We start from the raw sequence: 60,948 nt of genomic DNA on the forward strand, positions 1-60,948 counted from the left end.
ATGAGATGACTGTTACGTACGAAAATAATCGGGTTGTCGCTATAGGCAGGGACGGGTGATGAGATGACTGTTACGTACGAAAATGGTCGGTCTGTCGCTATAGGCAGGGGCGGGTGACGCGATGACTGTTACGTACGAAAATGGTCGGTCTGTCGCTATAGGCAGGGACGGGTGATGAGATGACTGTTACGTACGAAAATGGTCGGTCTGTCGCTATAGGCAGGGGCGGGTGATGAGATGACTGTTACGTACGAAAATAATCGGGTTGTCGCTATAGGCAGGGGCGGGTGATGAGATGACTGTTACGTACGAAAATGGTCGGTCTGTCGCTATAGGCAGGGGCGGGTGATGAGATGACTGTTACGTACGAAAATAATCGGGTTGTCGCTATAGGCAGGGACGGGTGGTGCTATGACTGTTACGTACGAAAATGGTCGGTCTGTCGCTATAGGCAGGGGCGGGTGATGAGATGACTGTTACGTACGAAAATGGTCGGTATGTCGCTACAGGCAGGGGCGGGTGATGAGATGACTGTTACGTACGAAAATGGTCGGTCTGTCGCTATAGGCAGGGGCGGGTGATGAGATGACTGTTACGTACGAAAATGGTCGGTCTGTCGCTACAGGCAGGGGCGGGTGATGAGATGACGGTTACGTACGAAAATGGTCGGTCTGTCGCTATAGGCAGGGACGGGTGGTGCTATGACTGTTACGTACGAAAATGGTCGGTCTGTCGCTATAGGCAGGGGCGGGTGATGAGATGACTGTTACGTACGAAAATGGTCGGTCTGTCGCTATAGGCAGGGACGGGTGGTGCTATGACTGTTACGTACGAAAATGGTCGGTCTGTCGCTATAGGCAGGGGCGGGTGATGAGATGACTGTTACGTACGAAAATGGTCGGTCTGTCGCTATAGGCAGGGACGGGTGGTGCTATGACTGTTACGTACGAAAATGGTCGGTCTGTCGCTATAGGCAGGGGCGGGTGTTGAGATGACTGTTACGTACGAAAATGGTCGGTCTGTCGCTATAGGCAGGGGCGGGTGATGAGATGACTGTTACGTACGAAAATGGTCGGTCTGTCGCTATAGGCAGGGGCGGGTGATGAGATGACGGTTACGTACGAAAATGGTCGGGTTTTCGCTATAGGCAGGGGCGGGTGATGAGATGACTGTTACGTACGAAAATGGTCGGGTTGTCGCTATAGGCAGGGGCGGGTGATGAGATGACGGTTACGTACGAAAATGGTCGGGTTGTCGCTATAGGCAGGGGCGGGTGATGAGATGACTGTTACGTACGAAAATGGTCGGGTTGTCGCTATAGGCAGGGGCGGGTGATGAGATGACTGTTACGTACGAAAATGGTCGGTCTGTCGCTATAGGCAGGGGCGGGTGATGACATGACGGTTACGTACGAAAATGGTCGGTCTGTCGCTATAGGCAGGGGCGGGTGATGACATGACTGTTACGTACGAAAATGGTCGGTCTGTCGCTATAGGCAGGGGCGGGTGATGAGATGACTGTTACGTACGAAAATGGTCGGTCTGTCGCTATAGGCAGGGGCGGGTGATGAGATGATTGTTACGTACGAAAATGGTCGGTCTGTCGCTACAGGCAGGGGTCGCTACAGGCAGGGGCGGGTGATGAGATAACGGTTACGTACGAAAATGGTCGGTCTGTCGCTATAGGCAGGGCGGGTGATGAGATAACGGTTACGTACGAAATGTCGGTCTGTCGCTATAGGCAGGGGCGGGTGATGAGATGACTGTTACGTACGAAAATGGTCGGTCTCGCTACAGGCAGGGGCGGGTGATGAGATAACTGTTACGTACGAAAATGGTCGGTCTCGCTACAGGCAGGGGCGGGTGATGAGATGACGGTTACGTACGAAAATGGTCGGTCTGTCGCTATAGGCAGGGACGGGTGGTGCTATGACTGTTACGTACGAAAATGGTCGGTCTGTCGCTATAGGCAGGGGCGGGTGATGAGATGACTGTTACGTACGAAAATGGTCGGTCTGTCGCTATAGGCAGGGACGGGTGGTGCTATGACTGTTACGTACGAAAATGGTCGGTCTGTCGCTATAGGCAGGGGCGGGTGTTGAGATGACTGTTACGTACGAAAATGGTCGGTCTGTCGCTATAGGCAGGGGCGGGTGATGAGATGACTGTTACGTACGAAAATGGTCGGTCTGTCGCTATAGGCAGGGGCGGGTGATGAGATGACGGTTACGTACGAAAATGGTCGGGTTGTCGCTATAGGCAGGGGCGGGTGATGAGATGACTGTTACGTACGAAAATGGTCGGGTTGTCGCTATAGGCAGGGGCGGGTGATGAGATGACGGTTACGTACGAAAATGGTCGGGTTGTCGCTATAGGCAGGGCGGGTGATGAGATGACTGTTACGTACGAAAATGGTCGGGTTGTCGCTATAGGCAGGGGCGGGTGATGAGATGACTGTTACGTACGAAAATGGTCGGTCTGTCGCTATAGGCAGGGGCGGGTGATGACATGACGGTTACGTACGAAAAATGGTCGGTCTGTCGCTATAGGCAGGGGCGGGTGATGACATGACTGTTACGTACGAAAATGGTCGGTCTGTCGCTATAGGCAGGGGCGGGTGATGAGATGACTGTTACGTACGAAAATGGTCGGTCTGTCGCTATAGGCAGGGGCGGGTGATGAGATGATTGTTACGTACGAAAATGGTCGGTCTGTCGCTACAGGCAGGGGTCGCTACAGGCAGGGGCGGGTGATGAGATAACGGTTACGTACGAAAATGGTCGGTCTGTCGCTATAGGCAGGGGCGGGTGATGAGATAACGGTTACGTACGAAAATGGTCGGTCTGTCGCTATAGGCAGGGGCGGGTGATGAGATGACTGTTACGTACGAAAATGGTCGGTCTCGCTACAGGCAGGGGCGGGTGATGAGATAACTGTTACGTACGAAAATGGTCGGTCTGTCGCTATAGGCAGGGGCGGGTGATGAGATGACTGTTACGTACGAAAATGGTCGGTCTCGCTACAGGCAGGGGCGGGTGATGAGATGACGGTTACGTACGAAAATAATCTCTGTCGCTATAGGCAGGGGCGGATGTAAACGGGACGCCTCTATTTTTTGGTCAGATAATTAAATTTGGCTTTGTATAAGGCAATGAATCTTGTTTAACAACGCTACCCAAACACATTACACTAATGACCCCCCCCCCCCCCCTCCCCATTACGCCACTATAGATCCACGCCTGATAGTATAGCGACCGCAACCGCCGCTAGGGGCGCAGCTGCGCCCATATTCCGAAATGCTACGAGTTTGGTTCACAAGTGGTGGTGATGTTCGAGGCCAGAATACGCTTGTTTTGATGACGATTTTGCACGTTTCTTTGGTTGTTATGACAAATACACATCTTCCGATTGATGTATATCCTGTTTCCGAACTTGAACGACTACAAAAAGACTTTTTTTGAGGCAAGTGAAACTTTGAATACTTTTTTAAAAGGGCGATTTCACTGAGATATTGATAAATATCTATAGTAATATAATAAAACAGCATTAAAAAAAAAAAAAAATGTAATTTTAAACCCCAACAAGTTAGTTTAATTTAACATCGAAAATATTTCAAGGGAGGTAACTCTGACCTGCTGACCCGCAAAAGCGAAAATAAAGAACTTCACAGCAGGCGCACATTTTGATAAAATTAATCGTATCTGATGCTTTGTCATTATTTATCCACCCATTATTAACTTTTTGGGTAGAATATATATCATACTGAAGCGTTAGTTTTAGAAGACAATGCATATTGAATTCAAAATAACTTAAAATAATGTTTTGCTTATCATGATGACTCAGCAGTTTCTGATAGCTGATGTTGATTTTAAAAAACATTTTGATAATACATAACTATTCAAATATAGACATGTAAATCATTTGAATGATTTTAGCATATGACTGGTTCAGTTTTATACAAAAGAATAGTATTAATGCAATACAAATACATTATTAAGTATAATACAGAGAATTTGTACTTTTTAAGTTAGTTATATTTGTAAATACATTTTTTAAAGAAAAGTTTCAGGTACCATAACTTCTTACATCGTGACACAAACTTTTTGGTAACCAAGTAACATTAAATTCTAAATATAATTATAGTTTTCATTACTTCATCGATGAATATTACTGTTAAAAATGGTAAAGAATTAATTATTTGTAAAAGATACTAAACTGTAAAGTAGATGAGATTAGTATATTTAATACAGGGAACATTTGTATAGCATCGCGATCCACTCTGCAAGTTTCAAATATAGCTATACACTGCTAAAACATTAAATAGTAGTTGCTAATCAATTCTTAAATTGATAGCACTGTCACTAATCAAAATTTTAAAAACAAAATGTTCTCTGTAATAATAAAAAAAACAAATTCTAAGTAATATTACAGTTGAGAATACTTCCACATCAGCTAAGGACTAACAGATGATCCCACAATGACACGTTCTGATCTAAGAGGTACACTTAATATTAGATTATGACAGTGTATGTTACTCTCACAGTTACCGTATCTAAGATATGCACCTCTACATTTATGTGCAAAATAGTTGTACACATTCCAATAAAATCCTCAATTGAAGTCTCAGTCTATTTATAAATAAGAAAAAAGATAATGTGCAGAGTTCGACAAATCCGCTAGCCCGACGCCCGTGGCTAGTGGTTTTTAAGTTAGGGCTAGTGAGAAATGCAAAACCACTAGCCCACAGGGATAGTGGTTCCCCCCTTCTCTCGTTATCGCTCGATCGTGGGGTTTTCCTTTTCTGCTTTTTGTCTCGGATGAAATTTCGTTTAATTCTCGGAACCGAACATACGGGCCGCCATTGTTTATCACGTGACGCGGTGAAGCTTCTCCTTAGTTACGTATGGTTTCATAGTGAAATGAGGCAACTTTGGTCGATCATTTACAGCAGTTAACGGTCACGATGCCTAACACATGTTGTGCAGTTGGCTGCATAAACCATAACATTATGTTAAAAAAAATATCGTTTTACAAATTTCCAAAAGAAGAGACTAGGCGCCGCTTGTGGGTAGGGTCATTAAAACGACAAACCTGATGGAATTCCATGGCTTCCCTCACAGAATGTGACTACGTTGACTTTAATGTTGTTGCTTGTTGACATCAACAGAGATTAATTTAGCAAACAAAATGGTTAAAGCATGTGCAGTGATAAAAAATCCCACATTATACTGTAAATAAAATACACAATTCCATCGTCTCCCATGACCCCCCCCCCCCCCCCCCCCCCAACAAAACGATGCATCCAGTTCTTGAATAAAGAGCATATTCCTTTATCATTAAATTTGTGTGGTCTTTATTTTTCATTTAATCTTAGTTGCTTGGATATTATCTATACTTGTATTTATTTTGCCATACCACAGCTACTACATCTTATTTATTTATTTTTTAATTTTAAAATAAAAGTTTATACTGCTAAATTACACACATATAATAATAATAATAATATAGGCCTAAATTCTTGTTTAAACTTTAATATATATTTTTTGGGGGGGGGCAAATGTGTCTGTAGCAGGCCTGCAGTAAGAAAATATAGGTCATCCCCCCCCCCATGTGTTTAGTATTTACTTTGGTGCAGAGGGTAAATGTGTGCGTGCCTTTGTTTCAGTATATATATATATATATATATATATATATATATACTCTTCAAAAGAAGAAACGCAAAACCACATTGTCGTAACATTTGGAGAATTGATTTAATTATTGAATGGTGAGTCCGATAATTACCAAATGTTGCAAGATTGTTCACAATTCACTCTAGTCCATTGTGAGTAAGTGATATGACACACCACCAAGGTCAAGGTCATCTGGAGTCAATACCGGGTGTGGCCTCCGCGTGTGTTGACAACTGCCTAGCACCGCCTGCCCATTGAAGCAACCAGAGTACGGATGACGTCCCGGGGGATGGTGGCCCACTCGGCCTGCAAGGCTGCTGCCAGCTCGGGCAGGGTCTGGGGCTGTGGTTGTCGCTGTCGGAGGCGTCGGTCCAACTCGTCCCATAGATGCTCAATTGGGTTCAAATCCAGTGATATCGATGGCCAAGGAAGGACATTAATGTTGTTGTTCTGTAGGAAAGCCGTTGTGAGACGTGCTGTGTGAGGCCTGGCGTTGTCATGTTGGAACACTGCGTTGGCGTTGGCCATAACTGGAACGATGTGTGGCCGGAGGATCTGGTCAATGTAGCCCTGTGCATTCAGGTTGCCCTGCACGTGGACCAGGTCAGTTCTGCCAGTGTGTGAGATGGCTGCCCACACCATGACACTACCCCCGCCGAATCTGTCCACTTCCTGCACGCAGTTTGCCGCATAACGTTCACCACGACGCCTATACACGCGACATCTTCCATCATGACGTCGGAGCAGAAATCGGGACTCGTCACTGAACCACACCTGTCTCCATCGCAGTTAAGGCCATTGTCGATGAATCTGGCACCACTGCAGTCGGAGTCGACGGTGTTGTGGTGTTAAGATGACACCTCGAACTGGACGTCTGGTACGAATTCCTACCTCACGTAGGCGGTTCCGTACGGTCTGGTCGGATATCCTGCGCAAACCTGGTATTGCTGCGGCTGTGGAGGTGGCAGTAGTCAATCGTTCCCGAAGGTGGCGTACCCGGATGTAGCGGTCCTGCCCGGGGGTAGTGACCCGTGGTCGACCGGATCTAGGGAGGTCACGTGTTGATCCATGTTGCTGGTAACGGTCCCACAGTCTGGAGATGGTGCTTGGGGACACATGGAATGCCCTGGCAACGGCCGTTCTGGATTCGCCTGCGTCTAGTCGGCCGATGGCATTGTTTCTCTGCGGTTCACTGAGACGTGGCATGTCCTGGATTGTCAACTGTCGGCCAGATACAGAGGCCAGGCAAGCGAACACCCTGCACTTTTATACTGTCGGTGTTCATGTTGCACGTGCAGACAACGCACGTGCAGTGGTGACATTGTTTGCACGTGTCTGCGTTTTTGCGAATATTCACATTTTGAAACTTTATTTTACAGTAGCTGCGTTTTATCGAATGTAACCGTGGGAATGTGTTTGGGACATGCATTGACCTTATATTCACAAAGCATGAACCGGTAGGAAACATAAAATTGGAGTTATAACCCATTTGTACCCTTTTGCGTTTCTTTTTTTGAAGAGTATATATATATATATATATACACACATACATACATACATACATACATATACATACATATACATACATACATACATACACACACACATTAGACTAGTGATTTCCCTAGAAATTTGTCAAGGCATGGTAGACCAAACACTTGGGGCATTTGCACCATTTTCGGGGCACTTTTTTTCATTAAAAATACACAAAAATTAATTGAAATAAACATTAATGTAATTTATGTGCTTGCTTTAATAAATGAATGGCAAAAGATGTAAAAGGCATATTTTATTAATTAATAATACCTTTTTGGGTGTTTTATAAAGGCAATTTTAGAATTAATTAGTGAAAAAGGCTTATTTAATCTCAGGGCAGCATGGTGCTGATTAAGGCAAGATGGTGCTAGACTATTGAGGCATGGTGCTGCACCGTGCTTAAACAAGCTAGGGAAAACACTACACATACATATACATAAATCTAAAAATACATAAAAATCTATTCTATTGTGGATCAATGTAATTTGGTGGTTGTGGTACATTTGTAAATTTTACTTGTTCAAGTTAGAGGACTTACCTTTTTACATATATATGTAGTTTCATGGTATTCTACAGTTCAGTGTGTGTTTGTGTGTTTGTGTGTGTAATCTGCTTTAGAAATTACCTGCAATAAAATGAATGGTCAACTGCCATATCTGATATTTGTTTTCCATTTTGAAAACACTGTTTGACATGGAGAATATAGCTTTTAACCGTCTCATTCATATATTTTCCTTAAATATGCTACATAAGTGCATCTACATGAGGTAATTTAACCCGGGTTAAAAGCAACTTAGGTTAAATATGTGTAGTCTAGTAGAAGGCATACCGATATTAGATCAGTTTATTAACAACCATATTTGCCTCCTTTCTCCAGCTGTATACTATTAAAAATTAGTTTTGTAGATATTACTTAAATTGAACAATTCCAATACAGCACAAGACTAACAAGAAAATATCTGCAATATCCATTGTGACTAGATATAAAACACCACCAATATTATACATATATATATATATTAACCATTATTTACTCAGGTACGTTTTTGTGTTTTATTACTAAATATACCAGGTTAAACCCTATTGTTAAAACATTTGCATGTTTGTTCGACGAGGTAACACTTACATGTATGTTTTATTAGGTTGTAGACCTCGACATGAAAATAACTGAGGGAACTGATTATTTGCTCCCTAATGTAGTTTATGGGGGGCAATTTAAAATATTACCATATTGATATATAAATACATGTATATAAATTCACATGCCAAAGGAAACTATATATTATTCTCCTTGAAACTAATCTCAGGTGTGATGGGTAAGTAGAGAGAGATATTGCTCCCCCTAGATGTCTAGGTCTGAGGATGGCTATATTTTATTATTGCTATTTTTTGTTGCCTGCATTCAACCGGTAAGGAAGGTCAACATCATGTGGTAATTTTGCAATCTGTAAAAACAAAAGCATTTCATTATTTCAAGAAACTGTATTTTGTTTTAAGAATAAAAGAATGTATTCAGTGGAACATTATACTGTTGCCAATACATCTATATTTAATAAGATATGACAATAATACTATTGTAATTTTGAACTTGTAGTAAAGCAACAACTTTGCCATTGTTTAATTATTACATATTATTTGGAAATAAAATAATTATTAAATCATAAAAATAATTAACTTAATCATGCATACAAATTTTATTATAAATACAAATTATATATTTTGTAACCGACATCATAATTATTATATTAATAATTATCTTATCATTTCAAAATTGTTAAAATTTATAATTAACATTACCTGAAAATTGCATAAACAAAAATTATATTCTGCCCAACCTGCCCTGTCCCCTCGACATTCAAAGTACACGGAAACACATCGGTAATAAATATAGATTATACTAATTCAGATTCCCGTTGTTCGTTTCTCTTATATGGCAACCCAAGCTGTTATAATACACATAAGACGTATTGCAACTATGTGTTAGCTACAGAAAATAAATGACAATATGTAAGGCATGTAAAAACTTAATATGATAACTTTATTCTATGTAAACCAGTAATCACTAAGGCTTTGCTTCACCCCCAAAGACCCGGATGATCGGTAACTAGGCCGTGTGACGTCACGTCGGTTCCGAGAATAAATTTGATTGTGACGTTTGTCATCGAATAATATCAACAACGCAATCAGTATATTATAATAATCCACTTGAGCTAGGTCTGCAAACTGCAGTAACATGCTATCTCTACATCGTCACAGTTACAGCATGCATTGTTTACCTTTCCCTTTCAAGTTTCTGGCACAGGAAATAAGTCTAATGACATGCGTGTTTTGATTGGTTAGACACGTCACGTGGTAGTTAATCTCGCACATATGTTTTAGGCTAAGAACTTGGAAATCACAAATCGCGACGACAGGTTAATCTCAATCAAGTAAACCCCAGCCATGCTTTGAATTTCAGTGTTTGTTTTATTTATCTGTTGTTTTCTAATTTAACACTTCGCTGACATGTGGTTATCGGCGATCAGGAAAACAATTTACTTTACATATGCAATGACTCGGCTTGGCCTATTACATGTAGTGGTTTGGTTAATACGTCACTGCTGTCGATACAAGATAATACCTTTTTTGTTCATCGGATTAGATGGCGCCGTTATATTCTTTTGATATCGGTCTAACACGGCATAATGCCCTGTATTTGAGCAATTGGCATCACCTAAATATATAACTACACTGAACCATCCATTACCGTGTGTCACACTGTCGTACCCTCATTTAAATTTAATTAGTTTGATAGTGGGTTTAGATACCAACCATGTGTTTGTTCAATTATTTTTCCCCGAGGGGAAGGCAAAAGCGAAAACGGGACAATGACGATGGATCATATTTGACAAAAGACCAAACGTACGACACGACAAAAAACTGAAAGTTACAACATTATTTAAGTGTTTGTTTTATTTTACTGTTATACTCGTAAATGTGTAATGTTACAAAAATTATATAAAAATCCAGTTATAATTGTTGAGGAATTTGGGCTAGTGCTTTATTTTGGTGGGCTAGTGTTTTTCACAAACCCACTAGCCCTGTGGCTAGTGACTTTTCAAAATATTTGTCATACTCTGTAATGTCTCATGATTTAATGCTATTAATGCTGGTAATCATACTGTTTTTAAATGAAGAACTCTGCTGAACATTAAGTTTCTGCTTAAAATTGGCATATGTGAGGTGGCACTATTGGTAGCCTTTTGAACAGGTGAAAATAACTACATACATTACAGAAAAAACACTTGAAGGTGTGCTTCATCTGATGTAATGAATATTTCTATTTGCAAATATTATGTCAAACTAATTACAATATTTGAAACAAAAAGATAAATAGTCATGGTCATAATGGGTATTTTTCTTTATTCCAGGAAATTTGTAATCTCTGTGCGTTTATGGAGAAACCTGAAATGGAAACGGAGTGGGAGAGTATACAGTGGTTATGAGACAACTTTCAGTAGATTCAATTATACTTCAAGCTTGATGCTGTATTGTTTTCTGTTTCCAACTGTGACAGAACCTGGAACAGAAATGAAGTGTGTGACAATAATTCATCGACAAATATAGACTAATACTCTTTCATGGATGCTAAATTTGGTAGATCTAGCCATAGGTATTGTATAAGCGTGAATAAATGTGAACTGAAATTGTTATACTGATGTAACATTTGCATAAATTATTATGTCATTATATTACGTATTCCAAGATTTCTGGGGTTTTTTTTTGTTGTCATTTTGGAGCGGTTTCGAACCTACCCCAAGAATACATATGTCATCAGAAATAATAGTAACCCTTTATATTTTCACTGGAAATTTTCAGAGATGCAACATTAATAACTGCTTGTAACATCTATAAGCTTACAACAGAAATTTCTCTGTTATTTGTTTGTTTACTAAAGTGGACGTAAACGACAATTATGATCGTCATGTCGGCCATGTTTGGTCATAGAAGTACAGGGCTACTACGACCTTATTTTGCTTCATTTGGATAATATAGTGATGTTTTTTCAATAAGAGCAACAGTTTTAATGAAACTATGACCATGAAGTACCTACTGATAGGACTAAACGAAACATCGGAGTACTTACCAACCTTAACTCTCAAGTCCAGAGGTCCATGCTCCCCCTCCCCTCCCCCCACAATCATCAAACGTTTTTTTGTGTAGTTTTTTTTTACTGTATTAAATTTGATAAAATCACACATAGAAACATATATAGTGTAGATTGCCCACCCCCCCCCCCACCCCACCCCACCCCAATATAAATTAACCACATTTAAATTCTGCGTACGGGCCTGTACATAACGGAAGTCGGTAGAATACAGACAGTCACTAAATCACATCAGTAGAAGGAACGTTGAGCGGAATCTATTGGATGTGGAGTATGGCGCTCGTCTCAATCAATTGTCTGAACATGCCGTCCCCCACTGCGAGTGTCGTGGCCTTCCGTGCGACACGCCATCTGGCGGGAAAGCCAGAAATGAGTATTTTCCAAATGACCGGCCTCAGTCGTCGCGGGGATCAATGTCGTAAGCAAGGAGTTGTGAAATTGCTTCTGACAGATCCTAATAAAGCGTTTGAAGAATGACGGAGGGTAAACTAACCAAGTCTGAAGATAATAATCAATTATCAAAAGTCGACAGTCTGCGAATCACGGAGGAATATTGCGTGTGCGGTTAGTGCAACACAACGGCTACACGTTTTCATGTCACGTGATCGTCATAAAAAAGAACAAAATTAGAATGCAATACAAGGAAAAGTTTATTTTTTTATACCACTAGAGCACATTCAGGCACGGCGGACCAGGGGGCTGGGGGGGGGGGGGGGCAGAGATGAATTTTACTTTTAGAATGCATGAAATTACATTTCAGGACATTAGTTTTAAAACTATTATGGGGGAACATACCCCTGAACACACCCCCGCCCCTAGAAACTTTACTTTGCTCCCTTGATCTTAGTCACCCTCCCCCATGTCTACTTGATTCCGCCGTGCTTGACATTGATTCATTAATCAACGGCTATTGGATGTCAAATGTAGTAATTATAACATATAGTCCAAAGAGAGGAAACCCACTACATATTTCAATTATCACAGACATGATAGCATATATCACGGTCTTTTATATATCAGTCGTGGTGTACTGACTAAAACAAGAAATAGTCAAATGGGACCACCGACGGGGATCGACCCTAGACCGACCGCGCATCAGGCGAGCGCTTTACCACTGGGCTACGTCCCGTCCCAGCTTTGGAAGAGTTGAAAAACAAAGACAAAACAAAAATGTATACTTATAACGCGTGCACTTATTAACATACAAATCACGTTTATCATTTACTTTATTACTGGGCGTAATTTAACCATTTGACTCATCCTAGATAATCACCATCTGTTGCCGCACTGCGCGACAAACCATTAGTTTCGATCACGGCATGTCCTAAATATGATGCTATTTATTTTATATATGGCGCAACCCATTATCATGTAACAGTGGGACAGTACAGAGTTCAAGTTTATTTCAAATGATGATATTTGCTGTGAAGCATTTCCATAATGAAGGTAGATTTAACAGCACTTCGGCACGCTATGTGGATTGCATAATACTAGTTTCTTACTGATGCTCTGTGCCATAACCGTACGAGACGGGGGGGGGGGGGGGGGGGGGGGGCAACTGCCACGTTAGTGTTTGGAGCAAAACCTCAAATTCGGGCAAAAACGATAGAGATATTCGGGGAAAATGTGCTAATCTGATACCTTTAAACCACGTGATTCCATCATTCTACCTGTAAAATTAGTTGTCATCCATGTAAAAATGTGTAGTGATTCGTTTGTAACCCGATATATAGCTGTTTGGCAGTAATGCTAATATGAATAAATGTTGTTATCCAGGTTGGGGCATTTTCGTTTAATTCGGGCAAAAGCCAGGCTGCCCCCCCCCCCCCCCTCCCCTTACAAAAATGGGAGTCCGTACTCTTATAATGGCACTCGTTACATTTCGCTTATATAATAACAGGTTTCTTTTTATTTGTTGTTGTTTTTGGTTCATCATATGTCAGCTATTTTAATGGCTTTATTGTATATATATATTTTTCGCGTTCTTCGTCGATGTTCATTAACATTGTTGATAGCTACTGATTTTCATTAAAACATAACGTCTTTTTTATTTGGTATTAAAAGCATACTGTCACGGATTTAAGGACCTTATTTCTCTAAAATTGGATAATAAATAAAAATTACATTAATTGCTAGAAACCAAGTCTAGCTATCGCATCGCTTTAACTGAACCATGATGGAATGAAATCCATGTCAACCCTCTCGGCAATTTTAGGTTTTGAATTATGGACCATTGCCATAATTCAATTATTTTTACAAAATATAATTAATAAATGGAGTATGGTGGTTATGAGTATGGTTGAATAAAGTACATTTAGGGACAAATCAAATAAGTTTTATTCAGGTAATACTTTGTTAGACCATTAAATAGGTCAGTGGTCTGTGACAATATGCCTTTAAGCATTATTAAAGCCGCACACCCTAGTTCCATCCAGCGAAAATAAATTGTAATTTGGTTAATCTACAAACCTGTAACACACTTAGATCACGTTTTTATCAAATGGAGTGAAAAAGCAGGTTTTATATCGATAAATACCATGGGAATCCCCATGTCCCAATTGCTTGAAATAATTTTGAAAGTTAGTATTCTGATGTCACCGGTAGATGTCGCTCGAAGCACAACAATGCTTACGTCACGACAAATTTCACAGACTTGGGGTGCGTTCCTTTAACCTCTCCTGGACATGTTCCAACTGTTCTGTCCTGGTTGTATCCCCTCTCCAGATATCTTAAGACTTAGCAAAATTATTGGTTTTAAGGGTTTGTAACGTTTTGTATTGAGACACTTACTTGTCTGAACTTTATTGTTACTGAAAATGTTCACGAACTGTGAAGAAAAATCTCACAAATGAACAACAACAAATCGGATGTTGATTGCGCGAACCGTGCACGAGAAAACAAACCGAACCAAAATGATAACGGTCACGTGATATACCAACGTCTGTGACATTGAAATGGAAATATCCCCTCTAAAAATAGATTAGACCATGTCTGCTCAACGGTTTTTTCTCAGAAGCCCGTGCCATTTTATGAAATACGAAAAATGCATTTTGTGGTATTACAAAAACCAGGATTACCAGGATTACCAAAAAACACTTCAGGTGAATGGAAATTTATATTCTAAATAATAAAATGTCAGTAAAGTGCAATTTTATTTGTGAAAAAATTGGGTTTAATAGCGAAATGGTTAACAGCTAGCCGTAACTAGGGCGTGTCCCTTTAATAATTGGGGTGGGACGTAGCCCAGTGGCAAAACGCTTTCTTGATGCGCGGTCGGTCTGGGATCGATCTCCGTTAGTGGGTCCACTGAACTATTTCTCTTTCCAACCAGACTGACATATTAAAGGCCGTGGTATGTGCTATTCGGTTTGTGGGATGGTGAATATTAAAGATTCCTTGCTTCTAATGGAAACAAAATGTAGCGGGATTCCTCTCTAAAACTGTATGTCAGAATTACCAAATGTTTGACACTGAATAGCCAATAATTCATAAATCAATATGCTCTAGTAGTGTCGTTAAGTAAAACACATTTTAACTTTAACAAAACTGTAGTGCAGCCAGTGCACCACGACTGGTTTATCACTGGCCGTGGTATGTGCTATCCTGTCTGTGGGATGGTGCACATAAAAGATCCCTTGCTACTAATAAAACAATGTAGTGGGTTTCCTCTCTGATACTAAATCAAAATTACCAAATGTTTGACATCAGTAGCCGGTGATTAATAAATAACTGTGCTCTAGTGGTGTCATTAAACAAAACCAACGTTAACTTTCTCCCCCCCCCCCCCCCCCCCCCCCCGTATTTTATACGGACTCATGTAAGCATATACGTATATTCTTTTGAGTTCATTTTTCTCACGGGTTTAAACTGCAAGTTGTAAAAATCAATTGTTCGAAAATGTTACGTCCTTTCCACATTCCTCAAACAGACTATAACGAGTGGAGAAATATATTGCCATGAAGGTTAAAAAACCAACTTCATTCCGGTGTTCAAAAAGTACATATAAACGCCCTCTTTTCATCGACTGTTCTGGGGTTGTTTTTTTCAGAAAGGAATTAATCTTGGTTTTGAAGCGGTTTAAATGAATTTATAAGTTGGGAGGTTCATTTTGACGACTTTTCAAGCCAGTTGGTATTTGAGTAAATCTGCAGAAAATTGGGTTTTGTTTGCTCAGTGGAGCAAAAATCGTGCGAACTCGTTCGGTCGGTAGATTTCGTCACAAAAATACGTTGTAAGTCACTTTCATTTCCTGTTTGGCATGTTCCTTCCGATATCAGCTGATTCAAGTCGCCTTGTAGTTTGATTTCTCACTTAATCTAACAAAATTACTTGTGATAAAGGTTCAAATATATCCCATACGACTATGGCTACCGACAGTTTTAAGATATTAAGAATGAATTTGCCTACAAAATGCTTCCAGGTACTATACACGAAAGCTTTGAAAATATGTCACTTTTTAAAGCATCAGCTGAATTATTAATTATTTGTTTTGTCAAAAGAAGTCTTAATTTCACCTTTTAGAGATCTTGCCCCACTGCCGTTATAGTTACTGTATTGCCCAAACGAAGAAGAAGTTTGTTTTGTTTAAAGACATTGATTTATTAATCATCGGTTATTGGATGACAAACATTTGGTAATTGTGGCATATATTCGTAATGAAGAAACATGCTATGTTTTTTCCATTAATAGCAAGAGATATTTTATATGAACCATTCCACAGACAGAATAGCACGTACCACAGCCTCTGACATGTCCAAGCTAAGACAAATCTCCATGAGACTATTCGATAAAGACATGAATAGTTCTGTCTCAAAGATTTTATCCACGCAGATTCACGCTCATTTTTACCATTAGCAAACCCAATATTTTGTATTTAGTTAGGGTTTGTTTCGTTTAACGACATCACTAGAGCACATATATTAATTAACCATCAGCTAGTGGACGTAAAGCATTTGGTCATTGTCTTGAAAGGACATTTTTGAATTATAGACCGGCTTCAGAATGAGCTACATGCCACACGGAAACGACATTAGGTAGACCTGTTTTTTGTTGTTCATTCATTTCAACTTATTTTCGTGCTTATATCCAATTAAGGTTCAAGCACGCTGTCCTGGGCACACACATCAGCTATCTGGGCTGTCTGTCCAGGACAGTAGGTTAATTGTTAGTTGGTTAGTAGTTAGTGAGAGAGCAGAGGGTGTAGTGGCCTTACACCTACCCATTGAGCCCTTAAGAACTCGCTCTGGGTTGGAGCCGGTACCGGGCTGCGAACCTGTACCTACCAGCCTGTAGTCCGATGGCTTAACCACTACGCCATCGAGGCCGGTTTTTTTTGTTGTATTCATCATATATGTTAACAAAGAGCAGGTAAGTAGGAGAACCTTTCAGTTGATGAACATGAAACTTATCAAACATGAAACTTATCAAACATGAAACTTATCAAACATGAAACTTGGCACGGATGATCTCCATGGGGCGTTCGTCACATCCAATCAATGAACCACTTGAATTTTCAAAATGGCGGCCATTTTATCCAGATGGCCGCCATATTGTTCTACAACTGTTCATTATTGGCCGTACCAATGAAAAAATACGCCGTAGTGTTTTAAAACTAGGGTATGTCGCGTTAATTGCATGATGTAGTTGTGTACATAAGGTGACATTGGCTTTGAGATGTATTCCGTACTTTATTATTATAACACAGAGTAATTTTTCTTCTATTAACACAGAGTAGGTTTTCCTTTGTGTTATTTAAATGAATAACAGATGTCACAAGTTGATGATGTAGTTTCTATTTTCGTTTCCAACATGAAACATGATTAAGAAGTTAACAACATGGTGATACAGATAATATATAAATCTCAGCTCGTGGGTGAATGACACACATGTCTCCCGATTGAGTTGACATTGCGACTGAGAACCCCAAGCGAATAAACAGCAGAGCTGTCCTCCCTGGATCTCCTCTTCGGTCTCTCTGGGTCTATATATTTTCATGTATAGAAAAACTAATATTTATAACATACATGTGTTTGTTGACGTGTAATTGTCATGGGTTATAGTCCTTAGCTGATAAGCTGAGGGGGGGGGGGGGGGGGGCGACAATATCATTTATAGTTTTCTTGATTGCTGTAATGCAGTTTTACACTAATTGGTTTGATTGCTAGCCCCTAATTAACTAAAGACAACAAAAAAAGTGTTTTTGTTTAACGACACCACTAGAGCACGTTGATTTATTAATCATCGGCTATTGGATGTCAAACATATGGTCATTTTGACATAGTCATAGAGATGAAACCCGCTACGTTTTCCCATTAGTACCAAGGGATATTTTATATGCACTATCCCACAGACAGGATAGCACATACCACGGCCTTTGATATACCAGTCGTGGTGCACTGGCTAGAGCGAGAAATAGCCCAATCGGTCCACCGACGCGGATCGATCCTAGACCGACCGCGCATCAAGCGAGCGTTTTCCCACTGGGTTACTTCCCGCCCTAACGAAAGACTAAGTTACTGCAGAATTCGAAGGTGACACAATAACAATTAATTTAATAAGAGATGAACGCTACATATATAACTGACATGTGACTATAGTTGTAAAATGTTCCGCTGTGACAGTTACAACGCAGTAGTGAATGAAAAACCAAGTCAATGTTTGAAGACGAGAGATATTGGCAAAATATGGAACCAAACACAGAATAGTACTAGAAGTAAAACAAATATGGCACACTTTCATCAAGTTCTATGGTTTTTTCTTAGTAAACACACACAAACACACGCAGTCGATTTTTGCAAATAGTTTTCGAGTACACGAACATTCTGAATTAAATGTGCAAGCGACTATTAAAATGTCTTGTATTTGTGAAATTAATAAAATACTCGTCAAATGAATGAAGACGTGTGTTGGTATTCCTTACGGGCGCGTTTCGAAAAGAATGAATATTTGCCAAGTCTCAAAATTGGCTGTCATTACAGTTTTCAAGGACTCGTGGAAGTTTTGTAAAACATTTAATAAAAACACGTGAACAATTTCTAGTTATTAAAGTAATCGATTAAAATTATATTCCTTCTGGCAACGTTATTAATAAGTTGTCCTAGTATCTAAACCTTGTCATGGACGGTGTTAACTAGCGTGCACATTTTTTCATTCCAACTAGTGTCCCATGACTGGTAAATCAAAGGTCATAGTATGTAGTACTTATCAATTATCAATAGATAGTTACTGCACGATGTTTTTAGAAAAGTACAAAACAGAAGAAAAAAAACCGAAACTGTATCTAAAACATTGTAGACTCGTATATCTTTATAATCATTTTCCTTTGACATGAAACAGACTACCTATTTAATGTACCGGAACGCGTTATGCTTATATGTTGCCATAACAACCATACAAACTGTTGTCAGCCATTATTTAAGCTGCCACCAGTGAGTTTGAAAAACATACACAAACATTGAATGTTGTAAATTGTTTTATTCTTATTCGGACGTTTAAGTAATACGTTATATTGTACAAACAACCTTCATATATATATGGCATGCAAAATAGATACATTGATACAGATACACAAGACAATGAGTTAATTAAAAAACAATATATTGAGGAAAAGAATTACATAGGTTCGAAATACGCAGAGCTAATACTATTAAGAAATCAAAGCATTTGTATACTGGCGAACTATAAAACGTTTTACCATTTGCGCGTCACGCAGTATATAACAGTCACATTTTATACTTAACCAGAACATTCTATTGAGGAGTTTGGCGAAAATATTATATATGCTTTTCGTATTTAGAAAATAAACAATGGACGATTACTACATAGTGTGCTACCTTTCGCGAAAATCTGATAGCATCTCTTTTGGACAGTAATTCATGAGAGCATGATATTAAGTCTATGTATATACAGAGGATTCGTCACGAGTGTTTTTTTAATATGGAAAATATCAACCGAGTCTATGTTAATCGGTATTTGTCGAAGCTCTGATATTTTACATATTAAAACAAGCACGAGTAGCGAATTCTATTTATCCTAGAACACTTCTAAAATAACATTTTAATTTGACTTTTAGTAAATTACAGTACTAAAGTCGTCTCCATTGGTAATATGACTTCATCACGATTGGCACAAATTAGTTTGACGTCACGCATTTTAACTGAATCTTATGAAAACGTTACGCTAGGTATACAAGTTTGTTGGATTATAAACAAATGACCCATTGACGGCAACACATTATTATACCTTTGAATTGGCATACCATTATTACAAGGGTTAATAAATTAAATTATCCAGTGAGTAACCAGTGAGTGGCAGTCCTCCTGCAGGCGGACCAGGGAGGACGTGTCTTCCTCGGGAGGGCCAGTCCATCTGTAGACAAAGGGCATGCATTCCAATGCTTCGTGGTAGCAGTAACAACCTTGCCAAAACATCCCTTTGACTGTTTTGTGCACATATACGATATTTGGTTATTAGTATGGTGATAATTTTATTGTTCAGTTAAAGAAAAGTTTATTTTGTTTAACGACACCACTAGTGCACATTGATTTAATTATCATCGGCTATTGAATGTCAAACATTTGATAACTCTGGCATTTAGTTCCCCTTAGGTCTACAAATTAATTTTAACCTAGGAACCCTCTTGAGAATTTTCGGATATTCGTATAAAACACTAAACTTTACGAGGGCTCCTAGGCTAAATTTAACAAACAGACTCCAAAGGAGCCTCACACAAAATTTGGTGCTTTTATCCGTCAGGGATAGAACATCTTTAAAATGGTGCTAAGCCAACTAACTATGAGGGTATGCAGCCAGGTACATTGTTTTTACCTTGATACATGTTTTATTGGGTATGTTTAACACTTGTACGGGTCCTATGACGAAAGAAAGAAATGTTTTATTTAACGACGCACTCAATACATTTTATTTACGGTTATATTGAGTCAGACATATGGTTAAGGACCACACATGCATTGAGTGAGGAAACCCGGTGTCGCCACTTCATGGGCTACTCTTTTCGATTAGCAGCAAGGGATCTTTTATATGCACCACCCCATAGACAGGGTAGTACATACCACGGCCTTTGATATACCAGTCGTGGTGCACTGGATGGAACGAGAAATAACCCAATGGGCCCACCGACAGGTATCGATCCCACACCGACCGCGCATCGAGCGAGCGCCTTACAACTGGGCTATGTCCCGCCCCGCACTATGACGAAGGTATATGACCAGTAAGAATACACGATACTGTTAAAACCCCATATTTTTAATAGCCGACAGGTACAAATTATAGGTTATAGGTAGAAATTATTGTAGTTTCTGTATACTGCAATGTTCATATCTAGAGAATATATAAGTTCTATTAATATCTGTTACAGACAGACATGCATATTATTCAATTCGGTATAATTGTATTAACCATGGATGTCGTCTTCTTACAATGATATATATTTTTTAAATCGTTTATAATAAAGTGAGTGCCGGTTTTTTGTACACCAAATTCATCGTCAAACATGTAATAATTCAACAGCTGTGCTTGGAATGATCTATTTAAGGCATTGACAGTTGCAATAGCTAAACTATTTCCACTGAAGATTTTACACTAATGCTCAAAGAATATTTTTAGTGACGGGTATACACACAATTATGATCAATCAATGTTTTAGGGAGTGAGTTACACATGTGATCAATAAATGTTAGCGAAGGTTTTACAGACATGATCAATGAAAAGTATATTATTCTGCTACAAGAAAGATATATATTGCATTTTTTCATCCAAAAGTGGCATTGACATATTACGTACTAATACTCACTTCTGAGTTTGATTAATTGTCCGCGTGTCAGGGCAACTCATCATTCTCTAGAGAGTCGGGATGTAGCCCAGTGGTATAGCGCTCGCTTAGTGCGTTCGTATGGTATCGATCCCTGTCGGTGGGCCCACTGGACTATTTCTCGTCCCAGCCAGTGCACAGCAACTTGTATACCAAAGGCTGTGGTGTGTGCTGTCCTGTCTGTGGGATTATGCATACAAAATATCCCCTGCTCCTCTCTAAGACTATATATGTCAGAATTACCAAACGTTTGACATCCAATAGCCGATGATTAATAAATAAATGTGTTCTAGTGGTGTTGTTAAATAAAACAAACTTCAACATATATGGCTAAAACTGCTGCTTGCAGATTTCAGTCCCAATATATACAATGGACATCAATACCCTCCCCCCCCTCCCCCCAACACTTAACACACTTAATCAATACCACTATCCCTAACACTTAACACACTTAACGTAGATAGAAAACATTGGAAGTTGCTAGTTTCAGACAAAACGGGAGGCATCCTATGACTACTCTACTTCCGCACAAAAATTGCCATCTTAGTTATGACAAAAGAAAGTGTGACATTTATCACCAATGGCAAGACTGGTAGTACTGTATTTGCAATGAATAGGTAGGTGTTCGTGAAATGCTATTTGTTATACTGCTACCTACAACGTGTCACTGAATAGCCACTGATCACCATGCTTAGCCTACAAAGGAGATGTGTTCAGTTCAGCCAGACCGAGCAGAAAAACGTTCGCTAGACTGGTTTATGCGCTTCATGTTAAACGAAATGACTACACTGGAGACTAGTCATATAGTTCGCGAACGTTAGCATCACTCGCTGTCGCTGAAGACATGTTTCAGCATCTGTACACAAAGGGACGTCTGGCAGTGCATCTACATAGAATATAAGACTTAGTGGTGAACAAGCCTCGTCCCACGTCGAAATTCCCACCACCTTAAGTGTACTGTTTCCATCCCATATGACCGCATATGATGGAGTCTTTTTTTTTTCTCTCATCCATTCAGTAAAACGATTATTTTACACGAACAGACAAAGATGGCTGAAAAAGTAACCTTTTTTTGACCATTTTATCATAAATATACCACATTATCGTATTTGCCGTGTCTGTTCCATGAGTTAAATATAATTTAACACTACAGATTAACAAGACAGCTTTTATAATGAAGGTTTTAATAACACAATATCGATTTAAAGTTGTTGTCCGATGACCTCACATCGCCATCTCTCATATTACCAACGACGTTATATTAAGCACAAAGGACGTGAAATCCCATTTGGGATAGGAATTTCTTACATAGCTCTCTTTCATGGGATAGTTCTGTCCTATATACCTGAGGATGAGAGAATAATATTTCAAGCACGGGACTGTAAATATTTTACAGATATATTGTTCAAATTATTAACAGGGTGAGGTACCTTCGAGAACATACCTGCAGGTAACGTTCATAATCTAACATCTAACGTTCATAATCGATAATTTGCATTAACTAACGAAAATACATATCCATATATTATATATATGTTAATTTACATGTAGAGACCTTTAATGTTTAACATTGTTATACATTTTAAAATTTACATAAACAAAATACACTGTAGATCAGATGTATTTGTAAAGAAAATGACACAATTGTGTAAGCAAAAATACTCTTTAAAATATCAAATATCTGACATATACTAGAATACATGTAAACCATAAACTAATATACATGGACACAATTATTTCTTAAATAACAATGACCACTGCGTATATACATGTAAAAAGACATCTAATGACTGAATAAATAAACGTACTAAAACAACAGTAACTGCATAAATGTGTAAATGTGTAAAGCGACTTTTTACTCGTTTTAAGATTCTTTATAAATAATGCTGAGAGATCGTTGAATGATACCAGTACTGAACTGAACAAACGTACGTCAGATTTTTAAAGCTCATTTCTCATTTCTACATGTAGACTATGTGTTGCAGGCCAGTAGAAACGACGATTTGAGGGGCACAACCTCTAGTGGGGGGTCACAGCCTTTATAGTGGAGGAGGCACAAGCCCTAATTTTAATTTTATTTATAAAGAATAGAAAAACCAACGTACATTGTCGTCACCCGGAATTGTAAACTCTCAAAGATAAACTTAGGAAACGTGTATTATAAATAGAAATCTGCGTGTTATCCGATACTGCATTGAGTGAAGTCGGCGATTTCATGCAACACACGACAAGACTCGTGCACCATGGTTCTAGACTCTTCCCTTCTGTTATATTTGACAGATATTAAGAGATCCTTTCCGTTATAATGGTTTATAATGTTAGATTATTAATATTTAACTATTTATTTTTATTGTATTATGCATATTCTACACGACTTCCGAGTGTCACGTCACGTACAATTCCTTCTCAGACACTGCTCTGATTTCGCGAACCCATAAATGACGATATTGCTAACCTGAGATCTTTTAACCAAGTATTTCCATCATTCTACCCACACAATTAGTTGTAATCCATGTAACGATGTGTAGTGGTTCGTTTGCAATCCTATAACCGTTTGGTAGTAATGCTAATATGAATAAATGTTGTCATCCAGATTCGGGCATTGTTGTTTAATTCGGGCAAAAGCCGATCTGGCCCCTTTACAAAATGGGAGCCCGTACGCCTATGTGCGTATGTAATGCTACGACAAACATGATAGTTAGAAGTCGTACACGTTTTATTGATACTTAGTATGAGTAAAACGTGTACGCCTTCTATTCAAACATATTTGTGAAACGTTTCATTTACTGTTTTAAATATTAAGGCCATGTCAGATATGACAGATGGTTGGTATTTGCAAACGTTAAAGTTCCCAGTGCTGTCGTGTCGTACTTTACAGCGTATACCTCTGCAGTACAGTGAGCCACGTCATGATATATCATGATGGTGGTTTATATTTGAGACTGTTAGCAACAAGACAATGAGAATCCACGACACCGCTTCCTTGGATGACGTGTTCTTGGTAGTTCCCATTTCGACGCCTCCATCACCTGAAATGATTAACATTCGCATTAAGATACATTTTCATATATTCTACGTAGAGATGGCGAAAACCAGTCTGAATAGTGTCTGTTAATATCTTAATCGTAATGTGTTTTCATCAAAACAGTTTACATATCAACAAAACAATTAACTGCAGAACGATATCAAACACTATTCGTAACCTCAACCGTTTCACATCAAGTAGTACTAATTTGGCAGTTCAGTCATTTGTAACTGTAACATACGAATTGGCTTTGCAAAGAAACATTCTTATTGAATAGGACGCATAAGAATCATTAGCGGTCATGTAATTCAGTGTATGATCTTTGCATTTCACCAGAAAACTGAATACATAGTTTTGACATTATGCGACTTTTAGACTGTCCCTTTAGCTCTAGGTTTCTATACAACGTAGGCATATGAAATCGACCTTAGTGACTGAATGCATATGATGGCGTGTTATTGAGGAACAGCTGTAGAAATAGGTTGTGACTGTGTTTCTGTAGTCCGTCCCGCAAAGAACGCTTGTTTCATGGTATGGAATTTACTACAAGTTATTTATTTATGATATACAAAAATCGTTTTTTTGTAGAACGATGGGACGGACTAAAGTATTAGCACAGAGCAGTTTTTCCTTTTTTTGTTTTACCGGAATGTTAATGAAGTAACAGAAGTTGGTGATGTAGGTTCCTGTATTTTACTTTCCGACATTAAGCATGATTGATAAGTTAACAGCATGGTGATACAGATACAATATACATTGTCTAAGCTCTTAGGTGAACGATTGAGTTGACACTGCGACTAAGAACCCCCAGGGGAATGAATGCAGCGCTGTCCTCCTTTGGCCCCCGCTTCGGTCTCTCCGTATGCTCTCACCTTCCCGGTCTATCTCTGCCTCTCTATATGGATCTCTATCTGGGTCTCTCCATGGGTCTCTATCTGGGTCTCTATTTTTATAGGATCTGGCTCAAATGAATACATCTTAAGGTTCCTTGGGAATTTATTTCTTGGTCAACAGAGCTGTCCCAGGCAACACACCCAGATCAAGACCTCTTTGTGAATTGTGTCACATGATAAATTGTAATCGCTAACTTCTGCAAGTTCTAACATAATAATAAATAGGTACAGTTGAAGGCAGAGTGGGTATCAGCTGCGGGCAACAATTAAAAATCCGTAGTGTTCTTGATGCTGTACTTTAGTTTCACAATAATTGGTCTGATTGCTAGCCCCTAAGTAACTAAAGTACATTTGAATACAATTGTAAATCTTCCACTATGCCAGTATTAAATAAATATAGAGTACGCTATAATATACCATTGTAGCCCACTGGGCGTCCCAGTGGGGGTAGCCGATCAGGGAAGTCGTTTCGTGATAAAGGGCCACGTGTGTCACTGCGGTTGATGTTGATGTTGTTGTTGAAGGGAATTCCGTGCAAATATCTGCTGGTCGTGGGCGTGTCCGACCTGTTGTAGTGAAGTCCAAGAGACTTAGTTCCAACCTTTGTCTGTGTGTTTGGCTTCAGCTCTGACAAAAGAGAGCAAGGTATTCACATGGTAAGGTTGAACTTTTTATGTATTCAGCTGAAAATGTATGTTTTAAGAAATTAGAGATAATTTAATGTTATCCCCACAACCGCTTGACGGCTGTCTCTCTCTCTCTCTCTCTCTCTCTCTCTCTCTCTCTCTCTCTCTCTCTCTCTCTCTCTCTCTCTCTCTCTCTCTCTCTCTAGCAGTCACAGTCAATCCACAAGTGAAATATTGACATGTTTTATGTCGAAGTTTTCACATCATACAATAAAAATAACAATAATTTATTTGTCGAGAAACGTATTTGACAAAATATAAAACATTGGTTTTGAAATTTTGGGCAACATTTTAAAACAAACTACAAAATGATTTTTGATTTTTTTACAAATGTTATACTACTACTACTAATAATAATAGCAATTATTGTTATTATTATTATTATTATTATACTAGTATATATTATGTGTGAATACGTACTGTGCGGTCGATCCAAATATATATTATATACATGTATCCTCACCTCTTCTTTTGGTTTAAACTCAGATGTTAAGGTATGTAAAGTAAAGTTTATTTTGTTTTGTTTAACTATACCACTAGAACACACTGTTTAATTAATCATCAGCTATTTAATAAACTGGATCTCGACATTTGATCATTCTCACAAACAGTCTTCCTATGAAATTATTATTAACAAGAGATATGTATATACACATTCCCCACAGACAAGGCAACTGTGGGTTACTGGTTTGGACAGAGAAACTCCAAAGGTTTCGATTCTAGGACCCAAGCAACTCAGAACACTTCACCTTTCAACCCTCTTTCCCCCGCCACATAACATGACTCGTAGGAACCCTGCCCCCCCCCCCCCCCCCCCCCAAATTTTATTATATATTAATTTTCATTTTTTACGATCCCCCTCCAAACCTCTCCCAAAGTTCCCTTGGCATTTCACCTCATGTCACTGCCCCCCCCCCCCTCCCAAACTGGATTTTCTGGATCCGCCCTAATGTCCCCCACCTACACCAATATAAAATTGTGACTCCGTCGGTGAGTTTTATACGTGATTCTTACCATACAGAACAACGCTGGCATCGTCGTCTCCGAGTGAGTTTATTCCCTGGCATACGTATTTGCCAAAGTCCTCCTTCAGCAAATGGTTGATGCGCAGACTCAGCGTTACCAGTCTATTGTCAATGTCGGTGTTCGCCTCGACGGTATACCGGTCGCCAGTAAAGAGTTGCTTCCCCTTCCGTTTCCACAGCGTCACAAGTTGCGGGAAAGCGTAGATGTCGCACGTCAGAATTGTCTCCCTTCCTATCTGTTGTCCAATACGTCTTGTTTGAACATTAACCTCTGGTTCAACTGTGAAATAAAAACAAACGTGTGTGTGTGTGTGTAGTGGGGGGGGGGGGGGGGGGGGGGGGGGGGATAATAATTAAATTCGAACCAGCTACATGTATATGAATGAAACTTCATTTCATTTTATTTCAATTTATGTTCGTGCTTATATTCAATTAACGTTCAAGCACGCTGTACTGGGCACACACCTCAGCTATCTGGGCTGTCTGTCCAGGTCAGTGAGTTAGTTGTTAGTTGGTCAGTGGTTAGTAAGAGAGAACTTGGTGCAGTGGCCTTACACCTACCCATTGAGACCTTAAGAACTCGCTCTGGGTTGGAGCTGGTACCGAGCTGCGAACCATGTACCTACCAGCCTGTAGTCCGATGGCTTAACCACTGCGCCACCGAGGCCTGTGAATGAAAGTTAAAGTACGTTATGTTTAACAACACCACAAGAGTACATCGATTAATTCGGCTATCAAAAGTCAAACATTTGATAATCCTGACACATGCTTCAAAGGAAACCCGCTACACAGCCCCCCCCCCCCCCCCCCCCCCCCCCCCCCCATCACACACACACACGTGTACTATTACTATGTAGATTCTGATCCTTTATTTTCGTCACAACCAGTGGCCCACGACTAGTGTATAAATGTGCATATAAAAGATCTCAGAGTGTTTTTGCGGGGGTTTTCGGTAGTAGGTATGGCGGCAACGTGTTTCATCTCTTATTATCTTTGTAGCTCTTATCTATAATGTGCGACGTCAATATAACCATAATAAATTGTGTTTAGTGGTGAGTCAGCAAATGAAATATTTCTTTTCCTCTTAACCGTGGTCATAACTAACGACCCTGATCATCGCCCCCCCCCCCCCCCCCCCAATCTACTCAACAGGTGAGATTTGGGCCCGTGCTTATAAAACTTAAAAGTCTAGACTTTAATAAAGTCCAGGCTTTAACGTAATGCTATTTGAATGACGTTAAAGTCTGGACTTTATTAAAGTCTAGACTTTAAGGTTTATAAGCACGGGGCCAGGTACGTTTAATCTAAAAATTTTAAAAATCCATAATATTCCCTTAAAATACTTAAGACATTATTGTTTAAAACTGGCAAATTTTGCGTTTTAGATGACAAAAAATCACTTTTAACACCATCCAATAAAAATATATTTAACCCCTGGGGAGCATGCCTCCGGATCCCCCTAAATATCTCGAACCCTGATCAATGTCCCCGTCCCCTTCACCCCACCCCTACCCACACCCCACACACCCACACATAACCGATGAGATGTGGTGTATTTTGGCCAACTAAATAAAACATTTTAGAGTTATATCACTGTGCAAAATATAATCCTTAAAAGTGTTGACAAATTATTGTTGTTTAAAAATAGCTAATTTTATATTCAGATGCCAAGAAAAGGCATTTAATGCCACCCCCATCCCCTGACGTCTCATGCCTTACTTAACAACAATCCTGATCATTGCCTCCCCCCCCCCCCCCCCCGCCACCCTCTGACGGGCCTGCATGACCTATGATATACCAGTCGTGAAGCACATATGGGATGGGGGACAACCCAATTCGTCCACCTCCTAAAAGCATACATTAAAAAAAAACGTTGATTTGTAAGGAATGTTGTCATTTTAAGGGAGTGTTTAAAGCGACCCCCACCCCACTCCATAGTTAATTTCCTGGTGACAGTGTGAAAATATGTGTGTGTGTGTGTGTGTGTGTGTGTGTGTGTGTGTGTGTGTGTGTGTGCATGTGAGCGTGTGTGTATGTGTGCGTGCGTGTGTGTGTGCGTGCGTGAGTGTGTAATATTTGCGAAAACGTTTGACATGACAGTAACATCATTTATTTATTTATTTTATTTATTTATTTATTTAAAAATATAAAAATTTAAAAATTTCTAATTGTTTCACTTACAATTATACGGCATCGAACATATGGTTATGGCTATTCTAAAATCGGTTAATAGTACGGTAATATGAATTTCATAATGTCATTTGAGGTTTTTTCTCCATTTTTCTCTTCTTTAAAACCTGTATACTGCCATTATCGTATGATAATGACATCGCTAAACTTGGGGATTTCAGGTATTGACTTGTGTGGCATTCATTTATTTGATTTCGTTTTTTTCTCTGACGCACAGAGTAACTGCAGGATGAAGTAGGCTCAGCTCTGGGTGGACTCAAGCTAGCAATCATTCGAATGTATGCATATCGTTTTCTACGATAATCCGAAATACCAGTAGTAGAGGCTCAGACAAACTAAGTGGGAGACAACTCCTAACTAGGTGGGTTCATTCTTCATTTGTGTTCTTTCAGCCAGTGGTATGTACTGATCTGTTTTCAAGAAAGTGCTTATAAATATCCTTTCTGGGAAATGGTCTATTATCATAGTTGTAATGTGCAAAAAGTTGATATTTTGCTATTTTTACTTTTTGTTTGTGAAACTGATTCAGAAATTAATTTTGTAGTGAACCTTCTGGACATAACGGTACGTAGCTAAACACTGGGACCACCAAAAAAAACCCACCCAAACATTTGTGGCCGAATGAATGGTGGTTTCGCCTCTCTCTCTCTCTTTATTTTTTATTTATCATTTGGTTTCAATTTTATGTGTATGTATAATGTTTATATCTTGATACAATTTTCTTTTCTCTGTTGTTGGTTTGTTTTACTTTGGGTTTGCCACTATGATGTAACTTCGCTATTAAATCTACGGGATGTCTACATCAGTCGTAGGGTTAGTGGTAAATCGCTCGCCAAATGAACGACTGATCTAGGATCAATCCCCGTCGATTGGCCGATTGGGCTATTGATCCACAATTTGTGTAACAAAGACTGTGGTATATAATATCCTGTCTGTGGGGTAAAACATATAAAAGATCCATTGCTGCTATTTGAAAAGTTTCTTTAGTGCCGGCGTAGCTTTAGCATCCAGGTCATGACCAGAGAGCAGCCAATCAGATATATTTAAATTGAACGTCGCGGTCTTGTTACCAGGGTGTGTAAGTAAATACAGAGACGAGTGGTTGGATCAGGAATAAAGTATTTTACCCGTTGATGGTTTGGCAAGTTTGTAGAACACTCTATATGGTTGAATAGTCTGGCCTGACAGTAAGTATGACATGCATATTAACACACATCTTCAGACATATTTACATTATATAAAGTTTGTTTTGTTTAACGACACCACTAGAGCATATTAATTTATTAATCATCGACTATTGGATGTCAAACATTTAGTAATTTGACATATAGTCTTAGAGAGGAAACCCTCCAAGCAAGGGGCGTTTTTTATGCACCATCCCACAGACAGGATAGCACATACAGCGGCCTTTGATATACCAGTCGTGGTGCACTGGCTGGAACGAGAAATAGCCCATGGGCCCACCAACGGGGATCGATCCCAAACCGACCGCGCATCAACTGGGCTACGTCTCGACCTTATTTACATTATATACACATAAGAATGATTACTTCTTTTTTTTTACATTATCTTATGGCACTATTGTGAAATTATTATCTCTTTGTCTTCTTATCAGTAGTTCCTGCCATGCGCACCCGCTCGATGTTTCGGCAAACAAAAAAGTAGTTCCTGTAAATTGAAGCTTCCCAGACAAACGGATCCTAGAGAGTTGGGCTATTCCACACACACCGTGAAGATTGCGGAGATCAAAAGACTGCGCTGCCGGCCTGCGATCAATAATGGTCATATGATGCAGTCAAAGCGAAACAATGAAACTAAACAGGCTTCCTCAGATGTCAGAGTGCTATCTTAATGCGATCGCTTTGTTGTAACAAACATGTTTCGTTTAACGCAGTTTGACAGAAAAGATATCTACTCCAATTATGAAATATATCTATATATTAAAACGGCTGTCCGCTGGGGGAGGATCTTGTCTTTGTGGCGAGTGCTTTTGATGAGGGCAGGGGAGGGTCCTGGGCCTCGTTCCACGAAGCGATATTAGCACTAAGATCACCTTAAATGCAAAACTACCTAATGCACTTAAGGTGATCTTAGTGCAAAGATCGCTTCGTGGAAAGGGGCCTAGGCCCAAAAAAAAAGGGAAAAATTAGCCAAGGCCGGAGCTATAAACGTGTGTGTGTGTGTGTGTGTGTGTGTGTGTCTATATATATATATATATATATATATATATATATATATATATATATATATATATATGCAAAACGAAAAACCAGCACAGTGTGCTACATAATGATAACATGATAACGAGGAAATAAACAGAAATTCTGTCCGAACTTCCAGAAACCAATTAGTTTATAAAAGCACATGTTTTTCTTCTTGATCTCACAGTCAAGAAGAAAAACATGCATGGCGTCAGCAACGGAACGCTATGCCGTTAAAACGACCGAAGATGTTGAAGTAAAACACAAAAAGATTAATTTTGACATTCAAAGAAAACAAAAAAGTAGTAATTTAGATTTGAAATAAAAAGCATACAAAAACAGCTGCAGGATATGAAGAGTTTGGAAGTAAACTGACTGGAAGCAGGTTATTTCGAAATGTCATGAATTAAGCCCGGTTTCCATAAACTATGTAACACGCTGCAGACCAGACGCAGATATTTTGTTTCCACGTGCTTGAACTCATCTAATCAATCACAAATCAATGGCGTCTGATACTATCTCCACAAGAACAGTTTCATTAGTCTGCGACGATCTGGGTGGTCTGTGGTAATTTACGATTGGTTACACATTTTATTGGAAGCATAAGCTTACGAGACGGGGCGTTGGGCAGGAGCAAATCCTCAAATTCCAGATTTTTTTTTTTTAAACCTCTCTCTCTCTCTCTCTCTCTCTCTCTCTCTCTCTCTCTCTCTCTCTCTCTCTCTCTCTCTCTCTCCTGGCTCATGAATTCTTAAAAGTTATAACTTGTTTTTGTGTGTGTGTGGGGGGGGGGGGGGGGGGGAGATGACTTTGGGGAACGAGAAGTTTGTTTTGTTTAACGACATCACTAGAGCACATTAATTTATTAATAATCAGCTACTGGATGTCAAACATATGGTCATTTTAACACATAGAGAGGAAACACGCTACATTTTTCCATTAGTAGCAAGGGATCTTTTATATGCACCATCACACAGACAGGAAAGCACATACCACGACCGTTGATATACCAGTCATGGTGCACTGGCTGTGACGAGAAATAGCGCAATGGGCCCACCGACGGGGATCGATCCCAGACCGACAGCGTATCAAGCGAGCGCTGTACCACTGGGCTACGCCCCCCCCCCCCGGGGGGAACAGTGCACGTGCATGACGTGACCAGACATTACGTGGTATACTTACATTCAACAACGACACTGATGGCCTTGCTGACAGATGGAGATACGCCGTTGTCGACAAAACACTCATAAATATCGTCCCAGTACCGAGACACGTTGTGAATGAATAAAACCTGGCCTTCGTCGTTCAGTTCTGAAGAATACAGAAGGAGTAGAAGAACCGTGTTTAAGATGAAGACAAGGAGGTTATATACATACAGTGTAAACATTAAAATACTATACCTTCGTGCGTCTTACGGTTTGTTTTTCTTTCTTTGGGGTTGTTGATGGGTTGTTGTTTGAATTATTGTTGTTGTTGTTTGTTTTGTTTTGGGTTTTTTTTTTTTTTGGGGGGGGGGGGGGGGGGGTGTTTGTTTTTTGTTTTTTTGGGGGAGGGATTTTGGGGTTGTTGTTTTTTTTGTTGAGTTTTGGTTGGGTTTTGTTTTGTTTGTTTGTTTGTTTGGGGTTTTGTTTGGGGTAGGGGGGGGGGGTAGTGTATTATTTTTGCAATACTCACACTCAAACCATTTTAAAGTACCGCAAGTGCTATATAGAAAACATTGTAATGTGTAATTATTATCCAGCCTCGGCGGTCTCGTGATTAAGCCATCGGACATAAGGCTAGTAGGTACTGGGTTCGTAGCCCGGTACCGGCTCCTACGCAGAGCGAGTTTTAACAACTCAGTGGGTAGGTGTAAGACCACTACACCCTCTTCTCTCACTAACCACTAACCACAAACAACTAACCCACTGTCCTGGTAGCCGAGGTGTGTGTGCCCAGGACAGCGTGCTTGAACCTTAATTGTATATAAGCACAACAATAAATATAAGAGGAAGTAATTATTACATAGCCGATTATTTATTTAAATATTTGTTGATTTATCTATTTAGTAGTAATATATAGTTAATACTGTATAACGTACAGTAAAGTAAAGTTTGTTTTATTTAACGACGCCGCTAGAGCACATTGATTTTTTATCTTATCATCGGCTATTGGACGTCAAACATATGGTCATTCTGACTCAGTTTTTTTAGAGGAAACCCGCTGTCGCCACATAGCCTACTCTTTTTACGACAGGCAGCAAGGGATCTTTTATTTGCGCTTCCCACAGGCAGGATAGCACAAACCATGGCCTTTGTTGAACCAGTTATGGATCACTTGTCGGTGCAAGTGGTTTACACCTACCCATTGAGCCTTGCGGAGCACTCACTCAGGGTTTGGAGTCGGTATCTCGATTAAAAATCCCATGCCTCGACTGGGATCCGAACCCAGTACCTACCAGCCTGTAGACCGATGGCCTGCCACGACGCCACCGAGGCCGGTATATAACGTACAGAGTCTAAAACAAATATCAGCATAATGTTTATAACTCTTATTCCTGAATGTCAAAGGAATGTGGAAACAATGTCCCAGTTGGATGATTAGAAGAAGGAACTCTTTGAAAGCGTATAATGAATATATTATGACAGAACATTTTTCGAATCACGAATGACCTACTTTCCTTATGTCCCCTGCCTTTCCTGAAGTGACGTCTGAACCACGTGACTGTTGGGGCGGGAATTCCCGTAACATTGCAGACGAGTTTGGCGTTTTCGCCTTCTCGCAGCCGAATGTCGTCAGATGAAGCCCCGCTAAGAATATTTGGTGGAACTGGAATAAATAAAAGGAAAATAAATTTAAATGAAGAAATGGCTACCATGTATTTAATATTTATAATATATGATTCTGTGTCATTTCTTGCCTCTCTTTCCATACATCTCGGTGGGCGGGAGGTAGCTCAGCGGTAAAGCGTTCGCTTGATGTGCGGTCGGTCTGGGATCGATCCTCGTTGGTGGGCCCAGTTGGCTATTTTTCGTTCCATCCAGTTTCCTCTTTAAAGACAATATTTCAAAATTACAAAGTGTTTGACATCCAATAGCCGATGATTGATAAATCAATCTGATCTAGTGGTGTCGTTAAACAAAATAATCAAACGTTTTCCTAAATCAGAAGGACCGTTCACGATGAGGTACTGAGTAGTTCTTTGTCTATAATAGTCAGGTCCCATTTCCCAAAAATGTGACATGCACGGACATTTTTTAGGATTTCGTCCAACATAGATTTAATTTCAGGATGCTCAATCCAAAACAAATATGTTGGACATCTGAGAAATTATGGTTTTATGGTTCAAAATGGCCGAAAGCAAAATGACGGAAAATTGCCTATTAAAAAGCATGTAACTGGTATCCCAATGATCTTTATAGGATTTGTTTTGGCATTAACATATATCTGAATACATTTAATTTATACAAATTTATGTTGAAAATCTGAAAATGTTGTTTTATGGTCAAAATGTTGAAAAACAAGATGGCAGAAAACACAATGGCGGTCATTTGTCATAAAATGTTTAAAATCGACATCCAAGATGGCATTCTTCGGTTATTCGGGATCATCCGTAAGAGTCCATCCACTGCTGAAGGTCATGGACGGTATAGAATGGTACATGTAAGCGTGCTTTGTATGGTAATGACATAAAACAAACAGGCTCATCTGCGAACACCACGATTTGGACCTTTCAGTTTTCCAGGTAGAACATTTAGTACTTTGTCTATGCTCTCTACCCGTCAGGTCATATATTTTACAAACTAATTGTCAAAAGCATTCGTATTTGTCCTCAGTATCCACCTTTCATTTAATTTCTTTTGAAATACTATAACATATAACATGTGCATCTCAGAGCATGATAAGCATTCTGCAGCTGGTACTAAGAGGTGTGGTTCCAATGTTATATTTATAGGAATGGTTTTCTAAAATTTGTCCAATTGTTTCATGGATATTTCACATGTGAAAAAGCAACAGCCAACAGGACGGACATCAGTGTCTTACTAATATGTACAACAATATTTAGTCAGATAGTTTTGAACAGTGAATTGCATGAATTACTGTTCTGGTATCCGATTCCTCGTTGTTGGTCTTTATCGTTCAACATTTATATCAGTGTTACTACTCTACACTGCATCTTCCTCGGTGAAACCACATACACACCCACCCATGTTACATTCAATTCAGAGTCTTTATAAAAGGGTTTTAAAGAGGAAATTAGTTCATTTAACATTGCTTTCTGTTCAGTATGAGACATTGCCATCCTTCTCACGGGTTTGTATATCTCTAATGTGTGCATTTAGTTTGGTTAACAGAGACTTGTAGCGATCAAATACAACATGTCAGCATAATTCTCAAAAAAAAATTGGACTTTGAACCAATGCCTGTCCGTCAACAATCAAGATTGACTTCCCGGTTAATTTCTCGGGTACATGTGGATCTTAATAGAGTTTGTTCAAATATTGGTATTGGTAGCAAGTCATTCTTTATGACAAAATATAGTATTCACTTCCTGGCCGGCTTTGTATGCTGCAACTAGTCATTCCACTCCAGGATTGTACCCAAATTGAATTGTGTGCCTTGGGCCTTTTGACCATAAAATTACCACATAAACATTTGCGAAAGATTTCATGTAACAACTGATGAACATCTGCATGATAGACAGTGCACCATCGACTAGTTCGTGTGATCATACAGATGTATCTATAAAACCATGTAACAACTGATGAACATCTGCATGATAGACAGTGCACCATCGACTAGTTCATGTGATCATACAGATATATCTATAAAACCATGTAACAACTGATGAACATCTGCATGATAGACAGTGCACCATCGACTAGTTCATGTGATCATACAGATATATCTATAAAACCATGTAACAACTGATGAACATCTGCATGATAGACAGTGCACCATCGACTAGTTCATGTGATCATACAGATATATCTATAAAACCATGTAACAACTGATGAACATCTGCATGATAGACAGTGCACCATCGACCATGTGATCATACAGAGGTACTTATAAAACCATGTACCAACACGAGTAGAGGTACTGATCCCAGTGATCATCAATCACTGCCCTTGTAAACACCGAAACCATTAATCAAAATGTGAAATCTGCATTCTGGTTAATATTAAAGTAACTTGTGAAATTATTATATTGGACAATGTTCAGCAATAAGAACATACATCGTTGTCATATGAATATTTATTTTAATCAGTATTTCTTTTCTATGAAGATCATTAATCGCAAAAAGATTAAACGTTGAGATTGTACTTGAGATGCTAGCTTATGAGCTCTCATTTCTTTCGTCCATTGTTTTCCTACCTATACCTGATCAGCAGCTACAGGGCCAAATATATCAGTCTATCCATATTTCATATACATCGGAACCTTTCCTGTGATGTTAGATAACTTTAGTTCATAGCGATGTGTGAACCCCCTATCATGGGCATAAGATTGATACAATATTTCATAGCTCATCTCAAATTTTAAATTTGAGGTAAAGTGACCGTATGGGTATGTTTCCAACTGTTCGGATACATTAATACGGTAAATCCCTGAACGATAATGGTTAAGATACTGATTTTAGGGGTTGGAGGTTGAAAAATAGCCATATATCTTTATGAATAATAATAATAGACCAATTGAATGCCAATTATGTTGGAGGCAAATCTTTGTCATTTCTTTGTCAAGTCTGGCATGGTTTCATAATTTTGCTGATTCAGTTTAGGACATTGGATACAAACCAGACCTCGAAACATAAATGTCGGAAGAGGTGGTGGTGGTAGTGGTGGCGTGCGTGTGTGCGTGTGTGTGCGTGTGTGTGTGTGTGTATGTGTGTGTGTGTGTGTGTGTGTGTGTGTGTGTGTGTGATTGTTACATAATTATACACACAATATGTAAATATAATTGTATTAAAACAGTTTCTAATAACATGGACAATTATGAGCTAGGCCTACATTTTAGATTGCCACATTTAGATGACCTTTAAACTAGGGGAGGGGGGGTCAACGCAGACCCTGGCCCCTCTAGGCCTATATGTGAAATAAAGATATAAAATATAAATTCTTTGAGTTTAGATTCAGGGCGTCAATATTATCACCTTCAAATCCAAAGTTATATTAAGTTATTAACCAATTGATCCCCATTTCATTGATATTACCCCACCCCTCCCCCGCTAAAATTTTAGATCCGTGCTTGTACATGGTAGGTACAGACATAAATTATTTTAAAAGCTAATGTTAACATGTAGATTTAGCCTTACATACTTTTCTTTTAACTATTTAAAATACATTTTAAAAATATACAAATTCCTCTTCGAGTTCGTAACATCATTCTCCCAAAATTTCGTTTAGACGGTCGCCTCTTATTTCGATGCCTGTAAACATTATATATATATTTATATCTACATTGTTTGAAAACATAGATGTTTTCTTTTTCTATTCTAATATAGGTTTGCTGAATACAAATAAATATGTTGTCCATGTGAAAAATTACATTTAAATACGTTGTATCCAAGTATAAAAACGTGTTTTTGTTTTCGTTATTTTGACTATAAGCATTCTTTTTCAACACGTTTTTGGATTCAGCATATTTAAATTTGTTTAGAAAAGTATGTTGGTTACAACCCAAAACAAATATAAATAAAAACATGGTCTGTGAGACTCTATTATACTTAAATACAATGTATTTTCAACACAATCCTAATTTCGTATACTACTATTTGTTTTTGTCAATTTGACCTCCTAAACGAAATTTCTCAGATGGCCAACATATGCTGTTGTTTTTATTCAGCACCCCCTAATTAGGTTAGACAAGTATGTTTGATATAATCCTAAAGAAATGCTCGTACATCGATAAATAAGCGCTTTTCTTGAAAATAAGAAAATAAGGAAATGTTTTAATATTTAACGACGCATTTTCTTGAAAATGGGACCTGACTATAAGCCTTTCACAACGATACATCCTTCCTGTTCCGTCTTCAAAAGGGCTGTCACTGGCAGTTTCACATTTCAAATTAAATTTGTTTGTTTTTTTAGTCTGATTAAATGACATTCTTACAAAATTAATACTACACAATATCTGTTTCATTGTTAACTGTTTAGCTGTTTTTAACTGCTTAATGAAAAGAGACACATGAACATATTCCAATTGTTGCAGTTTTAGCAAACAAAAATAACATTTACAATATCCAAAAGTACACAAACATGCATAATTTCTTTTTCAAATCTTCCCCATAAACACCAAGATTAGTCGACTAAGCTATTACATTACTCCCACAAAAACAAATAAATGCATTCTATTAATTTGCTAAATAATGGATCTTTCGGACACTACTAATATCGGAAGAAGGGTTGTGCAAATACAGCACCCGCCCTTTCGATCCGCGGAAGCGCCTGGCTTTAGAAAAAAACCCAAAACAACCGAAGACAACACGACACAACGAATGAGCACAGTATGTATGCAAGAGACACCACTAAAATTAACGAGCTACTCTCGATTCACTAATATCAAAACCTATATTAGCTCGGCCATTTACCTTTCGACCGACCGTTCAAAATTGCGCCAAATTCCCTCAATCAAAATTGCGCACCCTTTTCTTTTTGGCATTTAACTGCTCCATTCAAATTCCATAGCACCACCACCACCCGCCTGCTACCGATTTGATCGGGCTGCTGGTACTCCCTTGCACCTGCCAGTGCAGGCGGTCCCTCCTCCCCCTCAACCCCCCCTCCCCCCACCTTTCCTGTCATGGACGACAGGCGTGCGCTACAACAGCTTGTTCTGAATGTGCACGTAAAACCCTATGACATGACATGACTGTAGTGAATGCCACGGTCTTACCTAGAACTGAGAGCTTGACCTCTTTGACCTGTACCGGGTTGGTGTTGATCTGACACTTGTAGCTGCCGCTGTCGTTGTAGCGCACGTTGCGGATGTGCAGGTTCCACTCCTTAACGTACGGCCTCTCCACGCTGATTCGCTGGTCGTCGATGTCTCGCCTGTCCTCGTGACTGATCAGAGTCGTCCGCGGGCTCACCCAGATCACCTGCCAATGTATTGTACATCACGTGACTCACACCCAGATCACCTGGCAATGTATTGTACATTACGCGACTCACACCCAGATCACCTGACAATGTATTGTACATCATGTGATTCACACCTAGCTCACCGGACAATGTTTGACATTACGCGACTCACACTCAGATCACCTGACAATGTATTGTACATCACGTGACTCACAACCAGGTCATCTCACAATGTATTATACACCACGTGACTCACACGCAGATCACCTGACAATGTATTATACATCATTTGACATACACACAGATCACCTGAAAATGTATTATAAATCACGTGACTTCCACCCAGATCATCTGCCAATGCATTGTACATCACGTGACTCACATCATAATCACCTCACAATGTATTATACATTACATGACTCACACCCAGATCACCTGACAATGTGATATACACCACGTGACTCCCACAGGGTTCACCTGACAATGTATTATACACGACGTGACTCCCACGGGGGGTAACCTGCAATATAGTATACATCATGTGACTCCTTTCTATATTAAGTCATTGTAGTTAGTTGATTAAATATATTATACTTTAAATATATTCATAACACAGTACACGTACGTACATATTTTTGCATATTCATAACAGGAATAATATGCTATTTAAATGTACATTTTAGGAACAAATATTTGTCAGCAACGAAATGTGGTGTCACTAAGTTAGATTAAATGCCTTACCGAATAGTCGCCTAGATATTCCACCGTGCAAGGTAAAATTGCTTTACTTCCGGCTGTTGACGTCACGTGTTCAGGAGTGTTGTTGAACTTTGGGGCCAGTCGAGCATAGACTGAAAACAAATAGATCATTTCAGTATTATCAGTAGCTACCCTACTTTAAACTGAGATTTTAACTTTTTTTTTTTTTTTTTTCCAATTAGCATTTCTTCAACTGTTATCTTAATCAATTACAATATTTAACCTATCGCTTGACATGACGGAATACTGCTCAATGGTTAAGCCTGGTTTCCATAAAACCGCAAAGAGGTGCATACCGACGCAGACGGACGTAGAGGCTCAGCACCAGGACCCCGTTCCACGAACGATTTTAGCGCTAAGAGCACCTCAGTGCTTAACTATCTTGTGTCCTTTAGATGTTCTTGGGGCGGGATTTAGCTCAGTCGGTTGAGTGATCGTTGTATGTATACTTGGTTTAAACAAATTTTATTAGTTGTCAAATATGCGGTATTGAAATTGGCCAATAGGCATACGCCTATGTTAAGGCCTCTACCTGCGTTTTGCAAATACATTCCCCGCGAGAGGGCCCACTGGGTTAGTCTGTGTCTCGTGCCAGCCCGTGCACCACGACTGGTATATCAAAGGATGTAGTGTAGTATGTGCTATCCTGTATGTGGGATGGTGCCTATGAAAGATATCTTGCTACTTTAGCTTGGTTGAGCACTCGCCTGATCGCAGGATCGAACCACCTCGGTTGATCCATTCAACTGACATGGGGTTTTTTTCTCGTTCCAAGCATTGCACAATAACTGGTCAAAGGCCGTGGCATGTGCTTTACTGTCTGTGGGAAAGTGCACATAAAAGATCCCATACTGCTAATGGAAAAGTGTAGCGGGTTTTCTCTCCAAGACTATATGTCAAAAGAGGGCGAGACCTACCCAGTGGGAAAACGCTCGCTTGATGCGCGGTCGGTCTAGGATCGATCTCCGTCGGTGGACCTATTGGGTTATTTCTCGTTCTTGCCAGTGCACACCGACTGGTATATCAAAGGCCGTGGTATGTGCTATCCTGTCTGTGGGATGGTGCATATAAAAGATCCCTTGCTACTAATGGAAAAATGTAGCGGTTTTCACCTTTATGACTGTGTCAAAATGACCATATGTTTGACATCCTATAGCCGATGATTAATAAACCAATGTGCTCTAGTGGTGTCATTAAACAAAACAAACTTTTATATGTCAAAATTACCAAATATTTGACATCCAATAGCCTATAATTGATAAATCAATGTATTCTAGTGGTGTCGTTAAACAAAACAAACTTTAAGATGATCTTAGCGCTGCAGATGTGTAAAGTTGAATAGGTTTCAACTCCCCTGACCTGTCGCCGATTGACTCAGACCGTCAGCGACTGTAATCCCGTAAAACGTCGGTTTGGTGTTCTGGCGTGGGCCAATTACAGACTGTGTGGGAAAAACAGGCTGTAAAGCGCTCGACTCACGTTCGATAGATCGTAGGCTCTATCGCACTTGGTGGACTTTACGGGGTTTTTTTATGTACGAACTAGTACCACACGACTCGTACATCAAAGGCAGTTGTGTGTACTGCCCTGTCTATGGAAAATGCATATAAAACATCCTTTGCTGTAGGTGCGTTTATTTTTTCCTCTCGACCAAGTAGTTTTAAAATGTGCTGCGATGCTGTTACACATTCATCCCTTGTCTAAGATCTACAGTCATGGTCCGTCAGTTAAGAATTGTAAAATGTACAGAACATGCTTCCAATCCAAAATTCGCGCACAACATAGGCGTCGGAAGATATTAGCACATTAGCAACGGAGGATGGGGCAATTATAATTATATTAATCTTTCATTTGGGGAATGTATAATCTTCAGAGTTGAGGGGAGCATTGCCCTCCACACACACACACACACACACACACACACTCACACTCACACTCACACATCACACACACATCACACACACACATACACCACACACAGACACACATCGCACACACACATCACACACACACACACACACATCACACACACACACAACACACACACACCACACACACACACAGAGGCACACATCACACACACACAGACACACACACAGCACACACACCACACAGACACATCACACACACCACACAGACACACACACACACACACACACAGAGACACACATCACACACACACCACACACACACAGACACACATCACATACACCACACACACACACAGAGAGAGACACACATCACACACACACACATCACACACACACACAGAGAAACACACACACACACACATCACACACACACACAGACATCACACACACCACACAGACACACACACACACATCACACACACACACACAGACATCACGCATCACACACACCTCACACACACACGCACAAACATCACACACACATCACACACACCACACACACACACATCACACAAACACACACATCACACACACACATCACACACACATACATCACACACACACACAGACATCACGCATCACACACACCTCACACACACACACACACGCACAAACATCACACATACATCACACACACCACACACACACACGCACACATCACACAAACACACACATCACACAAACACACACATCACACACACACATCACACACACCACACACACACACATCACACACAAACACACACATCACACACACACACACACACACACACACACACACACACACACACACACACACACACTGCTGCCGACGCCTATTAACAGCATGGGAAAGTGTAGCTTTAATTTAGAATCCACAAACAGGGAATAACCGTTATAATATAAAGACGTCTGTGAGCTGAAACATTCCAAATTACACATTCTTCTCCCGCTAAAATTTAACTCAAAACGGGATAGTTATTTTCGGAGCCGTACATTCCGAACCAAATGAACACAGCTTTTAAGAAAGTAATTTCTGTTTCAAGGCAATTACCAATAAGTCACGGCTTTAAAGATTATGTAACCTGCAAACACAGACAATAGGAATGTATTAGAAGTGCCAGTTTCTTGAATTTTGTTTATTACAATCTGAGGATAAACAACAAACATGAGCTGAAAACACCTGTGTTTTAACAACAAAGAGTACCACGCAAAACACGTACATGAAATACAAAATAATTTAAACAGTGAATGAATGAACAAATGAACGAACGAACGAACGAACGAAGGAACGAATGAATGAATGAATGAATATTTAACGACATCCAAGGATAAAAATACACATCAGCTATTGGCTGTCAAAATAATTTAATTTAATTTAAACAAATCTGTCATATGTGATAATCTGTTTATTAAATTCATCATATGGCTACTAAATAATATAAAATTATGTAATATTTATACATTTCGTCAAATATAATAGACAGTTTCTTGTAACACAATATGTTACAATTTTTCAATAACTTTTATGTATATTAATAAACGCTTTTGCGATTGGCCAAGTCTGTAATAATTATTAAGGCATCTCCCAGCAATGAATTAGTTTTTTGGTTTTTTTTAGGTTTGTGTAAGTATGCCAAAACATGAATTGAAGTCCGTGTGGGATACTCACCAAAGATACACACACACGCACGCACACACGCACACACACACACATACGCACACACATACACACCACACACACACACACACACACACACACAGAGACACACACACATACACATACATACACACACACACACACATATACACATACACACACACATACACCCCCCCCCCCCCCACACACACACACACACACATCCCACACACAAACACCACACACACACACACTGTACTCCAAGACGAATCAATGCCAGAATCCCTCCCGGTCAACACCCCCTCTCTTTGTGAAAACCCTTCGTCATAACGCCCCCCGGTCAACACCCCCTCTCTTTGTGAAAACCTCTCGTCATAACACACACACACACCGGTCAACACTCCTTCTCTTTGTGAAGACCCTCGGCATAACACCCCCTCCCGGTCAACACCCCCTCTCTTTGTGAAAACCCCTCGTCATAATACATACACACCCGGTCAACACCCCCTCTCTTTGTGAAAACCCCTCGTCATAACGCCTCCCGGTCAACACTCGCTATCTTTGTGAAACCCCTCGTCATAACGCCTCCCGGTCAACACCCCCTCTCTTTGTGAAAACGCGTCGTCATAACGCCTCCCAGTCAACACACCCTCTCTCTGTAAAAACCCGTCGTCATAACGCCTCCCGGTCAACACACCCTCTCTTTGTGAAAACCCTCGTCATAACGCCTCCCGGTCAACACACCCTCTCTTTGTGAAAACCCTCGTCATAACGCCTCCCGGTCAACACCCCCCTCTCTTTGTGAAAACCCCTCGTCATAACGCCTCCCGGTCAACACACCCTCTCTTTGTGAAAACCCTCGTCATAACGCCTCCCAATCAACACACCCTCTCTTTGTGAAAACCCCTCGTCATAACGCCTCCCGGTCAACACACCCTCTCTTTTTGAAAACCCCTCGTCATAACGCCTCCCGGTCAAAACCCTCTTGCCACCACCATTTTTACATCTACACAGCGACAGCGATTGCTAGGGATGTTCTAATGATTGAATATAATGGAAAATAATCGAATATAATCGAAAAAGCATCGGTTGGACTATGTGATTATCGATTATAAATACCCATAATCGATTATCGCGGAAAATTTTACTGTAATTGTCCCTACAGTTTAGATGATATTATTAATGCAATATGCGTCGGTTTGTATTTGCTTTCATTTGTGCGTAAAGAAAACAAATTTACTGTTTAGCTATTAAAGGCAAAATCAACAATGTGTAGCACATATCACGGTAAACATAATAGGAGCATATTTGGCTATTTCTCGTTCCAGCCAGTGCTCCATAACTGGTGTAACAAAGGTCGTGGTATGTACTATCTTGTCTGTGGGATGGTGCATATAAAAGATCCCTAGCTGCTAATCGAAAAGAGTAGCCCATGAAGTGGCGAGAGCGGGTTTCCTCTCTCTATATCTGTGTGGTCCTTAACCATATGTCCGACGCCATATAACCTTAAATAAAATGTGTTGAGTGCGTCGTTAAATAAAACATTTCCTTCCTTCCTTCCAATAGGAGCATAGTGCATATAATTCGAATATTTTTGAAGTTCACATTTTTCTAACCGATTGTAGTATAACCGAAAGCTAATTGGCTGGTGTACATCGATTATATAACCGATGATCGATCATGGACTTGTAACTCATTGACCAACACCAGTGATGGCTACAATTTTCCTCCGGCAGTGCCCGGTGCTTCAATGAGATCATATTACTCACTTGATTAGCTAACAAATGTTCTCTGCCGGAACGATCAAACTGGATGATAGGCGGGAGCATTCGACATCAATTTCCTCTCCGTAAACATCCTTTCTAGTCCCAAGAAATCAGCCAGCTTTATCAAGCGGAAACACAAACTTGTAGAATTGATTTCTTTAGGAAATTACCATACATCACTGGTAGTTAACAGTCGTTTTGTCAACAGGAGCTCCATTCGCTTTTATTTTGGGGTTTTTCCCTGGTTCTCTTGTTGTTAGCAGAGGGAAACAATAATGATTCATAGGCCTATTGTGCTTTTATGCGTTTGGTGATGAACAAACATTTATGTCTCAGCAGACAATTGATATAGAACGTATTAGACGGGGATGCAAAAACAAAGTATAAATAATATATAAACCATTATATTAAGATATTTTCACCGCCAAAGTTTATGTTTACAATAAAAACAAATAATAATGTTTCATAAAAACACTGGTGTAGACGGGGGAGGGGGTATGAGACCTCACAAGCTCCCCCCCCCCCCCCCCCCCCCATTTTATTGATTAAAAAACAAACATATTTTATTGACGACGACTGCAATTTTCCAGTGCAGATTAATGGGTACAAAACTATTTAGAGATGTTAAAAGAATTTGTCTTTGCTGGTTATAAAACTGATATTCAAAGAAATAATGATGAGTGTTTTCAAAATAATGTCCACAATTACATTTGGGATCCATGGTAAGTCCATGTAACGATATAGGTCTGCATTTAATGTACTACAGGCATGTCGTAATTTAGTTTCTTACACACCCGTTGGTGATAATATCATTCGTTATTTATGATAACACACAGGTTGTTAACACATGTATGGGTGTTAACAATTTTAAGACATACGATGGCTGCTCCTAGGTAATGACCAGGTCAATGCCATATATCCCAATGAAAAACAACACGAGGGAAATCGATTACCCTGTGGCGTATAGTTAACCTGACAATCGTGTCTATGACGCGTAAGTCAGCTACAAGTGCAAAAAGGTTGTAAATATCTTTTAATTGAAAAATATGTTAAAACCTGGTTTTTGAGAATGTGTAAGAAATAGAATAATACATTCATGTCCGTTAGAATTTATCTCACAACTCGTTGTTTAAAAACTTCAGATGCATATTCAAGTACTTGGACGAATATATCCTATGACCCCATAACACAACTCATATACAGTGTGGATGTACTAACACACAGTTATGTGGGTCGCCCCCAATATAATAATATATATAATAAATGAAAAACACCTACATACCACCCCACCCCCACCCACCCACCCCCGATTTCTGGGATAGATTTTAAGGGCGAAGTATTACAGTATTTGGGGCGGGACGTAGCCCAGTGGTAAAGCGCTCGCTTGATGAGCGGTTGGTTTGAGATCGACCCCCGTAGGTGGGCCCATTTGGGCTATTTCTCGGTCCAGCCAGTGCACCACGACTGGTATATTAAAGGCCGTGGTATGTGCTCTCCTGTCTGTGGAGTGGTGCATATAAAATATCCCTTGCTACTAATGGAAACATGTTGCGGCTTTCCTCTCTACGTCTATATGTCTAAATTACAAAGTGTTTGACATCCAATAGCCGGTGATTAATTAATTAATGTGCTCTAGTGTTTTCTTTAAACAAACTTGCAGTATTTATATCTATGACATATATTCTGATTTAAATGTTGTGTGTACTAGCTATAGCCACGTATACCTTTATGGTCGTATGTAGAATGTTTCATTTGTGGTTACCATCATCACCATCTTTGTTTTAACTAGCAGTATTGAGGTTATCACTAGGCGTATTATCTGTGGCCAGCTAGCACAAGAAATTCTCTTCTAAGCTACGTTTCATTAGAATAAGAATCTATACTTATAAACTTTGATAGTACAGAATAATAGTTATGTTTGCAGCAGAAGAGAAGATAATGAAGATATTCTCTAATGTTCATTAATTATTAACTAAATATTACTTAAATTAAGCATTATTATCGGTCTACATGTAATACATTGAACAACAAGGTCTTCAATATATACCTACTTCTCAGATATCTTGGACATTTTAAATTGTTATTAATATTAAATACAATATTCTGCTTTCGTAAAGGTTATGAATAAATTAAATCCACATAAAGATGCATAAAAATATTATAATCCATCTTTGGACATTAGTGGTTAAATGACAAAAGTATTAATATATATATAGGCTACCAAAAATATAAGCATAACTTTAACAGACGGATATACAGACATAGAAAGAAAGAAAAAATGAATATATAGACAAAAAGAAAGAAGCGAGGGTGTGATTAGAGTGGGTGGGTGGGTACAGTAGTTGATGATTGATTTCATTTCATTTCAACTTATTTTCGTGCTTATATCCAATTAAGGTTCAAGCACGCTGTCCTGGGCACATAACCTCAGCTGTCTGTCCAGGACAGTGGGTTAGTTGTTAGTGGTTAGTGGTTGGTGAAAGAGAAGAGGGTGTAGTGGCCTTACACCTACCCATTGAGCCCTTAAGAACTCGCTCTGGGTTGGTGCCGGTATCGGGCTGCGAACCCTGTACCTACCAGCCTGTAGTCCGATGGCTTAACCACGACACCACCGAGGCCGGTTTTATGATTTAACTGTGATCCACAAACAAAATAGATTTAGTCCGTAGTTGATCTCGTTTAAAGTTGAGACTCATGTGGATTATGGGCATCAATATGTCGATTATACAAGACGTTTATGTAAAACGAAAACCGATATGGATAAATCTGTCTCATCTAAGTATCTGATAAGGCACCTGGTGTTTGATTAAATGCCGAAAGATGTACTTTAAAATAAAATGGGAAATTGTTCAACAGAAAGGGTGAGGACGGTTGTACGAGCTTTCTTTTCCTTTTTTTTTTTTTTTTTTTTTTTTTTTTTTTTTTTTTTTTTTTTTTTAGGGTAGGCTGATTTTTGATCGAAGTAAACAAAAATGCCCGAATGTGGACAACAAACAGCAATATAGGGTTGTCAACGAATCACTACGAATTGTTATATGGATTACAACTAATATTGTCGGTAGAATGATAGAAATGTCTGGTGAAAAGGTTCAGGCCAGCTAATTTTGTTTAAATATCTCTATCGGTGTTACCTGAATTTGAGAATTTGTTCGGACCCTTATGGAGACAGAAGACAGGCTCGGCGGAAGCAAGTAGACATTGGAGGGAGGTTGGGGGCTGACTGAGATCGAGGGCGCAAAACAAAGTTTGTAGGGGGTTCGGGGTATGCTTCGCGTAAAATGTTGGAAAAAATATGTCCTGAAATGCAATTTCCTGCATTCTACAAGTAAAATTCATCTCTGCCTTGATATTTACTACAAATATTTTTTTTATTATTCAAAATTTCAGTCCCCCCCCCCAGACCCCACCCCTGCTCCGCCGTACCTGGAAAGAAGATAAATGATTTTGACTTGTCTAAAAAATTGTATTAAATACTGAGAAAAACAAGCATTCTGAGAATACCGCTGCTAAAGCAATACATGTCCCCTGTAGTGCCGAACAAATTTTCGTATCTCTTAAGTTCAAATGTGAAAAAATGGGTAAATTGCCGTGAAAGTTAAATGTAACAAGACATAATAAAGCAATACAAAAACATCTTAAGGCATTGTTAATTTTTTTTCCGAAAAGCTATATGTGTGACAGACTGACGGACAGACAGACGGACAGACGGATGGAGATAAAACCTACAGTTCCTTCCGGTTGGACCGGTAGAGGACTAAAAACAAGTGGTAAAAATAAAGCAAGTTATGAAACAACAAAATATAGATACTCAGCTTGTTAAGGGTTTTTATAATGTCAAATGCAATATCTTGGTGAAGAAAGGAAATGTTTTATTTAACGACGCACTCAACACATTTTATTCACAGTTATATGGCGTCGGACATATGGTTAAGGACCACACATATATTGAGAGAGGAAACCCGCTGTCGCCACTTCATGAACTACTCTTTTCGATTAACAGAAAGGGATCTTTTATATGCACCACCCCACAGACAGGATAGCACATACCACGGCCTTTGATATGCCAATCGTGGTGCACTGACTGGAACGAGAAATAGCCCAATGACCCCACCGACAGGGATCGATCCCATACTGACCGCGCATCAAGCGAGAGAGAGAGAGAGAGAGAGAGAGAGAGAGAGAGAGAGAGAGAGAGAGAGAGAGAGAGAGAGAGAGAGAGAGAGAGCGAGAGAGAGAGAGAGAGAGAGAGAGAGAGAGAGAGAGAGAGAGACCGATAACAACAGATATAAATAAATAAATAATTGATTATATAAATAAATAAAATAAAATATGTCATGTTAATACCTTTGTCCATCGAGGATCAAGTCAATCGTCTGCGACTGTTCCCATATAAAAATCTGCGATGATCTGCGACAGGTTATATATTGTTAGGGAACCAGGCTTTAAATGTGGCATTTGATGGGGGGTTTTCTGCTTAGTTAATGGTTGAGGTGGAGATAGGACAAAATAATGTGCGCCATAATACTCTCAAATGGGCAATAATCGTAATAATGCATTAATGCCCACAGCTAATATATCAGTAGAAGCGCTGTTCGGGTAAAAACGAAAAGCAATACCAAACCAATGCCCTATGATCACAGTTTGCGACATGCTTGAAATTTAATAGATACATTTCTACTTTTCGGTAGGAATAGCGACAGCGGAACCCCTCCTTTCTTTCCATCTGTCTCTCACTCTTTCTTTCTCTCCATTTGTATCTGTTTCTCTTTCTTTCTATACCTCTCTGTACGTCTTGATCAAGTATCAATGTAAAAAAAAAATTCAGAAAAAAAACCAAGAGCAGATATTAGTTTTGTAAAAAAAAGTATGTTTTGTTTAACGACATCACTAGAGCACATTTATATATTAATTGGATGTCAAATATTTGATAATTCTGACATATAGTCTTAGAAAGGAAACCCGCTGCTTTGTATGTGTTTTTTCATTAGTAGCAAGGGATCATTTATACACCATCTCACAGACAGGACAGCACATGCCACGGCCTTTGATATACCAGTCGTGGAGTACTGGCTGGAACCAGAAATAGACCGAACACGAGCGCTTTACCACTGGACTACGTCCCATCACCAGTTTTGTAATTCTTCTAATGGGCCAGGATTTAGGAAGAAAGGGATGATGCAGGGATCAGAGTGGTATCTCAGTTAGGCCTATTAGTATGTATTGGTGATTACTTGAACAAAATAATTCATAATATGTCGCTCATACATTAAACTCTCTACTGTCTTCCATACACTGTGTTCTAATATAAATAATCGCAAACTTGCAGCAGTAAGAACATAAATCCACTCAATCTTGCAGGAAGTTACAACTGGGGGTGGGCGGAGGGGAGGGAGACACACTATTTTATTTAATAAAAATTATTATTACACTTTTTTGTACAATAAGTTTTTTTTTTTTTTTTTTTTTTTTAAAATGGCACCCAATGTAAATACAACAATATATAACATAAATGACCGGAACTTTAAGTTTCAAAAAAGCTAGACACAATAATAATTATTTTAAGCCCGTACCTTTTTTGTTTGTTTTTGTCCTGGTTTGTTTTTTTGTTTTTTTTGTTTTTGTTTGTTTTTGTTTTTTGTTGTTGTTGTTGTTGTTGTTTTCCGAAGTTAATTGTGTTGGAACGGTTTCGTTTCTTACGGAATATACCGAGTCTCCAATATCAAACACCCAATCGTCACTACGAACGATGTCAACAACAGCTATCATTGCCTGTGCACGTGCGAGTGTTGTTAAATAATGATTATGCCTTTAACTTGTGTTGTGTGTTTATTTCTCTAGTGGATGTGATTATTGTTTGTATAGATTGCTGTCAGCTTAGTAATTTTTTGTTTTAATTACTTGCCATATGGCCATAAAAGCACCTTTCATTCCAAGACCGAGCCTTGGTAAAACAGACCAGGGCCCCGATTAATGAAGCAATCTTAGTGCTAAGATCACCTTAAATGCATTGCTACTGTATGCACTTATGGTGATCTTAGCGCTAAGATCGCTTCGTAAAACGGGGCCCAGATGTGTGGGTTCCGTAACAACATAATAATTATAACATTTTGTAATAAAACTAAAACAAGTTCCGTTTCCTTCTTTTGTGTTGTTATTAATGTTTCTATGATATGATAACATGTTTTTTAAAGTGCAATTCAAGTAAGTTGTTTTTTAACGAAATTTGGTCGCGGGCCATTCAAGAGTTGTACGGGCGAGTTAAAGTATTGCTGTGAGTGGTCCGATTGGCCAGTAAAAAAAAAATCCCAAGTGCATACCCTGCAGTACGGGCACAAAAATGCAGCATACCTTTTGCAGATCGAATATAATAAATAAAAACAACATTCTAACAATAGAGAACATGAAACTCATAAATATTAAATGATTTGGCCTTGTTGATCTGGCACGTGTGAGGTCACGTGTCTCGCACCGAATGTTAATTCATCTTCATCCATTTTAACTCACTTTCTACGAGTCAAATGAACTCGATATCGATAATTTTAAGGAATAATAACAAAAAAAACTGCTTATTAAAATCAATGGTTTTATGGGTTTGTAATGTTTTGTATTTAGATACTTACTTGTCTAAACATTATTGTCAATGAAAATGTTCCCGAACTCTGAAGAAAACGAGAAGCAGACGACAACAAATCGAATGTTGATAACGCGAACCGTCCACAAAAAAACAAATTGAACGGATTTTGAAGCATAACACAGTTAGGGACATTGGTGAAATACGCATTATTTTTTGCCTCTCGGTATATTTTGGGGATGTGGGTATTAAAAAATTATTGCCTCCCGCCCCTCCCATGCGATCAATTGCGGAACTGCCAGAAGTGAGTGAGCCAAAACCACTGAGAGAACTCGATATGTATGTGCCGATTGTATCAAAACATCAAGCCAGTTGACGGAAATACGTCGAAATCAATATGGAGGAATGTGGAAATTCCATTTCGGTGAGAGCGTGTTTGATATGTATTCGATACCTGACTATGCAATACGAGATATCACTGGTTATAGCTGTCTGTGTCTATAAGTCCATGTTCAAAAGCACGAACTCTTTATATAAAAAGATTCCTCAGATTTTGTTATTTTTGGGACCATTAGCTGGGGAATGGAAGATGGGTTTGTAACAAAAATCATGAAAAACGAATATTGTTAAATTATGATTATGATTATGATTATGATGATTATGATGATGATGATGATGATTATTATTATTATTATTATTATTGCAAATGATCATATCTGATGTACTTAGTTGAGTACACCCTTTCCCACTAATTTTTAAATTTGATGTATTTAATTGAGTACAAATTTTCCACTAAACATATATTTGACTGTGTTTACAAAAATGTGTTTCTTCTCGCGATGCGCCATTGTTCGTTTCTTTGAGATCTTATTTAAAATTTAGGTTACAGTCAAATGCAGCTTAAGTGACATAGTCACCGTTTGCGGAAGTTCATGTAGTAGAAGACATGATCATATCTGTTGATATCGAAAACACACGAATTTAATAAAACTGTAATTAGCAAAATATGTTATAACACCGCGAAAAGTGATTGGAGGCCTAACAATATCTGCAACTATTTGAAATATATCACTATGGTTTTTAAAAGTTTATTCATATAACGTATCAAACGTTACTCGAATGTTATCTAAATACTATAAATGGCAACTTATGTCAAACATAAACTGTGTTTATATACAGTGTACATGTGTCGTTTTCTAAATATACCGGCCTCGGTGGCGTCGTGGTTAGGCCATCGGTCTACAGGCTGGTAGGTACTGGGTTCGGATCCCAATCGAGACATGGGATTTTTAATCCAGATACCGACTCCATACCCTGAGTGAGTGCTACGCAAGGCTCAATGGGTAGGTGTAAACCACTTGCACCGACCAGTGATCCATAACTGGTTCAACAAAGATCATGGTTTGTGCTATCCTGCCTGTGGGAAGCGCAAATAAAAGATCCCTTGCTGCTAATCGGAAAGAGTAGCCCATGTAGTGGCGACAGCGGGTTTCCTCTCAAAATCTGTGTGGTCCTTCACCATATGTCTGACGCCATATAACCGTAAATAAAATGTGTTGAGTGCGTCGTTAAATAAAACATTTCTTTCTTTTTTCTAAATATTAATAGTAAAAGATGATCATGTATTTAACAACTGGGTTGATATTGATATATATCAAGGTCGAGTGTAATATATATATATGAAAGGTCTGGAATATACGTGACGATTCAGACTAAGTTCTAGAATATAGTGATAGGGGTATATCTGGAATATCCATGAGTCCGCTGTAGACTCAACAGGAAAGGAAACACATAGCTGTTTTACGACACCTCATCAGGTCTTTAAACACCGCTATTTTGTCTTTAAAGTATGCTTATTCCGACACTTTGATGGGAGAGAGAGAGAGAGAGAGAGAGAGAGAGAGAGAGAGAGAGAGAGAGAGAGAGAGAGAGAGAGAGAGAGAGAGAGAGAGAGAGAGAGAGAGAGAGAGAGAGAGACTCTACCCATGAGCTACACCTCAACCCTTGCTTCAGACTGGAAGTGACTGTTCCATGCAACGTAGCCCAGCGGTCTGGGATCGATCGCCGTCAGTGGGCCCATTGGGTTATTTCTCGTTCTGGGCAATGCACCACGACAGGTATATCAAAGGCCGTGGCATGTGCTATCCTGTAGCCTGTGGAATGGTGCATATAAAATATCCCTTGCTAATGATGGATGAAAATTTAGCGAGTTTCCTCTTTAAGACTATGTCAAAATCACTAAATGTTTGACATCCAATAGCCGATGATTAATAAATCAATGTGCTCTTGTGGTGTCGTTAAACAAAACAAACTAACTGTTCCATTTATTTCATTTTAACTTATTTTCGTGCTTATATCCAATTAAGGTTCAAGCACGCTGTCCTGGGCACACACCTCAGCTATCTGGGCTGTCTGTCCGAGCCAGTGGGTTAATTGTTAGTTGGTTAGTGGTTAGTGAGAAAGAAGAGGATGTAGTGGCCTTACACCTACCCACTGAGCCCTTCAGAACTCGCTTTTGATTGGAGCCGGTACCAGCCTGTAGTCCGATGGCTTAACCACTGCGCCTGGTGCGTGTAGTTGCCGCCACGTGGACGCTGATTACAAGGTTTGGTTCTCTTAGGCCTCTGTCAACCAGAATAATTGCTCCCTGTCATCCATTATTACCCGTAAATAGGTTGGTAGGTACAGACAGACCAAGATTGCGAGAATTTATTACTTGAGCAATTCTGGTATGCACGGGGGGGTGTGTGTTTTTGTTGTGTGTGTTTTTTTTTTTTTTTTTGTTTTTTTTGTTGGGGTGGTCTCAGTGACCATGTTACATAACAGTACTAAGTACTACCTAATTCAAACTTCATCTGTTTAAAAATGTTATAGTTTGGAAACGAAAAAAAAAAAAAAAAAAAAAAAAAAAAAAAAAGAAAAAGAAAAAAAAAAATGTGTGTGTGTCTATGTCTATGTGTATGTCTATGTGTATGTCTATGTATATGTGTCTATGTCTATGTCTATATATATATATATATATATATATATATATATATATATATATATATATATATACATGTATATCATATCAAATGTGACTTGATCTTGTTTCTTATTAATTTTAAGTTTAAACCAGTTTCTGTATTTATTTTAACTTGATCTTCGTGCTGCCCTTAATGTGGGAAATCCGTCTAGGATAGTGGGTTAGTGAGTGGATACCACGAAATCAAATCCCATAGACGACTATTATAGTAACATATGTGGCTAAATCTCATACCTGCAGCGTATCAATCGACATATATACCATGGATATAAATACTACCACCCCTAACCCTTAAACTGAATTTTTAAAAATAATGTTGGGGAAGCTGCTCATTTCAGAGATAACGTGTAGCGTCTATAACTACCCTTGTTCTGCACAAAATCTGTACCCCATACATGTTTCAAGCACAAGGTTACTTGACACAGTGGTACCAGATGAAATAAAATTGCATACATTTTTTTTTTTTTTGCCCAGATAAAACTTTTCTTTACAACCGACACACTCACATGTATCACCAATCACAGGACTTGTGTTATTAACTGCTCTATCAAAAGTTCGGTTCACCTCCAACTTTGACCCAGAACGGAAGTCATTTGATTTTGTACTACGTAGTGGTTAGCAGTTGGTTAACAGTGACCTTACAGCACACCAACCTTTTGTAGAGGAATCCTAATGTTAAAATCAAATTGCTGTGGCGACCTTCGACGGTTTGGTTCGAAGCTATCCCGAAATGCATGTCTCTGGATCCATGAATTACCCGGATGTACCGGAAGACGTCGTTCCAAGTTGAACGAGTTCTAGAGATTTGCATTCATGTGATTCTCTTCACTGTTAAGTGCTAATTTTACGAAACAGTTCGCAAGTCCTTTCATACTAAATGAAATGTCACTGGCAACCACGCTGAGTCCAAATGAATTGGTTTCGGTCCAAGTATTCAGCTGGAACAAACTCTTGCATCTTGTATGACATTATCTGGAGATTTTAGCAGACCCTTTTATTACTGGCGTAGCCAGCGGAGGTTGCCATGGAGATTATGCCCCCCCCCCCCTCCCCCAATTAACACCTTTTTTCCCCCAACCAAGTTTTATATTGGCATGTCGCCCCATAACACGGCTTATCTTTGAGTATCAACCCAACACCAATTGTGGGTGCGTCCCCCAATATAAACCACTGGCTGCGCCTATATCTTTTATGGCGTGCGCTACAACAGCTTGCTCTGAATGTGCACGTTAACAATTTGGTCTTGGCCTATACCTTTGATTATGAGTCTACACTGCTGTATAGAGAAGTCGGGAACCTTGGAGGTAGCAATGTGTCACATGTAGGTGATATTACAGAAACACATTGTCGTGATTCTTCATCTACATAGACTTCTTACAGTACAGCTACACAACGTTAAAACGTTGAAGTCTTTTACTATTTAAATGACGACAAGAGGTCCTAATACACCAAGGTGGGCTATGAAAGAACCAGATAAAAGCAGGCTATCATTATCGGATAATGTTGATTGCATTTTGTGAGAAGCTGTGTCGCTTCTGTATTGATAAAGAGACATGTTATCTGTCTTTCATAAAATAAGACAGTTAAATTGCATAATCGTTTTAAGTTGTGGCACTATATAATATAGAACAAAGAGAGAAACGTTTTGGCATTGGTACCAAATTCACATCGCGTGCTATACCAAGGTTTTTTTCTCACTTGAACTGTCGCCATTCTTACGTTTGTTGAAAAAGGTCTTCGTTTGCTTAATTATCATCGATTGCAAAACGAATGGGAGTTCCTCAACAGTTTATCTACATGCAGTGACATGTACGCCAAACACTTGCCATAAAATTAAAAACTCAAGCAATAAATCACGTTTCAGTTGCCAAGAATAGAATGCAAAGTTGTGGCGTCTTCAACATTACAGCTCAGCGATCATATAAATAAACTGACATTCGTTGGTTCAGTTATTATGGTTTAGGTTGAACAAACTGAATGTAGGATGCCTGTTCTGTGAGATGCATTAAGTTCATTACTTTTATTACAGTAGATATCTGTTTATTAAAAAATGAGTTTCGGTTATCATAAGGAAATAAAACAGAACTGGTCATTATGCTAAAGAACATACTACATAGTGGTAGTGACAGTGATATTGGTGGTGATAGTGGTGGTGGTAGTGGTAGTGGTAGTAGTAGTGGTAGTAGTAGTAGTAGTAGTAGTAGTAGTAGTCGTAGTCGTAGTCGTAGTCGTAGTCGTAGTAGTAGCTGGCCCATAACCAGGGGTGATCGGAAGGATCAGACGATCCACCCTACCCCACGCGGAAAAGAGAGTTCCGCCTCAAGGGGAAAAATAATGCGGAATATTCATATATAAAAGGACATGTCTCTTGTAAAGATGAAGATATTAAGAATAGCAATATTCTGTTGTGATAAAATAACATTTATAGGGTAAATCCATCTCAAATATTTAGAGTCGACCACGCACGTCGGTCTCCGATTCACTTGAAATGTGTACCAAATATTCCCAACACCCACATGGGCTCTGTATTCCAAGCAGTTTTTGAGAAATGTCATTTTGCTGAATGTCATCGTGTCCGTGCTATATTACATGCCCCTTTATGATTATTTCAGGACATAATGTACATACCACTACATACAAACAAGAAACTATTAGTTTTAGTAGTTACACTGGATACTTGGAAACAACTGAAGATTCTTTAAAATGCCATTTTATGTTACTAGCAGCCTTTGTTTTTTGACACCAAAAACAGTTTTACATTCAGTATTACACACATTTTTGGGGGTTTTTTTTGTTTCTCTGTCAAGTACACCTGGGTGCTTCGTCAGTGATAAAATTATGCATAATTAAAAAGTAAATGTCCTAAAAAGACTTCTATATGGATAATGAAACTTGGTACACATAAACTATATACCATTAGCTATAAAATGAGACAAATTTCGGGATTTTGACAATCAACCCACATTGTAGCTGTTGTCATTGAAAATATCCTCAAAACGATGTTTCTGATTTCAGAAGAATTTTGTTCCAAAATTAATCATCACACAATTGTAAAATTTAAGATTTATTTAGAAAAAAGTTCAATGTGTCTAATGAATATAAATGTTTTTAAGAATTGAATGTTATATTTTTGACGTTCATGCGATAATAAACACCAAAACCGTTTTACACACTGTATGAATGGCATGGCGCGTTAGCGTGAAGCCGTTCATACATAACTGTAAACAACGGTTTTGGTGTTTATCATCGCATGAACGGCAAAAATATAACGTTGAATTCTTATAATTCCAAATGCATTAATATTGCCATTATACAAAACTAAATTTAAAACCCCCAATCGAACTCTATTCCACAGTGATGTACAACTGTATCAATACACAGATAAGGGAATTTCTTTAGAAAGTTACATTCGTTTCTTTTCCGTAAAAATCTCAAATTCATTATAATGATTTACATAAGGTTTTATAAATTTAATTTTTTTTAATCAAACGTGGATAAAAAGTTACAAAATTTAAAATAACTGAACATCAAGTGATAAGCAAACATTTTTTTTTTTTTAAATATCAAATGATAATTAATTAAGAATTGAACGATCTATATACTTAAATGGAAGATTTGCTGTAAAGCGGTAAGAGTATGAATTTTGAACTAATTAAGAGAGCGTCCAATTATTGGGAGAGCGTCCAATTATTTAGAAGATTTATCAATTACTATATTAAAATTGCAGTTGTTAAAAGTTGAATTAGTGAAAAATGAATGTGAAGACTGACTTGAAAGGGATAAAGTGGTTTCAGTGTTACTGTGTGTGTGGATTTCAGAGGTCGCGTAATTGTGCACGAAGGCGTATGTGTTTTCGCGCGTGTAAGTTGTCGATTTGGCGTTTTTGTTAAATGTGACAGAGCTGCGCTCATGTCTCTCTTTTGATTTGTTGAGCATCAATTTCCTTTTTCTTTTTCTTTTTTCTTTTTTTGTCCTCAACAAGAGGTGATAAACTTACTGTAAAGTCTCCACCAAACCGTTCGTGTCTGTCATCCGACATTGTGATTGTCGTCTGTCACTTTGTCACTGTCCCTGACAGTGCAGACGATATTGGGATAAAAATAGAAACGATGAAATCCTCGGGGATTCCGTTGTTAACAAGTTCTGGTAATAACATTCTGTTTTTATTTGTTTACCGAAAAAGTGCAGTTTTCACGTTCATGGAAGAATGAACGTTTTTCTTTTAAATCACGTGATAGCGTTTTAACCAATCCAGACGCCTATTAACAAAACAGTAATTATAAAATGGAATTATTGTAAAATAATATGGATTTAAAAAAAATTAAGTTTTCTCTAGGCATTCAGTATGACTAATGAAAACTGCTAGTCATACATTTATAACATTTATATTTAATTCCTATAAAAATGTTAGATTTCTATCTGCATTATTTACTCGGGGAATGATGGCGGCAATTTTCGAGCTAAATTTTACACCCACTATGGTTTGCAAAATGACTATTTCTTAACAAATACAGGTACTTGGAATACATAATTAAGATTTATTAATGTAGATGACTGAGGCATATTTGGTACAAATTTCAAGTGAATCAGAAACCAAAGAACGTGGGACATTTGTTGATCTGAAATGAATTGTCCATATAGTCCGTCCCATCCTCCTAAAAAAAAGTGTTTTGTAAATAATTTTGATTTGGTCTGACGTAAGAAGAAAAGTAAAAGTATTTTGGATATAAAAAAAAAGAAAAAAAAAGAAAAAGATATACAATTTTTGTGTGCATGCAATTTAGAAAACAATCGGTCCAGAAATAAATAACTTGCAATAATTGTCATAGTTGGAAAAAGGCGTTCCTTGTGGGACGGAGTATAAATGGTTACGATGTCTGCAGTTTATTTCACGGGATGAATTTAATAAATGTTATAAACGAAACCGAAAAGCGTGATTTTAACAATCCTATGAAAAGTTTCATTTCAAGTCATTTTCGTGCTTATATATCCATTTAAGGTTCAAGCACGCTGTCCTGGACACACACCTCAGCTATCTGGGCTGTCTGTCAAGGACAGACGGTTAGTTGTTAGTGGTTAGTGAAAGAGAAGAGGGTGTAGTGGTCTTACACCTACCCATTGAATCGTTAAAACTCGCTCTGGGTGGGAGCCGGTACCGGGCTGCGAACCCAGTACCTACCAGCCTTATGTCCGATGTCTTAACCACGACACCACTGAGGCCGGTTAAAACAGAAGAGAACACGCCAAGATAACACAACAATAATAATGATGATGATGATAATGATGATGATGATGATGATGATGATGATGATGATGATAGTAGTAATAATAATAATAATAATAATAATAATAATAATATACAAAATACCTTTTATTTCTATAAAAAAAAATAGTTTTCACAAGTTTTCAAAGTGAACTGAAAGAAAAACAAAAAACAAACAAACACCCACCCACCACCAAAACAAAACAAAACATAGTAAATTGGGATAAGTGTGCAACAACACAAACAACATATTTTATCACACATACCATACTTGCTAAAAACAAACCAAATGATGAAACAAATGATAAAGTAACTGTATTAACAGGTCTATGTTTTAAAAATAAAATATATTGCTTTCCTTCTGAGACGAATGGGTACTGTTAAAGATAATACTCTACTCGCATGTAATACATGTGGGTATTAAAAGTTTGAAATAAAATGCAATATTAAATACGTTCGGGATTTTGTGTGACCTACATGTATAGTCCGTCCCATCATTTTATAAAAAAATGGGGTTGTTTTTTTTGCTATTAATTTCAGTTTTGTTTGACGTAACAAGAAAAGTAAAAGTGTTTTGGAAATAACAAAGAAACAAAAACACACAAAAAAATCCCCCCTACCCCCACCCTCACCCCCCAACTATTTCTGTGTGCATTTTAAAAATCAATCGGCTCAGAAATGAATAACTTGTAGTAAATTTCGAAGTATGAAAAAAGGCGTTCCCTGTGGGACGGACTATAGTCAAA

The 60,948-nt window shown here is 38.9% G+C and overlaps 1 protein-coding gene across 1 annotated transcript; it reads right to left on the reverse strand.

The window, feature by feature from the left end:
- Positions 1-24,090: 24,090 nt before the first annotated feature.
- LOC121387933 (protein amalgam-like) lies at positions 24,091-58,978 on the reverse strand. Its single transcript, XM_041519131.1, has 10 exons — positions 58,937-58,978; positions 41,388-41,448; positions 40,011-40,120; positions 39,082-39,286; positions 33,859-34,011; positions 32,386-32,514; positions 30,731-30,768; positions 26,802-27,048; positions 25,519-25,728; positions 24,091-24,212 (listed from the first exon to the last, which is right to left on the reverse strand). Exons 1-10 carry the CDS (start codon positions 58,976-58,978, stop codon positions 24,091-24,093), a joined length of 1,317 nt encoding a protein of 438 aa, XP_041375065.1.
- Positions 58,979-60,948: the final 1,970 nt, after the last annotated feature.

The sequence above is a fragment of the Gigantopelta aegis genome, chromosome 2 (assembly GCF_016097555.1).
Source record: "Gigantopelta aegis isolate Gae_Host chromosome 2, Gae_host_genome, whole genome shotgun sequence".
In the NCBI taxonomy this organism is placed as follows: Eukaryota; Metazoa; Mollusca; class Gastropoda; order Neomphalida; family Peltospiridae; genus Gigantopelta; species Gigantopelta aegis.

Bases quoted from the DNA above. Each gene is read 5' to 3' on its own strand.
- LOC121387933 (XM_041519131.1), bottom strand. From the start codon at position 58,978: ATGTCGGATGACAGACACGAACGGTTTGGTGGAGACTTTACA. The intron at 39,287-40,010 runs GTAAGGCATTTA...ATACATTGGCAG, and splicing joins AATATCTAGGCGACTATTCG to GTGATCTGGGTGAGCCCGCG. The intron at 32,515-33,858 runs GTAGGTCATTCG...TGTATTCTTCAG, and splicing joins AGGCAGGGGACATAAGGAAA to AACTGAACGACGAAGGCCAG.